This window comes from Gossypium hirsutum, chromosome A11 (genome assembly GCF_007990345.1).
Source record: "Gossypium hirsutum isolate 1008001.06 chromosome A11, Gossypium_hirsutum_v2.1, whole genome shotgun sequence".
NCBI lineage: Eukaryota > Viridiplantae > Streptophyta > Magnoliopsida > Malvales > Malvaceae > Gossypium > Gossypium hirsutum.
In genome coordinates, this window is record NC_053434.1 from 115307639 (window position 1) to 115372045 (window position 64407).

The 64407-nt window shown below is 33.4% G+C and overlaps 2 protein-coding genes and 1 pseudogene across 2 annotated transcripts; all 3 read right to left on the bottom strand.

Moving 5' to 3' along the window:
• Positions 1-23476: 23476 nt before the first annotated feature.
• Positions 23477-25480, bottom strand: LOC107904477 (trafficking protein particle complex II-specific subunit 130 homolog; annotated as a pseudogene).
• A 10333-nt stretch (positions 25481-35813) lies between these two features.
• Positions 35814-41524, bottom strand: LOC107886783 (disease resistance protein RPV1). Its single transcript, XM_016810847.2, has 5 exons — positions 39503-41524; positions 38505-39417; positions 37828-37917; positions 36402-36450; positions 35814-36302 (listed from the first exon to the last, which is right to left on the bottom strand). Exons 1-2 carry the CDS (start codon positions 41522-41524, stop codon positions 38914-38916), a joined length of 2526 nt encoding a protein of 841 aa, XP_016666336.2. The 3' UTR covers positions 35814-36302; positions 36402-36450; positions 37828-37917; positions 38505-38913.
• Positions 41525-43344: 1820 nt separating this feature from the next.
• Positions 43345-55581, bottom strand: LOC107955530 (disease resistance protein RPV1). The gene is made up of 6 exons (XM_041082156.1): positions 55154-55581; positions 51015-52116; positions 50541-50828; positions 46447-49614; positions 44286-44342; positions 43345-43368 (listed from the first exon to the last, which is right to left on the bottom strand). Exons 1-6 carry the CDS (start codon positions 55579-55581, stop codon positions 43345-43347), a joined length of 5067 nt encoding a protein of 1688 aa, XP_040938090.1.
• Between the last annotated feature and the right edge of the window lie 8826 nt (positions 55582-64407).

The window sequence follows — 64407 nt, forward strand, 5'->3', positions numbered from 1 at the left end:
TTAACATCATAAAGAGAAAATATACCAGTAATCACATCGGGTGATGAAGCATCTTCACGCGCTTTAATAGCATAAGTTCTAGCCGGAGCCCTTCCTTCAGATCTAACTGCTGCATCTCTGGCTACATTCTTACTGCTTGCTTCATTCCCAGCTTTTCTTGGATACCTTCCCCTCGAATCCGCACCACTTGCTTTTGTATACTGAAATTTTTCATTCTCAGCTCTCTCTGGGCAGTCTCTAATAAAATGATCTGAAGAACCACATCAAAAACATTCATTTGCTCTGCACGGACCAAAATGATTTCTACCACACCGCTGGCACTCGGGTTTAACAAATCTGGAGTTTCCTACACTGGCTGCCGAAGTAGTCTGGAACTTAGGTCCACTATTTTGCTTCTTAGAATTCCCATATGATTGCCCAGCTGAAACTTGGGAACGAGGATTCATATTTCTTGACTTTCCAGGTTGCTGTGAGGGTGCATTACCCATTGGTCTTTTCTTCCAATTTTCGTGTCTCAGATTCTACCTTTTTCTTTTTCTTAAGTAGTTCTTCAGCCTTGCAAGCTCGATTGACAAGTACCACCATTTCTTTTAGTTCAAGGATCCCAACAAATACCTTGATGTCTTCGTTGAGCCCGTCTTCAAATCGTCAGGACATCTTGGCCTCTGTAGGAACATATTCTCTGGCATACTTACTCAATCGAACAAACTCTCTTTCATATTCTGTGACTGTCATATTACCTTGCTTCAGCTCAAGAAACTCTTTACGTTTCTGATCAATAAATCTTTCACTAATATATTTCTTTCGAAACTCTTCTTGAAAGAATTCCCAAGTTACCATCTCTTTCGGTACCACCGAAATTAAAGTCTTCCACCAATTATAAGCTGAATCCCTCAACAAAGATATAGCACATTTCAAACATTCTTCAGGTGTACAAGATAATTCATCAAATACCCGGATAGAATTTTCAAGCCAGAACTCTGCTTTCTCGGCATCGTTATCAATATTTGCCCTAAATTCTTCGGCCCCTTGGTTACGAATTCTATCAACCGGAGTTCTGTGAAATTTTATCATATCCACACCCTGAGGCATCGGGGGTATAGGTTGAGGAATTGGGGGAGGTGGGGGAGGTTGTGCATTTGGGTTCGTACGAACGAACTCAGTATACCAAGCATTTATCATTTGGAGAAAGGCTTCCCGAGCCCCTTCTCCTCCTCCTTGACCAACAGTAGGAGGTGGATTTTCAGTTGGCACCGCCTCTTCATTCGGAGCTGGTGCATTATTCTCTACATCATCAGCCGCAGTTGGATCGGGATCCTATAAAAAAATCATTTAAAAGGTTAGAAGTCGTCACACTATCACAATTTATACATATGGCATGTATAGCAAAATCCGTACATACAACACGTAGTCCGAGAACCGACTAAACCTGCTCTGATACCACTAAATGTAACGCCCCCACACCCGAGACTGTCACCGGAGTCGAGCTTGAGGTGTTATCGAACATAATTTATCAAATTAAGAACTTCGAATCATTTATTTCTACATTCACAGCTTTCTAGCTACCTGCATCACAGTTACAAGAAAAATCATATCTCGAGTTACAAAACTCAAAATCAAGATCTATAAATTTTCCTTAAATCTAAACTCATATATATATTTACTAATTTTTTTCTAGAATTTTTGGTTTGGCCAATTAATAAAATTTATTAGTTAAAGTTACCCCTGTTTCAGGACTTGACTGGACTGACCTCTGTTTACTTCGAACCATATTTATCTCTGTGAAAAGTTTATATGACTATGCCGTTTATTTATCCGAAACTAGACTCAATAAGGATTCCAAGAATATAAAATATACCACCTAATTATTTTTGTACAATTTATGGTGAATTTCTAAAGTTGGAACAGGGGATCCAGAAATCGCTCTGGCCCTATTTCACTAAAATTCAAATATCTTATAACATATAATTCCTTTACTTGTTTCATTTGTTTTATATGAAACTAGGCATATTAGGATTCAATGTCATATTTAATCCATCACCAAATTCAATTTCTATGATTTTTAGTAAATTTTCAAACTCATGTCAATGTTGCTGCAATATTCTGTTTATGGTAAATTTCATCTTTTCATGAGTTTTTATGATCTAGATAACATATTAAACTTCCATGACATCAAACATGATCTAACTTAGCATTTTCCATGACTTATCATTATCAAGCATTTTTTCAACCAAATCATGGTCATATCACAAAATTATTTACACAAAATAGGTGTATTGCTATACATGCCATAGTTAAGTTTTACAAGCCATTTACTAAAAAGAGTCCTTCGGATAGTGTGATCGAACCTTCGACCTGTCCCGATTCCTAAGCCAGTTTGTTCAAAACTACAGTGAATGAAAAGGAGGGAGTAAGCATAAATGCTTAGTAAGTTCATATGCAAATAACAAGTAACATAACAATACAATTATACCAAACAACCTTAGCATGGTATCACCAAAACATATATCACATTTCTAAACATCATTAATCATCTTACCACCTTATCGTTGTTGTATCTATTTTCAACCCGGAGGTTAAATACATACCTGTCCAAAGTGTCCATTTCACAATACTTACCAATACGTCACCTGCATCTTAAGTGTTCTTCCATTTCACTAGAAATTTTACCCGTTGAACACATCGGAATATAACTCGGATACATGGATAATTTGCACATAAGTGCCACATTTGTAGCCAAGCTACCATGTAACCCGCCCATAAGTGAACTCGGATTCAACTCAACGAGCTCGGACGTTCGCATCCATAAGTGAACTCGGACTCAACTCAACGAGTTCGGATGCCTAGTTACATCTCACGAACTCGGACTGAACTCAACGAGTTCAGACATTTCACATCCATAAGTGAACTCGGACTCAACTCAATGAGTTCGGATGTTCAACCATCCTAGTGACATGTCACTTGTATCCTAATCTATTCTTAAGGTTCAAACGGGATTTTCCTCGAACACATCTCCTTGCCATCTTCCGTAAAATACCGAAACCAATACTCAGTAGCACTTTATATTTAACAAATAATACACTTAATATGCATTTTATTCGAAAATAACCACAAAGCATATATTTCATGATAAAAAATCAGCATATCTTATATTTAACATCAATAACTTAAAAATAACAATTATACTGCATTATTTACACATGAACTTACCTCGGTACAAAATTTTTAATAATCGAGCCTATTCCTCGTAAACTTTGTTTTTCCCTCGATCACGACTTGAATCTCTTTTCTCTTGATCTATAATACCAAATTAACCTTATGTATTCATTAAAACAGTCCTTAATACGAACTTTGGCAAAATTACCATTTTACCCCTAAACTTTTGCATAATTACACTTTTACCCCTTGGCTCAGGAATTAAACTTCATCCCTTATTATTATGTTTTATGACACGCTGATCATTTTTCCCTTCTATGGCAACATCAAATTCTCACTCTAACATGTATTTATGACTACTAAATATTTTTACCGATTAAGCCTTTTTACTCGTTTTCACTCAAAATCGAGTAGCACAAGTTGTCTAACAAAATTTAAAACCTCATATTCTATCATAAAACACCAAAATACACAAAATTCACCTATGGGTATTTTTCCAAATATGAACCATAGGTTGAATTATTGTTAAGATAAGCTAAATCGAGCTACCGGGATTTCAAAAACATAAATATCATTAAAAACGGGGCTTGAAATCACTTACTATGAAGTTTGAAAGTTGAAGAAACCCCAGCTATGGAGGAGAGAAAAAATCGGCAGAACAATATGGAGAAGATGATCATTTTGGGTTATTTTCCCTATTTTTATTTCATTTAATATCCAAATGACCAAAATGCCCTTACTACTAAACTTTCCAAAAATTCCTTCCATGTCCTAATTTTGTCCATGAACTTAAAATTGGTCAAATTACCATTTAAGACCTCCTAATTAATATTTCAAAGCAATTTCATACTAAAAACTTCTAGAATACAAGTTTTGCAACTTATTCGATTTAGTCCCTAACTTTAAATTAAACTCATTATGCCAAAAATTTCTTCACGAAATTGTCACACAATTATGCAATCATATCATAAACCTCAAAATAATTATAAAATAATTATTTCTATCTCGAATTTGTGGTCACAAAACCACTATTCCGATTAGGCCTTAATTCAGGATATTACACATCCACTCATGAAGGCTTGTTTAACATGCCTAAACACGTTAAGTGGATTAACTCTAATAGTTCTTTCACTTTAAATTTGGACTCTTTATACAACAATTGATGTGCTTTTCTATATTGACAACCCACATATATTGTGTTTGTTCTCACTTCAAGTTTTAAGAGTCCTTTGAACATTGATCTCATCGCCATCACATCTATCTTAGAACAGCTGATGTGACTTAGTTGCATGAGTCACAAGTCTATCGCCTTATTATTTCTTGTCTTGTCAACATATACAATTTCTGTGGACATCACATAGACTGACTTTAATCTCTGTCCTTTCATTATTAGCTCCTTTATATTTTCAATATTGTGGTATACTTTCACATCTTATGGACCAAACAAAACAACATGACTTGCAGATGTTAGTTGTGCTACTAAAACAAGATTTTTTTCTCATACCTAGCAAATGGTAGACATTTTGAAGTGCTACCTTGATCTTATTATGTTGAGGGGAAACTATTGTGTTACTAACATGTGTTATTGATAACTTAAAAGTTAGAGCTTCGCATAATTCCTTTTAGAGAATAACTTAGCGAACATATCCCAAGCTTCCTTCAGGATTTTAGCATCACATATGTGTTCGAACACATCTTCTTAAATGGTTGTCTTTAAGGCGAACATTGTTTTGCCAGCTTTTATTTTCCATTTTCCTAGTGTGCCACTTGCATCCTCAACTTTCGGTTGCATCACTTCACTACCATTAACAACCTCTCATAAGTCTTGTCCTTGCATACAAAGACATTATGCAAGTTGACCATGTATTATAATTGTTATTAAGCTTATTCATTTGTTAACAACTTGTGGGTCTGTCATCTTGTCAACAAATGTCTCATAATTAAATATTAGAATAGTTAAAGTAGTTCATGAACAATGCATCAGGTAGGTTCCTAGTAAAAAGAGATAGGTCACAACGAACACTCTTAAGTACCAACCGTTTCCTTAACCAAAACCTTTCTTAGACATGCAATTCCACACTACCACATTTCCTTCCAACAACTAAACAACTAAGGATAATCTTCAAGTAGCTATGAAAGTATATTTTCTAATATGCACAATAGCCCACGACATCACTAAACTAATATTTACCTACACCTCTCAATACTCCAAAATAAGAAAAAGAAGATGAATTTAAATAAGCCAAATAGAAAATCCAATATTTGGTTGGTGCAAATAAGTCTTATAACATAGGTCATTATATAGACCAAAAGTCTCCCTTCCTTTATTTTTCAAAGCAATGTTGGATATGGTCCTTATATAGACTCATAATCCCTTTTCTTTTTGTTCCTAACTAATATGAGATTCATTGCCCTACTAACAAAATACTTAAAGACTAAATTTAGTACTGAAGAACTAAAGACAATGGCTAAATTTTGTACAACAATAAACACTAACAAAACATTTTTTTCAATAAATTGATGTTGATATTCAACATATTGCATTGCCAACATGACTTTATAATGATTTAGTTTATAACAAGTTTAAATCCCTTATACTAATACACAAAGTAAATTATTTAAATTTACTTATTATAATTAACTTATATACATAGTAAGCTTGTGCATTTCAAAGATAAAAAAGTTATTATATATAATAAAATGTTTGAAGCAGTTTTAAAATATAAAGAGCCCAATAATTAAAACTATCAAATCAAAATTTGAATAGAAAAATTACTCTATGTACATCAAAATAGTAAGATATGTTAATAAACTTAAATATTTTAATTTGGAAGGATGTGGTCAACCACTTCTAATAATTTTTTAGTTGACCTTACATAGATAGATATATGATAAAGAAATTAAATGATAGCTAATAAATTAAGTATTAGGATATTCAAATTTAACTTGCTCAATAACTCAAGCTCAAACAAAAGTTGGATTAACAATATAGTTAAAGTTTTTTTTACAAACAAAGCCCTAATATATTAATGTTACAACTCCTTTTTTTTTTAATGCAAAAACAACTTAAACACTAGTCATATTGTAAATGGTCTTTTTCCTAAGCTATTATGAAAACATAACAAACATGTAGAGGAAACTTTATATAGAATCAATAAATGACAATGGAATTAGTTTCAAAAATGCTTACATCAATCTACAAAACATCATAGACAACGAGGTATATATATATATATCTATATATGGTTAGAGGTGTGATCCAAATTCATGTTAAAATAAATATAGTGGCAAGCTAGGGGAATCTGTAAGGGCGAAGGTCGAGGGTCGAAGTGGAATCCGTATAGAAGTTTACTTCCTCTATTTGATGTTGATTAGAATAATGTATTTTAACTTTACTACATTACGTCTATTTGACTTTGATTAGAATATGATTTTATAAACCTATAATAGACGTAGTCTATACTCCTCTCGTGTATTATTTGAATTCGACATAGTAAATTTTCTTCTCCTCTTCTCGAAGTTTTTTTCCCCAAAAGAGTTTCCATGTAAAATATGTGTATTTTATTTTTCTTCTTTTCTTTGCGATTCATTGCAATTATCGATGTTCAATTCTAACATATTTAAGAAAGAAAGAAAGTAAAATGAGTACCTGCTTTCCCTCCCAGAGTTGTTTGACATTGCTATATCTCATATCAAGTTCAACTAGGTTCCTTGGATCAAAACTGGTAGGTAAAGTTTTCAAAGGGTATCCCTCCCAATAAAGGTACCTTAACTCATTAGGAAGTGATAAAAGCCCTTGAGGTAGGAGGATTTTGGGTTTCATTTGAACCCTTCCAAACGAAGAAGGAAGATAGAACTTGAGGAATTTAAGTTTTCGCATCTTCACAAAGGCTTCTGCTTTTAATTCCAATTTTGGAATTCTAGACATGTCAAGTAGCATGCCTTTGAGTGTTTTTGTCCCCTAAAATCAAGAGCAGTATGTCAGAATAAGGTGCCAAGAAAAATGCAAAATAAGAATTATGTTATTCAAATTCAAGATAATTGTGAGATAGTATATGTATCCAATAACATTTTAACAAGTATCCTAACAAATGTGACATTTCACTCTCGACTCAATTGTCTAATCTGAAGCATGATGGCATAGTACATTGTCGGAGCAACGCATACTATTTCTATCTGAGAATAGGGTTGAATTCTCGAAGGCGTCAGATTCAACAAATATTTCAAAGAAATTTGCAAGTCGCTATTAGACTTAGATCAGGGTGAAATCTCCTAATCCTTCCTCGTAGGTCTAACTAGCTATGCGCTTTTAAATTAATTTAAGTAAATTTTTAATAAAAGAGATTTTTTAACCCAAATAAAAAAAATCAAATTTTTTGATTTAACCCAAATATGAATTATACAATTCGAGTTATCCGAAAATCTAAATAAGAAAAGGCAAAGCTATGTCATTTTCATAAATATTTATCTTTTCTAAAGTTAAAAGTCAAATGGTAGAACTATGTTGTTTTGATAAATGTTTACTCATTAAGTGCAAAATCATTATATTGTTTATATAGTTAAATAATTTTATATTTCGTTTATTTGTAAAAATAATATCTCTATATAAATCAGCATTGAGTATAAATAATAGGATTCTTAACTCGACTCTATTTGACTTAACTCGATTCGATTCGAAAAAAATTCAAATTTAGTTCAGTTGTTAAAATATGATTCATCAACTTGACTAATTTAAAAATTTTTTATTCGATTCGACCCGACTCAATTAAATACTCACCCTATTTGTTATGCTAAAAGAAAAAGAAGAGCGAGAGTAACGTAAGTGAAGGAAATGAATAAGGCTCTTACACAGTTTTCTATTAGCACGTCATAGATGTCAACAGGAATCCACAGCCTACAGCGTCTTTCAGGCTCTGAAGGTGATTAGTTGTAAACGATATCCCAACCCATCTGTTGCAATAAATCATGCATATTTATCTCATTTTCTGAAACAGATATAAGAGATTTATCAATGAGGTTCTCAATTCTTGAATATGCAGAAAGATAACAAGCTTCCATAATCCTTGTTACAAAGTCTCGATCCTCCCCTTTAAAGAAACAAGCAATGTCAAGAAACATTTCTTTCTCTTCACATTCTAGTCCATCAAAACTCCATTTCAACAGTTTTTGAATGTCCGGCTTAGGAACTTGCTTTAGTTTCTTTGCTTCTCTTTCCTTGTAGCTTTGTGTCTTGCTACAAAGAGAGGATCCGATAACTTTAATAGCTAAAGGGTTTCCATTAGCAAAACTTAAAACCATCTGTGATAGCTTCAACTGATGAAATTCTGTGGGATGATTGCTTTTGAAGGCACGTTGACAAAAGAGCTTAATAGATTCATCGTCATCTAATTCCTCCATTTTATAAATGAGATCAATGCCATACTGGATAAGCACTTGTTTATCCCTAGTTGTAACGATGACTCGACTTCCAGGGCCGAGTCGATTGTTTCCTCCGAATAAATACTCGAGTTGGCTTAACTTTGACACATCATCAAAAACTACCAAAACCTTCTTCGAAGCTTCTCGCTGTCTACAAAAGTGTCGATATTCTTTCGACACAAATCTTTATACAGATGACTTACGAAACCATCACGAGTATCCTCTCCTCTGAAGCTAATAAAAACATCGTATGTCCTTGTTTTGATCATATCAGCAGCAGCAGCTGAAGAAGAAGAAGATGTTGAAGCAAGCATATTGGTGTTCCACCGGATTTGATTAGAGATTTTTGGATTATGAGTAAAGCTATTGTTTTTAAGTGAATTGGCCTTGCATTTGCTTCTCTTTTAGAGACTTATAGGCTGAGTACGTACTACTTTAAACTGCAAAAGCGTGAAACTTTTAGGCTGAGTATTACTTTAAAAGTTTAAACTGCAAAAGCGTGTGGGACATTCACATTGAAAATAATTGTACGACTTCTCCACCAAATTCACGCCCTGTTTGGTCAATTCAATGGGCCCACCATAAACAACGTGAAATGTCTACTCTTCGCTCTCTAAGGAAAAAAATTTTATACAATTTTTTTAAATTTTATATCATTTTTTTATTTCAAAAGATATTTAAAAATAAAATTAATTAAAAATAAAGTTAAAAGCTTAATTCAAAAGTTTAAAAAATATATAGGTATAATGATTTATTTAATCCTCTAACTTTATAAAAAAAGTCATTTTAGTTTCTTATTTATTTTTTTCATCTCTTTTAATCATTAAATTTACAATATTTATCAAATCACTCCAATATTTACGAATGTGATATACACATAGATTATCACGCAGATGTTACATTTAAGAATTAATTAAATTTTAAAAATTAAAAATTATAAAAATATTTTTATTTTTTAAAAAAATAATTAATTGTTAATGTGGCATACACATGAACTATCACATGGATGCTGTCACATTAGCATAATTAACAAATACTAGTTTTTTCATCCATTTTGAGTGATTTGAAAAATAATATAAGTTTAAGAGTTAAAATAAACGAAAAAGTAAATAAAAAATTAAAATGATTTTTTTTAAAGTTGAAAGGCTAAATAAATTATTATGCCAAATATATATTTTTTGATTAATGAATTAATTTATTTCATAATATTAATATCTCACCTCTTTAATTTTATTCCTAATTTTACCCCTGTTAGTTTTATTTACACATTATATTTTTATTTTGGGTTCAACGATTTGATGAAAGATTTTTACATCTTTTGAAAATGAAGATTAGGTTTACATTTGGTTGTTTTTTAGAAAGTTACCCATACTTCCCCTCTTTTTTTTAAAAAATTACATGACAAGAGTAAAACCCTAACGTGATTAGTGTGACTCGAATCCAAGTTATATTTGAAGCGATGAACACCCTAACCATCAAACCATCATTTGGGGTTCGATACTACTTTATCCTATACATTAACTACAAAAGCTTATAGCTTTAGTTTAGCGTGAGAGATCTCTATAGATTAAAAAAAATATTTTAGCATTTCATTTTTTTTTTGCTTTTAAATTTGTATTCTTTTTTAAATCACTCCAAAATAAATAAAAAAGTTAATGTTTTTTTAACTTTGTTGATATGACATGCATATGGTGACAAGTTAGTATTTAATTAATTTTTAAAAATTTTTAAAATAAAAAATATAATAAAAATTTTTAAAATTATTAAAATTATTTAAAATATATATTAGAATTAATTAAATATTGACATGTCATTCACATTATAATCCATGTAGATGCTACGTCAGCATAGTTGACAAACATTAATTTTTTTATCCATTTTAGGATAATTTGATAAAAAATTCAAATTCAATGACAATCCACATCCAAAATAATTATACATATCTTTCTATGCTTCCTATTTGAACAAACATTTTTAACGCTACTATGAAAACCCATTTTCTATAACTGCAATAGTAACTCTTCTTCTCTCACTCATCTTTACTGTCACTTCCCACTACTCTTCCCATTAGTAGATGCTATGTCAGCATAGTTGACAAACATTAATTTTTTTTATCCATTTTAGGATAATTTAATAAAAAATTCAAATTTATTGACCATCCACATCCAAAATAATTATACATCTCTTTCTATACTTCCTATTTGAACAAACATTTTTAACGCTACTATGAAAACCCATTTTCTATAACTGCAACAGTAACTCTTCTTCTCTCACTCATCTTTACTGTCACTTCCCACTACTCTTCCCATTAGTAGATGCTACGTCAGCATAGTTGACAAACATTAATTTTTTTATCCATTTTAGGATAATTTGATAAAAAAATTCAAATTCAATGACAATCCACATCCAAAATAATTATACATCTCTTTCTTTGCTTCCTATTTGAACAAACATTTTTAACGCTACTATGAAAACCCATTTTCTATAACTGCAACAGTAACTCTTCTTCTCTCACTCATCTTTACTGTCACTTCCCACTACTCTTCCCATTACTCTTCTTCCACCTTCTCTGGCTATTTTACTAAATTGGCCAAAAAAATTTTGATATTTATAAAAATGATTCAGGTTCAAAAATAATCACCAAAATGACCTGAAATGAACAGTAAAATGGGGTTTTGGCCTATCAATGGCCGGCACCAACTCGTATTTTGTACCCATGATTGCCTGATGATTGTGTCAGGCTTTAAAATTTTGATTTTTTTAGTTTTGGCCTGTCAATGACCGGCACCAAAGTATTTTTTTTAAAATCGTATCATACTGGTATACAAAAATACCAGTATTTAAAAAAAATTTAGTGCTGGCCTGTCAATAACCGGCACCGGTATTTAAAAAAAATTCAAATTTTTTTGGTGTTGGCCTGTCAATAGCCGGCACTAGAATACGAGTTTTAAAAAAAAATTGGTGCTTGTCGAAACCATTTTTTATAGAGAAAAATGAGAATTGACTTTTTAAAACAAAAATATGGAGTCGCCACCAATCTCTCGGTTTAGGTGTGATTGGGCCACCTACTAAATTGTTTTGTTCCATTAAGGACAATTTTGGTTCACGTAAAATAAAAAACAAATGGGTTCGGGAGTTGGTTACGCATGAGGAAGGGTGAACACCCTCATTACGCCCAAAAATTGGTACCAAATTGATTCGATGCTATCCTTATATCAAAGATTTTAAGAAAAAAAAATCTTTCAAAGCATGATTCTTTAAAAGTGTGAATAGTTCAAGTTAACTGTCAAAGTTCTATCTTTTCAAAGATATGCAGCATCATACCCAGCACGATTGGATACGATCCTTTATACCTTAAAAAATATGATTGATTTTTGACTTTCAAAAACTAGTACACTAAAATTATAAAAGGTTATCCAAATATTTTAGTTCACCGAAAAAATTATACCCAGCACGATTGAGCACGATTTCTCGAATTCCCAAATATTGGATATTGCCTTATTTCAGAATTTTTGAATAATAAGGAAAATTAAAAATTAGCTCAAAACACGTTTATTTGTTTTAAAATAGGTAGAACACTTAATGCATTGTATCGAAACATTTGCATAGAAAATGATTAATGAACAGGAAATAATATGATACAATAAGCCTCCATTTAATAAATCCAACAATTATGTACGACTATTCTAAGTAAAATATAACCAAATTCTTAATCATGAATGGAGAGCAATTGATAAAACAATGACTAAATAATATACCACAACAATAAATGTAAAACAACCCACAAAACATGTACAAAATAAAGCGGAAATTAGCAAAAGATGTAGTATAAGACAATTTTTATAATAATTATGAATTAATGAACACATAATATACATACTATATGAGTAGATTAATTTGCATAAAAACTAGGAATATATAATTATTGAAATAAGTATTAAAACATTTGAATAGAATAACATGCAAAATATTTTAAACACAAACTCATTTAAAAATTAACAATATACATGATAGTTTATATAAAATATAAAAGAATAATAAAATACATGATAATAAATTTACAAAACATGCATATGTACATAGAAATAATTATTTGTAAAAAATAGCATGAGATTAATAGTATATAATAATTATGTATGCAAAAACTATAGGTATAACATGTATGAACTGAGTGACGCTTATAAATCAAGCATATGTTTTAATATATGTATGTATGTGTAAAAAGAATTTTGAAATAGGCAATGTATAAAATAATTTTATATGAAATAAATTAATTTTGGATTAATGATACGTATTGATGATATATGCACAAAAATAATAAGATATGGAAGTTCGTAAAATAAGTAAATTGTACAACTTAAATATAGTCCTTAAAAGAAATAAATTATACACATAAATAACTTTAAAGGAATACATAGAAAACTATTTACATGGAATAATATGAAATCAATGACGTGGACTATAATAAAAATAATTTAATATGAGTTACGTGTTTGTGAATAAATTTTAGAAACAATTGTATGTTAAAATGACATGGAATTAAAATATGTATTATAAGATTAACTTAATTTTATCATAAATTATTTATGTAATAAATTTTAAAAACATAATTATACATACAAATAGATTTTAAAAAAAATTATATGTATAAAATAACATATGAAAGTGTTGAAAAAATATATATATATTTATAATAAAATAGACTTTTTAAAAGAGCTAGCTTATGTATAAATATATAAAAAAATATATGTATGTGAATAAATTCAAGAAGTGATGTATACATAAAATAATATGAAATCAACAATATATATAAAAATAATGCATAATATAAATTTTAAAATAATATATAATGTATAATGTATAAATTTCGAATACAAAAATACATGTATAAAGAAAACTTTAAAATAGAAATTTTACATAATAAAACAATTATACAAATGAATGAAATAACAAATTAAAGCAATATTTAAAACTATATTAAGATAATTTTAAAAAACAAATAATAAAATCTTAAATAAAAATGAATAAGAACATAAATAAGTAAATAAAAACTTGATTGAAATAAAAATAAGATTAAGAGAACGATCTATAAACAAATAAAATTAACAAAACCAAAGATTAAATTAAGATGAAACATGCACCAATGGTCAGGGATCTAAAATAAAAATATCCCAAGCTTTGAAACGCAGCATTTAAACAAGGACCAAATTGTAGCAATTCATAAATCACAGGAAAAATGTAAAAACAAATAAACAGAATCAAGGCTGAAAAACAAATAAATGTAGAATAAGAGGGACTCGGCACAAAAATTGACCTTTTAAGGTGAAAAGGCAAGGCCATAATAACCTCTGACCGATTATTCTTCTCAAAACAACTTTCAAAACCCTTCTCTCAAAAATTTTCAACCCCTTTTCCCCTTTAGTCGACTGAACCAAAAGGTTCTTCACTCTTTGCCTCCATATCATCAAATCAGACCCCTTGAATCCCCATCAGAGCTTCAATTTCAACAAAGTAAACAGGGATTCTAAGGCTCCTTCTAACAGATAAGTGTTTAGGCTTTTATTTATTTTATATTTTATGCACAACAATGAAGATCAAAGAAAAAAAACAAAATCGAAAAGGAAAAAATGAAATCTCAAATCACCTCTTAGAGACTGTTTCTCTTTTTATTCAAACTTTTGAATCGATTTTGTATAGACTCGTCCCTTCCCCTTTTACATCCTTTCATTCAGTTTTATAGCCGAAAAATAAATAAAAATAAAAAGAAAAAGAAAATAAAAAAAATCCTTGTTATTCTTATTCCTTTACTGTCAATTGCTATTTGTTATTCCGTTTTGCAGGTGTGTATGGCATGGAGTGAAGCTGTTTGTGGGCGTGCTGGCGTGGAGGAGGCAGTTGGAGACTGCAGCAACTGAAGCTCTTAGGGTTTGCTGAGTAGTTTTTTTTTGTTTTGGGCTGGGATTTGGGTTATTTGTTGGGTCCGGTTTATTCTTGGTTTTAGGTCTAAAGTTTGGGTTTGTATTTTATGACTGCAAACAATTTAATTTTATTTAGTTTATTTATTTATTTGTTGTAAATAATTTCAAAGGCCTGGGCAAAATGAGTCTGCTACAGTATTGGCTGGTCGCACCAGTATTAAAAAAAATTTAAAATTTTTTTGGTGTTGGCCTGTCAATGGCCGGCACCAAACCTTATATACAGTGGGTGGTTTAGGTTCTGATAGTGTAAACGGAATGAGAACAAAAAAATTTAGAGAGCTATCAAAATGAGAGTGTTTTGTAGTATATCATCAAATGAGTTTTTTTTAGTAGATTATAGATGGGAGTTTTTCGTAGTGTACAATCGAATTTTGGGGTTAAATTATATACTGTCATATTTTAATGAAGTTGAATTATATACTGCCATGTCCACCCTAAAGGTTATGCCATTAAGGGTTGGATGATTATTAGTGCCATAGATTGTTAATCGAGTTATCCAACGTAGATGGACATTATTTATGGTGCAATGGTGTTTATTTCGCAACTAAGTTGTGGTTTGAACCGGTTGGTAGAGTGATTGGCAGTCGTCGGCGGTGAACAGTGATTGTCGGAGGTGTCTGGAGGTGCTCGGTGGTCGTCGGTGATCGTTGATGGTCGTCGAAATAGCCTATTTATAGTGGGGGACTATTTGGCTTCAAGGGCAAAATTAGAAAAAAATATGAAATGAAAAAAAAAGTATGAAATGGTCGGCCAATTTGGCCTGTGATATAGGTCTGACACAGGCGTTATAGATGAGTCCTGTCAACCTTTTTCTTTTAATTTAATTTAATTTAATTTCAATTATTTCATTTTATTTTTTTTTCAATTCATTTCATATTATTTTTTTCATATTATTATTTTCATTTTATATGATTTTTTTAAAAAAACTCATATTCTGGTGCTGACTATTGACAGGCTAGCACCAAAAAAATTTAATTTTTTTTAAATACTGGTGCCGGCCATTGACAGGCCAGCACCAAAATTTTTTTTTAAATATTGGTATTTTTGTATATCAGTATGATCGATTTTTTTAAAAAATATCTTAGTGCCGGCCATTGACAGGCCAAAACTAAAAAAATTAACTTTTTAAAGCCTGACACAATCATCAAGCAATCATGGGTGCAAAATACGAGTTGGTGTCGGCCATTGATAGGCCAAAATTTCATTCCACTGTTCATTTTAGGTCATTTTAGTGATTGTTTTTGAACTTGGGTTATTTTTATAAATATCAAAAATTTTTGGACCAATTTAGTAAAATAAGCACCTTCTCTTCTTCCCCATAGAGGCCACAGTCCACCGTGCCGGCCATTGACAGGCCAGCACTAATTTTTTTTTTAAATACTGATATTTTTGTATACCAGTATGATACGATTTTTTTTTAAAAAATACATTGGTGCTGGCCATTGACAGGCCAAAACTAAAAAAATTAATTTTTTAAAGCCTGACACAATCATCAAGCAATTATGGGTGTAAAATACGAGTTGGTGCCGGCCATTGACAGGCCAAAATCCCATTCTACTGTTCATTTCAGGTCATTTTAGTGATTGTTTTGAACCTGAGTCATTTTTATAAATATCAAAATTTTTTAGACCAATTTAGTAAAATAGGCACCTTCTCTTCTTCCCCATAGAGGCCACAGTCCACCGTCTGGCACTCCACATGCACCAATTACTACGCCACATTGGATCCTCGCAACGCCGTCAGCAGTGCTTGTGGGTATGGAGATCTTGTCAAGGCTGGTTATGGTATGGCAATTGTGGGTTTAAGTGAGGCTTTGTTTCAACGTGGATAGATCTGCGGTGCTTATTTCGATTTAAGGTGTATGGACGACTTGCAGAGTTGTATACCCAGAATATCTATCATTGTCACCGCCACTAATTTTTGTGCTCAAAATTATGGGTTCACGGTGGAAGGTGGTGGGCATTGTAATCCTCCTAACAAACACTTTGTACTTCCAATTGAAACTTTTGAAAAGATTGCTATTTGGAAAGCTAGTAACATGTCTATCCAATATCGAAGGTATTCAAATATGGGTTTCTTACATTGTTGGATTTGTTGGGAGAAAACATGTTAAATTTTTTCAATTTTCTCTTCAATCATTCTCCCTTTTGTTGTTTTTTTTTCTCCCGGTCGCTTTTCTCCTAAATTTTAATCGTCAAACCTTAGAGCAATTGTTCAACAAAGACCCTGAAAATTTCAATCGTCCCCCAACTCTTTTCCCTAAAATTCTTAATTAATCCCAATTTACTACTTTCTTCTTTTTTTCTGCCCACACTGTCCGTTTTTCCTCAAAAATTAAGACCTTTCATGTTAGTTGGTTACTGTTGTTATTTTTTAAAATTTTAGTGAATAAGTTGAAAGTATTGTAACTATTGTATTATTTTATCAAAGTTAGTGAGAATTGGTATAATTTACCATTCTTTTTAACTCAATACATTCCTACATAAGGTTTCTTCTTTTCACATCCTCTCCTATTTCACACGCAAATTAAATATTTGAAATCATCTTCTTTATACTTTGTTTAAATCTAAATTCGATATATATATATATATATATATATATAGTCAACTTTCTAAAACCATCTCAACCACCAGAACACAACTACCTTTTTGGAGAAAATAATTGTTTTAAACATGTTCCATTTTTTGGTAAATCAACTATTTCTTTTTCTCTAATGAATTTGAAGATTGTGATGAAATGAGGTGCAAACGAAATTGATGAGATCCAATGAGTAAAATTAAATCTTAAAGTTTACTAAAAAAATGAGAGAGTTTAAGTAAAAATATAAGTTTAAAAAATGAGTTTAAACAAAAAATAAAGTTTATTTTTTAAATGGGCTTAATTCGACCTGATTTGCTTAAATTTTTTTTCATATACCTCTGCATTTAGCATTCGATAAACCTCATATAATAAATGTCCTAGCTCTATTGTATCTTTTATTTTATTTCTTCTGGAACAATCACAAAGACTTTTTTAATCATAGATGTCCAATGCGTAATTTTAGCATTTAATGTCTATTATTGAATAATCTCATTATTCAATTATTCAACCATTTCATTTTATCAAGTTCAATGTTAGCTAGATTAGTCAACATTTATATGTTTCGATGCAACAACAATATGTTATTTGTAACAAGTAGTTTTGCTGGTTGGTTAATTGCTCATATTTTATTAATGAAACGGGTTGGGTTGGTATTAGTTTGGATATAACAAAATAGTTTTGTTTACTATTATTTTGTTGTTATTTTATTGTCATTTTACTACTGTTTGTTGTTATTGTTTGGATATTATATAACTCTTATTTTATTATTAATTTTGCTACTATTTTAGAGGCATTTACTTGCTACTTTGTAATTAATTTAATGTTATTTAAGTATAAAATATTTATTTTAATATTTTTAGTGTTTTTAATATATTATATTTTAATTTTATTTTCATATAAAAATTTAATACAAACAAACCGAGCTGAACTTGATTCTAGCATTTTTATCTGGACGGGCTTGAACAAAATTTTAAACTCATTTTTTTAAGCTAAATCTAGAAAATGAGTCTAAAATTTTGCGAACTCAATATTTATAACTGCATTAAAAAAGATGAAGCTGAAAAACTAGAAGCATTAATGTAGGGCTTAAGAATTAGCACAGAAGTTTAAATATATCCATGAGGCAGATTTTTGAAAGATAATTTTGAATGATTTAATGAGATTATTTGAATATTTATCACGTTGAGATTAAACTTTTGATACTTTTTCATAACTCTTTTGTTGAGAAATTCATTCTCAACCTCCTGTTTCCGGTAAAAAATTTCCCTGCCTTTCCATTTAAGAGGGAATTTTATATGATGCCTACAACATGTTGAACTAACCCAAGAAAACTCAAGAAATCCATCCATTAAAAAAAGCAGAATCTACAAACCCATTTAAAAAATGCATATTATATATACGTATGTGTGTGTAGAGAGAGAGAGAGATGGCCATATTTTACCAGTTGAAGCTCTTTTTTGTTCCTTGCCTTACAACCCCCACAATACCTGGTTCACTCAATTATATACACGTATTACATAGTAGAATCTTCTTTCAAAATCAAAACTAATAGTGTGACAAACGAAAAAAACAAAACATATATTATATATATATCAAAGATTTAAAGAATTTAAGAGAAAAAAATAAACATGGATGATATTAGACAAAAACATGTTAGCGAACAAACATATAAATATAAATAAATAAATATTTATATATAAAATAAAATATAAATTGAATAATTTATATTTAAATTATCAGATATCGAGTTTTACTAGATGTTGAGGCATGTTTTACATAATTTTCTTAAGACAAATCCGGCCGCTCCTCCAGTACTTGGAGAAATGTTGGTCAACTGTCTTCCAGGATACAACAACACGATGATTGAAGCGGTAGCACATCTGCAGTGATCAACGAACAAACATTACTTTTTTTTTATCACCGAAACATTGAAAAATGTAAAGAGAAAAAGAGAAGAATTTTGAAGAGCAAAATGAACTTGGCGTGAGAAAGTGTAATTTTGCAAAAAATTCTGAAGAAGTCTTAGTCTTTTATAGGCATTCAACATGGAGGATACAAAATCTGCATTAAGGAGCAATTAAATTCATTTGATTAAAATCAAATCAAATTGACTGGAATTAAATAAAATCAGGACCTATTTTGGGCCCTACTAATCTAGACATTTTGTAGTGTCCATGTCGTGCCCTGCCAGCCCCCCTAAATTCGCCCCTATTAAAAACCCTAAACTTCAAGCTCTATAGAAATATCTTTAGATAGACATTGTAAGAGTGCTCTAACCTTTTCTACACGTAAACGTACTCTCAAACCCAGATTTAATTACGAGACCGAGCTTTAGTTTTTAAGATTTTTTCCTTAAATTTGTCTTAGAACTTTGAGTAGAAGTTCATTCCTAGCACTTAATGATAAAAATGAAAAATTGAATTGAGTCTTATAAAGGCAATGAATAGTTGCGCAAAAAATGTCATAAATAAGCTCAAATACCTAGTGGGTTAAGCACCTAGCTCAATTACTCAAGTTGTAAATAATTTCTTATTTAAATTCTTTATATTATGTATTTCTTAACATATGGGATTAATAACATTGCCACAAATGTGGTAGTAGTTAGTTGTGACAAGGGATAAATTGTTAAGGATGATGAAATATGTAGTGATTGTAATGATTGCAAAGAAAAAGTTATAAAGAGAATTTTAAAATTTTAAATTTGCTAAAAGAAGGAAAGGTTCCAAATGAAACATTCAAACCTTTACTTATAGATCTTTGAATGAAGTTATCAAAAAGTGGTTATAAAGGAAATGGGGTCAACATGCTGAAGTAAAGGATATGGTGGGAGAGAGAGATTAGAGAACACATTTATAAGCAAGGGGAGAAACTACGAATTTGGTATTGGGGATGAAATAAAATTTTAGAAGTTTGGGAGGGTAAAAGTAAAAATCTTGTTTCAAAAGGCTTAAATTGAATACTTAACAATTGAGAAGGATTAAAATGACATTGTTCAACCTAACTAGGGGAGTTACAAACACTATATGAAACTTACTCCCACATTGTTATTTGTATGCTGATGTATTTTTTGTTTAATCAAGAAGGAAGACTTAACAATTTAAGAAATATTAAGAAGTGTACTCTTTAACAGTATTCGTATTCTAAACTTTCAAGTGATACTCTCTAAAACATTTTAATAGTGGAGCATCCTAGTTATCCTGTCAAACTTTCAAAGGATTAGCTCCACAGCCTTTGCTTAATTGTGATTATTTATAAATAATGATAATATCGTGTTATATGTAAATTCATACAGTAGGTGGAACAAATGAAGCTTCAGGCGATATATGAATATAGAATTTGTAAGATAACATCATGGACATTCAAATGCTCCTTCAATGAGATATCTCTCTCGTTTTTTTAAAAAAAAAAAATTATAATGAAATTTCAATGCCCAGTTTAAGCAAATGTTTAGTAGTATTCTCCTATGAAATGATAAAAACTAGTTTGCAATTTATTAAACAAGAATAGGTTTGGGATGATGAACATCTGGTTGCTTGGACTCAAATTTTAGTATCATATACAAGTATGAGTGGATTTGAAATATCAAATACAAGTATATGTCTAACACAGGCATTTTCAATCTTTTTCAAATTTTTCTATGTAACACCCCGAAAATTTCTACAATAAAATATTATCATTGATATAGTAAAATAAGGAAATAAAGTGACAAGAAGATGAAATTTGAGTTATGTCATTGGGAAGTATATTATGACATATTAATTCAAGAAATGACTAAATTGTAAAAGTGAAAAAAGTTTTGTTGCCCAAGAGTAAATACTCAAAATTTAAGGGTTGAAGTGTAAATATAAAAAAGTTACAAGACCAATAGTGCAAATATTTTATGGGTGGAATGATATAGAAACTAAGAAAAATTGATGAATTAGGACTAAATTGAATAGGTAAAGAATTATGAGGGACTAAATAATAATTTTATCAAATTAAGTGATAACTCAAGGATGTAATTTTAAAAGATCACGAAGGGTAAAATGGCCAATTGGAAGAGAGAGAAAGCTAGAAAGTAATGATGATGTTGATGATATTTTATAATTATTTAATTAGAAAAATATTATTTTATTAATATTTAATAAGATATTTATTATTATTTTATTATTTTATTTAGTATATATATATGTGTGTGTGGAAAAAAAAGAAAAGGGAACAACACCATCTATTTCCATGCATCCCACGTTAGAAAGAAAAGAGAAGAAGAAACTTTCCTTTCTTTATAATTTAGTCCTCCCACCAAAAATTCACCATTTTCACCTAGAAATCAAAAGAATTTTCATAGCTACTAAGAGAGAAAATTGTTAAGAAGACTAAGGGGAGTTAGAATATCAAGTTGGATTCGAGAAACAGAAGCTGAAGGAGAGAGAAAAATCAGGTTAAAGATTGAAATCAATAGGACAAGCTAAGAACTTTAAGATTTCAATATATTTTAAGTAGAGTTTTCATGTAAGGTAATATCAAAAGCATGAAAATGATGTTAAGGTAGAGTTTTCTTATATAAGGCTCTATGTTTTTGATATATTAGTGAAGGAAAATAAGAGAAAATGATGGGAAATATGGTAGAGAATAGAAATAAGGGTGTTATAAACTTGGTAACCAATATGTTGCACTAAAACAGTTTTAAACAACAGTAGTAGTCAAACTTTGGAAAATCTCCAAAAATTGTGTAAATTAAATTAGAGGTTGAATAAAATATGAAATTAAATTTACTCTAGTTTTTCATAGAAGAAATGGTGTAAGCAATGGAATTGTAAATTGTGAGATATAATAAAATTTATGAGACAAGGTAAGAATGATTTCGGGTTCCCCTGTTCTGACTTTGGAAAATCATCAAAAATTGGAGAAAAATAATTAAGGGCTTAAATTTATATTTTTAGAATCATGTATGAGTCTAATTTCAAGAGGAACAAACGGGAACATCATTTGAATCTTGTACGAGGAGATAATTAATTTTTAGTGAAGAATGGTCAGAACTGTCAGACAGCAGAACAGAGGTAACTTTAAAGAATAAACTATACTTATTGGCTAAACCAAAAATTCTTAAAATTTTATGGTAAGAATATATGTAAGTCTAGTTTCATGGAAAATTAGCGGATCTTTATTTTGAGTTCTGTATCTCAAGATATAAATAATTTAGTGACTATGACTCAAATGGACAGTTTTGAATATACATATAAGTAAATAGTGAAATTATTAATAATGTTATTTGTAGCATGTTATATAAATTAAGGATGTGGAATGGAGAGGAGGAGGAGGAAAATATGTATGAATATTCAGCTAGCATGGCTAATTTGTATGTTTTAGGCTCAGAGACTAAATTGAATAAAAGTAAAACTTTATGGGCAATTTTATAAAAATGTTAGAAATGACCAATTTGCATGAAATGGATTATTTTATTATTTAAAATTGCAAAATTGAATAAAATTATTAATTTAGTTTAAGATCGGGAAAAAAACATGTTTTAAGGATTAAATTGAAAAGTGTTGAAACTATGGAAAATTCTGATATTTTATAGAATTCATGGTTTGTTATCAATTTGTATGAGAATAACGGCTGAAAATAAAAATTAAATTGCAAGAATTTTATTTTTTAGAGCCTAAGGATAAAATCGTCATTAATTAAAAGTTTTGGGGTAAAATGGTAATTTTATTTAGAGCATTAATTGAATGTATTACAACATGAAATAAATGAAAACGGCGATCAAATTTATTTATAAAGATCCAAATGACTCGAATACGAGACTTGAACGTGGAAAAGAAAAGATATCGGATTAATGAAATTATAAACATGAACAAGCAACGAGGTAAGTTAGTGTAACTTGAATTGTATTTTTAAATGCATGAAATATCGATATATTGAATTACTTGATTTATGTTTATGAAGAAATGGCAAGAAAATAATATTTATCATGACATGTAAATATTTGATTATCTTTGATACGTTGATACAAGGAAATTAAGTATATTGAGACTAATAAATTCAAGTAAAACATGTCGAGAAAAATAAGTACGTTTAGGGGACAATACGTTTGATTTTAATTGGTTCAAAATATGAACGTTAGATGAAATAAAATATCTGATAAATAAATCGGTAACTCTAGTAATGCTCTGTAACTCTATTTCGGTGATGGATTCGAGTTAGGGTCGTTACATTCTATATATTTGAAAAATTCTTGGAGAATCATATTCCCGTGCATACGCCAAAAAAATGTGCCCCGCATAAACATTGGACATAAGTGCTTTAATAAAAATTAAGAGTCATGTAATATACATGACTTTGGAAAAAAAAAAAACATGATGAGAATATGAACTCAAAATGGAATTGAATCGCATTGATATGCATAATGTGTTGTCCACAGCTATTACACAGTTCTTTGTATATGTACTGATATTGAAGGCATTGAAGGAACTATCTATTCTGATCTATATCTATTCTGATCTAAATCAACTAAGTTCTCTTGATTTTTTTTCTTCCAAAAGTTGAAAACTTGCAAAAATTGAGCAAAATCAAAACAGAGACATGAATTTTATCTCGGACTTAGATTTTCGCTGAATGGAATCTACTTTGAAAGCCGAAAATTATGACCTGATTAGAGAAGCCAGGAAAATCATGCTGGAACACAGAAGGATGAACTAGGAGCAGGAGGCAAGACTCAAACCAGGTGACATCCGGCAGGACTGCAGCTTATACTCACTTCATCGATACCCGGAAGCCCAAGATGAGGAGGGTGGATGTATCCAGCAACAAGGGGCATGCATAATATGGAAATAACTATCCTTGAACCTGGAAAGAAATGACAATTTCAAGCAACAGAAATGAAATATTAATGCTTTCTGCTTAACTGCAAAACATAGGAATCGGTATTAAAAGGTAAATAGGGAAGTTGTTCGTAAACCTTGCTTCATGTCAAGAGAAATATGCCCTCTTTTCCTCCCAGCAATCATCCATTTATCAGAATTTGCATTGATTTCATATAACATCTTGTCCTGTCATTATAAAACATAATTTGTAGTAGCTGAATGTAAACAAAAAGTAGAAGCGTTGCACAGTATTCACTAATAGCTTCTCTAGCGTTGCACAGTATTCACTAATAGCTTCTCTAAGAATTTTCCTTCTACAAAGCAGGCCAGAGTCTGGGGAAAGAGGGAAGGATTGCAGTTGTTAGGATCCGAACCCCAAATCTGTTAAATGCAACCTCTTAGGTGTGACTAAATGAATCAATTATGTTAAGCCTTGGGTGATGTGGATCTTTTTTAACTAGTAATATGCCAAAATTTAACTCGACTTCTGGTGCATGGGTTCATGCTTATACCCGACTGAATTGGTGAATGATAAGATTGTTTTAACTTACATTGTTTTGAGGAACTCTTTTCTCCTCAATGTCTTTCAACCTTTCAACCCTCCATTTCCTGGTAACAAGTTGCCCAACTCGAATACTATCGGAAGGAAGAGGTAGAAATCCTACAGCCAGGCATGGACTAAGGACAGGCTGCCGCAGAAAAAGAGCACTCTTGAAGACTAAATTCTTACTAGTATCCTCATCATTTTCATTCGATTTCATAGCCACAGGTGGGTGTGCCCCAATGGTCCTGTCACCAGAAATTTCATATCTTATGTTTAATATGTTTTCTAGTGGTACCTTATTTTCATCTGTAAAGCAAGAGATTGATTGATTTTCATGAGACAATGTGAGAGGGTACAGCTTCTCTGAGAGGGTATAACATATAGAGTTCGATGAATTTAATTTGAATAAACAAGAGTCAAAGAAATAGAAGCCTACGGCCATATACCCTCATACGATAAAAAAAGGAAAAGTCGGTACCTTCAGCAGTTCTCTTCTCCAAGCATAAACAGAATAGGAGTCCAGCTCTTGAAAAAGGAGATATGACGAGTGGAAAGAATGCAGAAATAGGTCTTCCATTACCTTGTCCAGCATGTGTAAATCCATCGTGAAGGTTAAGCCAAGCATCGTAAACAGACAATGTGGCATTTGCTTGGGAGTGTAGAGTTACCTGGAAATGACATTAACCAACATGAGCTTCATGCAAAATATGATCTGCCGGTTGATGACCTAAAATATGTAAGAATTGTGATTGTTTGGCGGAAGATAAATTGGTGTGGTTGATGTGATGATCCTATTGTTTTGTTTCTTTCATTAGCATTGTATTCTCCAGAGACATTGCTGGGGTTTTCTATTTTATTAATGAAAAAACTTTTGCAAAGCATAAAAGAAAAGAATGAGAATGTAGTTTTCAGCATAAAACATGAATGGTAAGATTGAAACAACCTCTCTTATTCACGTGCAACACATACATCTACTTTACCACATACAATAAATTTTTAATTCAACATGCACTGCCAGATTATTTCATATGAAGTGGTATAGTCACTGGTTGAGTAATGCCATTAAAAGGTATAAGCTTATCACATTTGTGGATGCTATACATCAAGGTCAAGCATGTCATCTGACAACTGAAGATAAGCATCAAAAGTAGATCAGACAAAATCAGACAAAAGTAATACTACTTTCAATAAAATTATTTATAAATTATAGTCACTTAATAAACTGTTCAATGCAATCTCCAATATCTAAGAAAATCAAGACATGAGGAGTTTAAGCTCTTATATTTATAAATTATGTTCACTTCATTAACATGTTCCAAAAGAAGCATACATACACAAATGTGTTTGAAACCAAGGACATACAACCTGCAAAAGCAAAGTACTATCATTGCATTGATTGGCGACTCTTGTGCTCACATGGAAAGGATCACTGAAATGCAGAGCTATGGTTCTGTACATTAGAGTAGATCACATAATAAAGTTAAGAATTCAAATACAAAACCAGTAAAAAGCCAGATAAACAAGATATGAGAGACTATGTTGAGAGCTTATATAGATGCTGGTGGGTGTTTTGTGAATGTGAGTGAGTGAGAGAAAGAGAATTCATACTCAAATGTATAGAAAAACTAAAATATATATATAAGGAGAGACACTACGTGTCATAGATCTGGTTCTTTGATATCCCAAACTCAAGCTTCAAAGCTATTGTCCTCATTCTGTCCACAATACTTTGTTTCTCAGGGGCCCCTGCCACAGCATGCAACATAACATAAATGATCTATCAGATGCTGAAAACTCTAAAAACTTAAACCATCATAACTTTCTTGTGCTTTTTTTTCCTGACCTGAAGATGACCCTCTTGCAAGCTTATCATCAATAGGACGAACATGAATCCAAAAAATTGAGGGGAAACTCTATTTTACCGCTTACAAGACACAACTGCTCAAAGTGTTTATTAGCAGTCGGAGAACAATCTTTTGCAGCATCACCAGAGTTTTCCGTACCAACCGAGCCCTGTCCATCCTTTTTGTAGCTCAGAGTCCTAGAAACACCGAACTCTTATCATTCCACTGCGCAAAAATTCATACCCATGCAAGAATTCGAACATAGAACCTTAACAAACATATAACACTTAACCGAAGTAGATAACCTAAAAATAAAAAATTCATACCCATGCAAGAATTCGAACATAGAACTTTGACAAAGGTATACTTATAACACTTAACCACTGAAGTAGATAACCTAAAAATAACCTAAATTTGCTAAAGGTAAAATTTGAACTGAACTTGAAACCTCATGCACATACCTATAACACTTAACCACTGAAGTAAATAAATATTTGTGTTAAATTATACGTTACACTTTATTTTATTTTAATAAGGATTCAGGTCACTCAATTCTAATAGTCAATTCTAATAGTGATGATCCAATAACTTTTATAACCAAGGGGTTTCCATTTGTAACACTTAAAACCATCTTCGATAGCTCCACCTGATATCTCGTGGGATAATTGCTTTTGAAGGCACATTGACAGAATAGCTGAACTGATTCATCTTCATCAAATTTCTCCATTTCATAAATAAGATCAATGCCATTCTGTATAAGCATTTGTTTATTTCTAGTTGTAACAAGGACCGGATAAATTGGCAGTAGTAGCAATCAAAGCAGTTCTCCAGGACTTCATGTTGGGGATTTGAGCACTTTCACCAGGTAAAGTAAGAGCTCCAACAAAAGCTTTAACAGCAATGTATTATACCCGGATAAAATATGAAGGAAAAATGCTCGGAGTTCAAGCTTTTAGCTACTGTCAAGAATGAAGAACAGAACTTAGAAGTTTTTAGAATGCAAAGAAAGATGGAGCATATGGAAGAAAATCTGATGATTTCATTCAAAAGAAACGTTGGCTCAAAGCCATTATATATACCAGTCATTAGCTGGTCAAATTCATCACCTAAACACTACCTAACTCCACTTATTACATTGGAACTTACAAAACTAAACTTGTACACTTGAACAAAGCTGGTAACCAGCTTTTTAACTATCAAGTTACATCAACTTGTCATTTAAACATAATTCAAAATGAACTAATTAAGAAAAAACATAGTTAGAAAGTAACAAAATGTAACAGAGAACAAACAGTGGTATTAACATCTCCTGTTGCATGTATTTTACCCGGGTAACTTATGTGTATGAATTTTTGCACATACTTTACCTGGGCAAAGTATGTGCATTAATCTGCATGAGCTGCATGTCTTGCATGGGAACTAACTTCAACACTCCTCCTTAGTTTCCATGCTTGTAACACCTAGCTACTTTCTTAGTTTTATAAACCTTGACACACCAAGGGCCTTTGTGAAAATGTCAGCAACCTGCTCCTCTGAATTGCAATGAATCAGCTCCACCTCTTGAGCTTGTTCCATCTCCCTTATCACATGTAACTTGATGATGAAGTGCTTCGTTTTGCCATAGAAGACATGATTCTTTGCAATTGCAACAGCAGACTTGTTGTCACAAAAGATCTCTGTTACCTCCCTTTGATGTAGGTTAAGATCAGCTAGAATTTTTCTCAGCCATATGGCTTGATTTACAGCATTTGCAGCTGCAACATATTCAGCTTCTGCTGTTGATTGAGCCACAATCGATTGTTTCTTTGAGCTCCAACAAAACATGGTTGAGCCAAGGGTAAAAGCATATCCAGAGGTGCTTTTTATATCATCACTTGAACTAGCCCAGTCACTATCGGTATAGCTTTTCAACTTCAAGGTTTCAGCTTTGTTGAATAACACACCATAGTCAAGAGTGCCTTTGATGTACCTTAGCACTCTCTTTGCTGCTTGAAAGTGTTGGACATTACAGCAATGCACAAACCTTGATAACATACTCACAGCAAACAAGATATCTGGCCTAGTTGCTGTCAAATATAACAACCAGCCAACTAGGCTCCTGTAAGTAGACTCATTGACTGGTTCATGATCTCCTAGGATTGACAGCTTCATTCCAACAGCAATAGGAGTGCTTGTTGGCTTACAATTCTCTATCGAGAACTTTGACAAAACCTTCAAGGCAAATGTTCTCTGTACCAAGAAGATTTTTCCTTCTATTTGGCGCACCTCCATTCCCAAAAAGTATGTCATTAGCCCCAAGTCAGACATTTCAAACATGTCCATCATTTTGGCTTTGAATTCAGCCAACATATCTTGATCTCCTCCAGTCACCAAAAGGTCATCGACATAGAGGGATACAATATGCTGTATTTCAGCTTCATTCTTCTTGACATATAGTGTTGGCTCATTAACACTTCTGTTAAATCCCAAACTGACCAAGTAGCTGTCAATTCGAGCATACCAGGCTCTGGGAGCCTATTTTAGGCCATATAATGCTTTCTTAAGCCTGTACACCATTTGTTCTTTGCCAGACACAACAAATCCTTGTGGCTGATCAATGTAGATCTCTTCTTCAAGGAAGCCATTAAGAAATGCAGACTTCACATCAAGTTGGTAGATTTTCCACTGCTTCTGAGCTGCCAAGGCAACCAGCAACCTTATGGTGTCTAGCCTGGTCACTGGCGCAAATGTTTCCATGTAGTCCAGGCCATACTTTTGGCTAAAGCCTTTCACAACTAGCCTGGCTTTGAGCTTGTTTAGGCTCCCATCTGCATTCTGCTTGGCTCGATAGACCCATTTTACTCCAATAACATTCCTGTTGTCTGGCCTAGGAACCAATTCCCATGTCTGGTTCTTCTCAATCATGGCAATTTCATCAACCATTGCCTGTTTCCAGCCTTTATCAGCTTCAGCTTCTTCAAAACTGCATGGCTCCACTATGGCAACTTGTGCTCTTTCATAAATTTCAGCCAAAGGTCTAGTGCCTCTGACTGGCATGTCATCAATGTCCATTTCAGAACTAACTTGATTAGGTTTAGCATGATCAGCCATCAGCTCTTCAGAAACAGCCTCTGGCTCATTCTTTTTCCAATTCCAGCATCCTTTTTCATCGAAGATCACATCTCTGCTTACATGAATTTTGTTTGTTAAAGGGTCCAAAATCCTGTAGCCCTTCTTAACCATACTATACCCAGTTAAAATACCAGGAATAGCTTTTGGACAACTTATCCCTCTTTACAGCTGGTATTTGGCTGTAACATAGGTAACCAAAGACTTTCATATGAGCTAATGATGGCTTGAACCCGAACCAGGCTTCAAAAGGTGTCTTGTGAGCAAGTGCTTTGGTTGGAAGCCTATTCTGAATGTAGACAGCACTGTTGACAGCTTCAGCCCACATGGTCTTAGGCAAATTTTTCTCAAACAATAAGCATCTGGCCATATTCATCAAGCTCCTGTTCTTCCTTTCACTTACACCATTTTGTTGATGTGTATAAATGTTGGTGAGCTGGTGTCTAATGCCAGCTTCATCACAGAAGATATTAAACCGGGATGAAGTATACTCTGTTCCATTATCAGACCTAAGGGTCTTGAGTTTATAGCCTGTTTCAGTTTCTGCTGCAACTTTATATTTCTGGAATATTGAGAGTACTTCATACTTACTCCGGTGAAAGTATGCCCAACAATACCTGGAGTAATCATCAATAAATAAAATAAAGTATCTACTTCCATTTAAAGATTCAGTCTTCATAGGACCACACACATCTGTGTGTACAAGCTGCAGCTTCTCAGAGGCTCTCCATGCTTGATTTGTAGGAAATGACAATCTTGCTTGTTTTCCCAATTGACAGACTTCACATACCTCTTCTTCTTCAACAGAGTTGGTGAAGTTTTCAACCAAGTCTTCACTTATCATCTGAGTCATCGATCTAAAGTTGGCATGCCCAAGCCTTTGGTGCCAAAGCTTGGAGTCTTTAGAAGAAACAACATAGGCATTATCAAAGCCTTTATTCCAGTCCACAACAAAGCTCTTTTCTGTCATGGCTACTGACATGAGCATGGATCCACTTGGATCACTAATCTGCCATTCATTTCCTTTGAACACCACTGTATAGCCTTTTTCAACTAACTGAGCTATACTTAACAGGTTTTTGTCAATTTCAGGAACTAACAAAATATTTGAAATGATTTTGTTACCTGTTGGAGTGCGAATAACCACATCTCCCTTTCCTTCTGCCTTGATAAAGTGGTCATTGCCGACTTTAACTTTTGTTTTGCAGCTTCTGTCTAATGACTTGAAAATAGCTGCATCTGGTGACATATGATTGGTGCAGCCACTATCAAGGAGCCAACCATTTGAAACTTTCTTCTGAGCAGCTGAGCAGGAGACTGCAAAGACCTGCTCTTCATTGTCACTTCCATCTTCAGCTATCTGAGCTTCAGCCCTTGGCTGCTGTTGATTCTGCCTTGGTCTTCCTTTCTCTTTACAAACTTTTTCAACATGGCCCTTCTTCTTGCAGTGTTGGCACATAGCATTTGGCCTGAACCAGCATTTGGCCTCTAAATGACCAAGTTTTTTACAAAATCTGTAGAGTCGATCTTCTCCTCTTGCAGCATCAGGCTTAGGCCTGTTTCTCAAGTTCTTTTTGCCTTTATAGGCTGAGGTGCTCGAGGCTGCTTTGGCCTTAGCTTGGAAAGCACCCTCCTGGTGCTCCTCCGATCTGCTGGCCCTCCTTTGCTCTTGTGCATACAGAGCATTGATCAGCTCTGTTAAAGTGATGCTGGTTAAGTCTCTTGAGTCCTCTAAAGAGGATATTTTTGCCTCATACCTTTCTGGTAAAGTAGAGAGCACTTTCTCCACAATCCTTGCCTCATCAAATTGCTCACCAAGGAGCCTTATGCTGTTAACTACAGCCATGATTCTGTCAGAATACTTCTTGACAGTTTCTTCTTCCTTCATTTTCAAGTTCTCGAACTCCCTTCTCAGATTCAACAACTGCTGCTGCCTTGTCCTCTCAGTACCTTGGAACTCCTCCTTAAGCTTGTCCCAGGCCTGCTTTGGAGTCTCACAAGCCATGATCCTGGTGAAAATAACATCAGAAACACAGTTCTGAATGCATGACATAGCCTTGTGCTTTTTACTTTTTTCTTCAGAGTACTGCTTCATTTGAGCCACTGTTGGATTTGCTCTCAATGGTTCTGGTTCAACATCTGAGTTAACTACCTCCCATAGATCAAATGCCTGGAGGTAGGTTCTCATCTTGACTACCCAAATGTGATATCCTTCTCCATTGAAAACTGAAGGTGTAGCTGGTGAGAAGCCTAATGAAGCCATCGTTTTGAAAGTATGCAAGAACAGGTCCACTAAGAATTAGGCTCTAGATACCAATTGTTGGGGATTTGAGCACTTTCACCAGGTAAAGTAAGAGCTTCAACAAAAGCTTTAATAGCAACGTATTATACCCGGATAAAATATGAAGGAAAAATGCTTGGAGTTCAAGCTTTTAGCTACTGTCAAGAATGAAGAACAGAACTTAGAAGTTTTTAGAAGGCAAAGAAAGATGGAGCATATGGAAGAAAATCTGATGATTTCATTCATTTGAAACATTGGCTCAAAGCCATTACATATACCAGTCATTGGCTGGTCAAATTTATCACCTAAACACTACCTAACTCCACTTATTACATTGGAACTTACAAAACTAAACTTGTACACTTGAACAAAGCTGGTAACCAGCTCTTTAACTATCAAGTTACATCAACTTGTCATTTAAACATAATTCAAAATGAACTAATTAAGAAAAAACATAGTTAGAAAGTAACAAAATGTAACAGAGAACAAACAGTGGTATTAACATCTCCTGTTCCATGTATTTTACCCGGGTAACTTATGTGTATGAATTTTTGCACATACTTTACCTGGGCAAAGTATGTGCATTAATCTGCATGAGCTGCATGTCTTGCATGAGAATTAACTTCAACACTTCACCCTTTCAACATCATGCTCTAAAATTTCTTTATGCTTAGCAAATGCATCTGCAAAACTCCTTGTTTGTTTTCATACATTCGAGGGATCTACACCATAAAAAACAGGAAGAGTAGTCCATGATCTTCACCAGGTCCTCCAAGCACCATTTGGAAGAAACGTAGTCTTTGGAGAAAACAATTACTGAAACCCTTGATTCTTTGATGACTGTTAATAGTGCCCCTGAAATTTCATCTCCTCTCAAAAGCTCCTCATTGTCTATGAAAGTTTCAATCTTCTTTAGGCACAAATCTTTGTAGAGATGACTTGTGAAACCATGACGAGTATCCTCGCCTCTAAAGTTGAGAAAATCATCGTACCTCGTTGCTTTCACCATAGAGGAGTTAGAGGAAAACATATTGGTGTTCCGCAAGATCTGATGAGAGGATTATTCGATTATAAGAAAATCAAGTGTTTTTAATGTCAATTATGCTTAACATTTACTTCTTCTTTTTTTCTTAGAAAGTTACCGCTACTTTATATCAAATGCAAAGGCTTATAGCTTTATAATGGGAACATGAGCAAGAAAATTCAGCCAAATAAATTGAAAGACTTAGAATAAAATGCTCTTTGCCCGTTGGACGATGAAAACACATAAACCCAAGATCTTGCTTTTGATTCAATTAATAGATGACATTGAAATGGTCAATAAAACGTATTAGCTTTTTCATGAAACAAAAGAGAAATGATGAAATCAAAAGAAGATAGGAAAATGAAATAAAATAATTAATTGAATAATGAAATGGAAATTATAAAGTAAATATAAAAGAGAAAGGAAAAATAAAGAAAGGATATAATTAGATAATGAAAAGGAATTAAGAAAAGAAAGGAAAGATAAAAGAAATAAAACAAAAGGTTTTTGTTTGTCTCGGATTATATTTTAATTATTTATGTTTGAAATATTACATTTTAGTCACTTATGTTATTATTTTTTAACGAAGTGATTACTCTATTGTTAAACTCCATTACCTCTTTAATAATAGTCCTACGTGGCAGTCTAAATGGGCTTTAAATATCAATTTGAATGTTCAGTTGCTGGGATAAAAATATGCTTTTAATTAAATAAATTTAATTTGGACTGCCATGCAAGACAACTAAGTTGGCATTTATAACACATTTGGACTGTCATTAGGGAAGTAATGGAGTTTAACGGTAGAGTGATCATTTCGTAACAAAACGATAACGTAAGTGACTAAAATGTAACATTTCAAACATAAGTGACTAATTTATAATTTAAAGCAAATAAAAGTGACTATTTTTATAATTTACCCTAAAAAAAAGAAAATCTGTTGATTAGTACTTGGCAAATTAACATGTCACATCAAACTCTTGTTACTCCAATAATAGCATGTAACAGTTTGGTGATCTAATGACAATTTTAAAAATTCAGTGATAATTTTGAAGTAGATTTATGATGTGAATGTAATCAATAATATTATTTATACTAAAAACTCTATCACATATATTGATATCATAATTTTTTAAATCTAACTCATTATGACTTCTTTTATTTATTGAACAAAAATTATTGAAGATTGTCCTATATTGAGTTTTGACGAGTTGATCTTAGATTAAATTTATAATAACAAAAGAAATAGATAATCTTTTGATTAAATTTACTAATTGAATTTTTAAAAAAATTACAAAATAAATCAAAATTTTAATTTATAAATCCAATTGATATTTGCTGTAAATCCATTTTTAAAGGTAAATTCATTTTTTTAAATATATAATATTTATCCTTATTATGTAATTTATATATATTTTTTGGATTCAAAGTTTTACACAAGATTAGCTTGGTTGTTTTAATATTAGTAGTAACTTGAACAATTTATGGTTGTGAACAATTTCGATATAGCTTTAATCATGAACTTGGACATTGTTTTTGGATTATATTTCTATCAACTACAGGATTATGGTTTGTTTGTTCAGTTTATGTGTTTGGTTATTCCTGGTTAACTAAAATTTCGATTATGTTATTACTTATATTCTTTTATTGAAACTTATTTTTTTTAAATGATAAAATTCATGAGATTATAATTTTATCTTTTTATAGTTGATAATTTTAGTTTCATTAACATTATTTCTATTACAACAATAAAAAAAAATATTTTCCACTTTTTTAAAAAATTAAGCTTTAAAATGAAAAAATTTTTGAACAATCATAAAATTAAGATTTAAAAAAGTAACTAAAACCATCAACGGAATGAAAATTCAGTACTAACTTAGGATTAAAAAAAACCATAAAAACCAACTAGAAGAAAAGTGACAAATTCAAAGACTAAATGAATAATTAAGGTTATTTATATTTAAATCAATTTACACATGCATTAAATTTCTATTTGTGTTTAAACAATGATAGAAATGAAAAAAGAAGATATAAAATTTAGAGCGAAAAACATATTTAGGGTTTGAAATTCAATACAGATGAGATAGCCAAATGAGGTTGAAGCATCATTCAGCGGTTATACTTTGAATCCTTAGGGTATGTTTGGTTCATTGTAATGGAATAAGGTTGTAATTGAATAGGACTGTAATAGAATAGAGTTGTAATGGAATAGAGTTGTAATCAGTAATTCAATTGTTTGGTTGAATAGAATGGAATAGAGCTGTAATATCATTTTTGTGTTTGGTTGAATGGAATAAATGTTGTAATAGTATAAGAAAAAAGACTTAAATGACCAAAATATCCTTAACAGAATTTTTGCATATAGTTGATTATTGTTATTAAATTTTAATAAGATTACTTTAATTTTTTACACTGTGTAAGTAGACCTTTCTCCTAATTATACAATATAAAAATAAATTGATATATTTATTTCAAATCTGCATGATCGAATTAAAATTAAAGTTTCGAACCACAACCCAAATTACATGTGTATGATTGTACATTGAATCAAAGTTAATGTATAACTTTAAAATTTGCATAAAAAATAATTTGAATAAAAATAATTCGAGTTCAAAGTAGATATTGAAGATATTTTTGGAATTTTTAAAATTTTTATTTTTAATAAATTCAATGTATTTTTATGTATTTAAAGTTTTGTCTATATTTATAATTTTCTGTATATATTATATTTTTTTATAATTTTTGTATAAAATCAAGGTGAAATTGATATAAAATATAAAAGTTATGACCAAATTTATTATATTATAGCAATTAAAAAAATGGCATGTCCCTATATTCTATTTTTCAATTGAAGGCTGATTAATGTATTATTATGTATTGGAATTGATTTTAAATTAATTAGTTAATAAAATTTGTAGAAAGAGAGAAGTTATGTTTCGCTTGAATGAAAAGGTATTCATGTCAACATACCTGTTTTTACTTCTTCAAATGAAGTTATGGTAAATTTTGAAGCCTGGAGACAGAGAGAGAAGTGCAGCTTCCAGTTGAACTTATGATATATCTTAATTGCCAAACCCATCAAAAAAAACATGAAACAAGGGAATTTATGGACAAAAGGGTAATCAATATGAGATCTGCATCCTTCATCCTATAAGGTATAATTTCCCAAGTTTATACTTGATATAAACACAACTTATCTGATTTTGAGATGTTCTGTGCAAGAAATTTACACATCCATGAAGAAAACTCAGATGCCCTGCAGCTGTGTTCATGAGTTGACAGCATCCAAAAAAAGAAAAACACCATTTCGGTTTCACCATGGCACAACTCCCATCTGATGGCAGAATCTGTGGGTATCCTTACCTCCTATTCACAGATATCCTCCTGCGTTTGTTGTAGCAGCACTTGACAAAATCGTTACCGCCACCTTTTGTTCCCTCACAATAGGCAGCCTGAACTGAACTCTCTGGATTGACTTCATTATCGCATCGAGCATGGTCAATTTGAGTTGGTTGGTTTGCCTGTAACTGAGAAAGATCTGGTGAGTCGAGAAGGAGAAAATAAAATGAAAGAAATAGGTTAATGATGGACTAATGAAATGTGCTTGAGAGTCAATAAAAAAGTACCGTAACCACAGTATCAACATTGTTAGTAATACACCCGCCAGTATCAATCCTGCCAAAACATCATATACCGATTATTATTAACATATTTTAGCAGGCAGCATCAGAGGCCGTATGTTTGAACAGTGAATATAACATGAAAAATCGAGCAAATAAAGAGGTTCATATGAGTGGAGCCAATATATATCCTGAGTCAAAGCAGAGTCCGACTTATTTGAAATAGGAGTACAACTAGCTTATTACTTCATAAATTAGCATAGACGGTGAGACCATCAATTCATAGGTGTAAACAACTGTACGCAGCTATATCCCATACATCTGTGTCTTTGGCAAGAGACGAAGACTTCCGATGCTGATCATTCCAAAGGGTTAATAAGTGATAACAAAAAATTCAGGATTGGAAGAACAGCAATGAACAACCCATCATCATTACCATCGAAAACCATATCCAACTAATATACTTGAAAAAGTTCAGGATTCAAAGACCAGCAATGAACGACCTGTAACTATATCCAACTGAAACATGCTAGCTCGGTTAAACTAAAGAGTGGAAGTGGGGCATTCTAGGGTCACTGCTTTCATATTTTACAAAGTTAACAGTATAATACACATACCAGTAAAGGGTATTTACTTTGTAAGAGTTGTCATTTATGATATCTGCCTCTCTTACAGTTGTAAAGACTGCGAAGTCTCTCTTTGCTGAGAACCTCAAATACCAAAGGATGACTACCTAGGAATAAATATAGCTTAAATGAAATATAGACTGCATTATATTCCAAAAGTAACTCTATAGCTTAAATGAAATACTTTTTTTCTCTGACACAGCTTAAATTATAGCATCTTGAACAAATAGGTTGAATCAGTAGAAGCACAACAAATAATCATTCAATGAATCTTTCAGCGTTAGAAAACCAGAGGAAGACGCAAAATTTAAGTTCCCTGCCCCCTTCCCAAAAAAAAAAAGTTAACTCTAGACAGACTGTTTTCTATACAAACAATATTCCAAAAGTTAAAATATCTGGCCCCAGAATAGCACCATTGAACAAGAACCCAATGTTTCAGTGAAGGCATTTATTCCTACAGAAATTAACAAATAGGTAGTCATATAGAAATGTGTAATTAAAAAAAAAAAGAAAACTAAAACATCCAAGTTCTAACTTCTAACCAAAGAGGCAAACTAAAATATACAAGTTCTAACTTCTAACCAAAAAGGCACCATGCATTTAAAAACTATCTTCTGTTACACCCCTGTTTTTCTTATGGTCAAAAGGGTACCAGACTAATGATGAAAAATATAAACACGTTAATTGCAATAATTACATTCACACGATAACAAAATGAAATACAGGAGAAACCATTTTCTTTAAGTCAATAAGGACTATGCATTATGCATATAGCAATTCAAAGAACTAAAACGCAAGATTGTCACCTTTTTCTTCTTGCTTCTTCTTTTTCTGGGAACAAAGTTTCCATCATTTTTGGCGATACAATCTGACTTTGTCTTGCCATATTGTATCCGCTGCACCAAATTAATCATACAGTCAATCAAACCTAAGAATCATTACAACTAAAACTGCATATAAATTAAGCCCAGAAAAAGAAATTGATTACAATCAAAAGTGATGCCTAGAATAAAGTAAGTTTGGTTCAAGCTGTAAATGGTGTTATTGATGAGTAGCAAAAGTCTTCCATGGTTGCAGAAGGAACAATAGCCATAATTTATATAGGAAAAAATAAAATGGCTCCTAAAATTTTGATGAATTGAACTCAATCTTTTAAAGGAGACCCACTTCTCAACAACTCTGGAAATGCCCAGTGGTTGTTCACCCAGATTTTGTGAGCATTTAACATAGGGAGTTCTGCAAATTGAAAACCCATGACCTAATGAAAAAGCTACTTCGTTTTGAACCTAGAAAAAAAATTCAACCTTTTTCAATTACAAATGTTAAGTAAAATAAGATGGCAACCTTGAAAAGGAAAATGAAACCTGAAAGTTTCAATTTATCAACCTTGTTTTTGGATCATGTAGATAATGGATAACTTCCTGAATGAATACCACCATAAGCCATTGATTTACTTCTCTATTCGAGAAAAAAAAAAACTTACCATCAAAACAAGCAGGGCCTTACTGAGCACCAGGCGATTCCAGTGATAGGTTGGAATCGCTTAGGAGTGGTAAACTAAGTGTGGGTCTTTGGCCTTCAAGTTGATTTGCTTCCTTTCAGGTTGATTTGAGCGTGAGATTGTTGATGGCTAAGGAAAAATAAAAAGTGAAACCGTTGAGAAATTACAGTCTGAGGGTGTTTTTGGAAGGGAAAAGAAGGTCATTCGGTGGAAAGGTTGGAATAGCCAATTCGGCACCTCCTCCCCTGAATGGCTATTCAACGATTTTCGCAATGAAGCTGTAATCGCCATTTGGCATTTTAAGCATTCCAACGAACCAAACCTCTGCTTTACTGTGGAAATTGGAACCGTCCTGTAATGGCTTTGCCATTGCATTGAACCAAACGAAGCGTTAATTTGCAAACAATAGATGAACCCCGCACTGTTTTACCTTGCATTCGGACCAAATCCACTTATGAAGAGTCTCCCCATCATCAAGGTAGAAACTAAAGGAAGCCTCATTGTAAAAACGCTCGTTTGATGCCTCACTTTTAACAAACCCCCTAACTTCTTCACCACCATATAAGAGGAACAAGTGATCTAACAATTTATCTGACAATCCGCTTTTAAACCCAATGGAGGCATAACAACTCAGGTAATGAGAGTCGTCATTACAGGATTTCAGATGACATTTACATCTAATGCCCAATTCCTTACCATTATAAGAGTCTGGGAATGAAACAACAACGGAAGCAACGAAAGATGGAAAGTTTATCCTGCTATTATTAGAACACCACTCTGAAGGCAATTGGATGTTTATGGAAGATCCTAAGCTTTTGAAATCAAACCATTCCGGGATTTCACTTCCAGGGACGCATGTTACAATCCTAGTTCCTTTTTTGCTTTCTGGGCGTGCCTGTTTGATTATTATTAAAAACATGATTGATTATTCGGCATATAGCTATCTGGAAGAGGAAGAAGAAGAAGAAGAAGAAGCTGACCTGATGATAATCTTTTAGTACAGTGACCAATTGCTCAAATGGCATCTCCAACTTTGGTGTTTCAGCACTGCTTACAGCTTTCTGATCCAGTTGGAAGCAGTTGGTAAATAGCCAACCCAAGGATTTACAAAACACTGCTTGCTTCAAAAGCTTCTTAATGCTTGAAACTTCCTCCACTGAAGTATCATTCTCCGTACAGTTCTCATTCAGTTGGAAGCAATTGGTAAATATCAACTTCAACCATCGATTCGATCCATCCTCACAAAACAGTGCTTGCTCAAAATGCTTCTTAATGCTTGAGACATCCTCTAATGAAGTACAGTCATCTGCATCTAAATATACCAGGCTTGGTGGAAGCTCTGGTAGTGATTTCAGTCTCTTGCATTTCCTCATGATTAACTCTTCCAAGCAAGGAAATTGTTTGATGGTTGTGGGGAAGTTCTCAAGATTGCTTTTAGATAAATCTAACTTGTTCAAAGAGGATAACCCATGGAGATCTTTCTGATTCACTGGTCTGCCTCCAACCGAAGTAAACAAGTTTTTTACGACTAGATTTGAACAACCACAAAGACTAAGACATAAAAGAGATTTAAATTTATAAAAGCTGTCAGGAAGGCAGACAATGTTTTCACAGTTTTTAAATCTCAATTCCTTAAGACCAATAAGATTGTCAATTGAGGACGGTAATTCCTTCAAAGCCGTTCCGCTTAAATCAAGTTCATACAGTTCCTCCATGGTGTTCATGACTTCTGGGAAAATCTCCAATCTCGAGCAACCTTCAAGATTGAATGTCTTAAGAGATTTCAATTTATAAAAACCGTCACGAAGGCAAACAAGGTTTTTACAGTTTTTCATTCTCAAATACTTAAGACCAATAAGATTGCCAATTGAGGATGGTAATTCCTTCAATGCCGTTCCGCTTAAATCAAGGTCATACAGTTCCCCCATGGTGTCCATAACTTCTGGGAAAATCTCCAATCTCGAGCAACCACAAAGATGGAATGTCATAAGAGATTTCAATTTATAAAGGTTGTCAGGAAGGCAAATAAAGTTTTCACAGTATTTCAATCTCAGACCCTTAAGACCAATAAGATTGCCAATTGAGGATGGTAATTCCTTCAAACTCGTTCTGCTTAAATCAAGTTCATACAGTTCCTCCATGGTGTCCATGACTTCTGGGAAAATCTCCAATCTCGAGCAACCTTCAAGATCGAATGTCTTAAGAGATTTCAATTTATAAAAGCTATCAGGAAGGCAAACAAGGTTTTTACAGTTTTTCATTCTCAAATACTCAAGACCAATAAGATTGCCAACTGATGATGGTAATTCCTTCAAAGCCGTTCTACTTAAATCAAGTTCATACAGTTCTTCCATGGTGTCCATGACTTCTGGGAAAATCTCCAATCTCGAGCAACCTTCAAGATCGAATGTCTCAAGAGATTTCAATTTATAAAAACTGTCAGGAAGGCAAACAAGGTTTTCACAGTCCTTCAAGCTCAAATACTGAAGACCAATAAGATTGTCAATTGAGGATGGTAATTCCTTCAAAGCGGTTCCTCTTAAATCGAGTTCATACAGTTCCTCCATAGTGTCCATGACTTCTGGGAAAATCTCCAATCTCGAGCAACCTTCAAGATCGAATGTCTTAAGAGATTTCAATTTATAAAAGCTGTCAGGAAGGCAAACAAGGTTGTTACAATTTTTCATTCTCAAATACTGAAGACCAATAAGATTGTCAATTGAGGATGGTAATTCCTTCAAAGCTGTTCCGCTTAAATCAAGTTCATACAGTTCCTCCATAGTGTCCATGACTTCTGGGAAAATCTCCAATCTCAAGCTACCTTCAAGATCGAACCTCTTAAGAGATTTCAATTTAGAAAAGCTGTCAGGAAGGCAAACAAGATTTTTATAGTTTTTCATTCTCAAATACTTAATACCAATAAGGTTGTCAATTGAAGATGGTAATTCCTTCAAAGCTGCTTCACTTAAATCAAGAACCGTCAACCTCTCCATGGTGTCCATGATTTCTAAGAAAATCTCCAATCTCAAACAACCTTCAAGATCGAACGTCTTAAGAGATTTCAATTTATAAAAGTATTGAAGCAATGGTTAGCATGTAGCAATCACATGTTTTATTATTATTATTATTATTATTATTATTATTATTATTATTTGGATGTAATGATGTAACTTAGTTGTATTCCAACTAAGTTTGTTAGTGGTAGTAGGTGGTGATTTATTTTAAGTGGATGTAATGATGAAACTTAGTTGTATTCCAACTAAGTTGTCAAGTTGTAAGCTTGTATAAATAGGCTTTATGCCATTTTAAAAAAAATGAATGAATTCAATCAAGATTTCATCCATATACTCTCTATTTTAGCTTTGCTTAAAATTTATTTCATTTTTCTTCTTTGTTTCTGCCGCAAGTCTCGATTCTTGCTCGGCAAGCTTTTTGTTGAACCTTGCTATTTGTTGCACTTAGCTCCAACAATTGTTATCAGAGCCTATTTCTTAAGGGATCTGTTATACAAATTCATGGCTTCATCAAGCTTTTCACCAGCTGCACCTCAAGTCTTCAATGGAGAAGGCTACCACATATGGGTGGTTAAAATGAAGACCTACCTACAAGCTTTCGATCTGTGGGAGGTAGTCAACTCAGATGTTGAACCAGAGCCACTTAGAGGCAATCCAACAGTGGCTCAAATCAGGCAGCATGCTGATGAGAGGACCAAGAGGCACAAAGCCATGTCTTGCATCCAGAACTCAGTGTCAGATGTGATTTTCACAAGGATTATGGCCTGTGAATCACCAAAACAAGCCTGGGACAAGTTGCAAGAGGAGTTTCAAGGGACAGAGAGGACAAGGCAGCAACAGTTGCTGAACTTAAGGAGAGATTTCGAGAATTTGAAGATGAAGGAAGAAGAACCTATCAAGCAGTACTCTGACAGGATTATGGCTGTGGTTAACAGCATTAGGCTCCTTGGAGAGCAGCTCAAGGAAGCTAGGATAGTGGAGAAGGTTATTGCAACTCTGCCCGAGAGGTATGAGGCAAAAATCTCATCTCTCGAGGACTCAAGGGACCTGTACACCATCTCCCTGACAGAGTTGATCAATGCTTTATATGCTCAAGAGCAAAGAAGAGCAAGCAGACTGGAGGAGCATCAAGAAGGTGCCTTTCAGGCAAGAACAAACACTGCCTACAAAGGCAAGAAGGCCTGGAGAGACAAGCCAAGGATTGATGTTGCAAGAAAAGAGGGTCAGACTTGCAAGCACTGCAGAAGGGCTGGTCATCCAAAAGAAAAATGCTGGTTCAATCCAGATGCTGTATGTCAGCATTGTAAAAAGAAGGGTCATGTTGAGAGAGTCTGCAAGAGCAAGGCCAAATCAAGGCAGAGTCAGTTTCAACAGATGAAAGCTGAGGCTCGAGTAGCTAAGGAGGACAGTGACCAAGAGGAGCAAGTCTTTGCTGTGTTATGCTCAGTTGCTCAAGAAAGGTTCTCATCTGGTTGGCTTCTAGACAGTGGATGCACCAACCACATGACACCTGATGCTGCAATCTTCAAGTCTTTAGACAGAAGCTGCAGAACTAAAGTCAATATAGGAAATGGACATTTTATTCAAGCTGAAGGCAAGGGTGATGTGCTGATATGCACCCCCACAGGTGCCAAAGTGATTTCAAATGTGCTTTTGGTGCCTGAAATTGACAGAAACCTGCTCAGCATAGCTCAGTTGCTGGAGAAAGGTTATTCTGTTGTGTTCAAAGACAACCAATGCCAAATCAATGATCCAAGTGGATCCAAGCTGATGGCAGTTCCTATGGCTAATAAGAGCTTTGTAGTTGACTAGACCAGGGAGTCAGACATTGCCTACACAGTCACATCAGATGAATCCAAGCTTTGGCATCAAAGACTGGGACATGCCAACTTCAGATTGATGGCTCGAATGGTCAGAGAGGACTTGGCTGAAAACTTCATCAACTCAGTGGATCATGATGATGTGTGTGAAGTGTGTCAGCTAGGAAAGCAGGCCAGACTCCCATTTCCCTCGAATCAAGCCTGGAGAGCCTCTGAAAAACTCCAACTGGTGCACACTGATGTGTGTGGCCCTATGAGGACTGAGTCATTAAGTGGAAACAAGTACTTCATACTGTTCATTGATGATTTTTCAAGATATTGCTGGCTTTACTTCCTAAAACAGAAATCAGAGGCGGCCTAAGTGTTTTGGAAGTTCAAGACTGCTGCTGAGACTGAAACAGGTTGCAAGCTGAAGTCCATAAGGTCTGATAATGGGACTGAGTACACCTCAGCTCAGTTCCAAGCCTTCTGTGATAAGGCAGGCATCAAACATCAACTTACCAACACATATACACCTCAGCAAAATGGTGTAAGTGGAAGGAAGAATAGGAGTTTGATGGATATGGCCAGCTGCTTGATGATTCAGAAGAATCTGCCTAAAGCACTATGGGCAGAGGCAGTTAACACTGCAAACTATATTCAAAATAGGCTTCCAACCAAGGCCTTGGATCAGAAGACTCCATTCGAAGCCTGGTTTGGATTCAAGCCATCACTGGTTCATCTGAAGGCCTTTGGATGCATCTGTTATGCTCATGTACCTGCTGTCAAAAGGGACAAATTGTTTGAAAGGGCTCGACCTGGTATTTTGGTGGGCTACAGCACTGTTAAGAAGGGCTATAGGATCTTGGATCCTTCAACAAAGAAAGTGTCAGTCAGTAGAGATGTGGTATTTGATGAAAAGTCATGTTGGAACTGGGAAAAACATGAACCTGAGGAAGTTTCAGAAGGACTTGCAGCAGATCAAGTTGAGCTAGATCAAAATGTTCCTGAAATGGACATTGATGATGAACCAGTTAGAGGAACAAGACCATTGACTGAGATTTATGAAAGAACTCATGTAGCCATAGCTGAACCAAGCAATTTTGAAGAGGCTGAAGCTCAGCAAGAGTGGAAGCAGGCAATGGCTGAGGAGATTAGCATGATTGAGAAGAACCAGACCTGGGAATTAGTTGAAAGGCCAGTCAAAAGGAAGATAATTGGGGTGAAATGGGTGTACAAAGCCAAGCAAAATGCTGATGGTACCTTGAACAAACTGAAAGCAAGGCTAGTTGTCAAGGGGTTCAGTCAGAGGTATGGCCTGGACTACCTGGAGACCTTTGCACCAGTGGCCAGGCTAGACACCATCAGATTACTGATTGCCTTAGCAGTACAGCTCGAGTGGAAGATCCATCAACTCGATGTGAAATCAGCCTTTCTGAATGGTTTCTTAGATGAAGAGATCTATGTTGAACAACCACAAGGGTTTGAGATAGCTGGCAGAGAGCATATGGTCTACAAACTGAAGAAGGCCCTATATGGCTTAAAATAGGCTCCAAGGGCCTGGTACAGCAGAATCGATGGCTACTTGACTAATTTGGGATTCGATCGAAGCAAGAGTGAGCCAATACTATATGTCAAGAAGCAAGGGACACAAACACAGCTCATTGTATCCCTATATGTTGATGACCTGCTGGTGACAAGAGGAGATCGAGCAGTGCTGGTCGATTTCAAGACCAAGATGCAAGAAGTATTTGAAATGTCTGATCTAGGGGAAATGTCTTATTTCCTTGGAATGGAGGTGACTCAAGCACAAAATGGGATACTTCTAAGTCAGAGAAACTTTGCCACAAAGATTCTGACCAAGTTCTCCATGCAAAACAGTAAAGCAACTAAAACACCTGTTGCTGTTGGAGAAAAACTATCGAGCCAAGGTGATTTTGAGAAGGTTTGTGAAACAACCTACAGAAGTCTAGTTGGTTGTCTGTTATATTTAACTGCCACTAGACCAGACATAATGTATGCTGTAGGATTGCTCTCAAGGTTCTTGCATTGTTGCAATAAAAAGCATTTACAAGCTGCTAAGAGAGTGCTTAGATATGTCAAAGGCACTTTGAGCTATGGTTTAAGGTACAGCAAGGAAGGAAATCTGAAGCTGGTTGGCTACACTGATAGTGATTGGGCTGGCTCAATAGATGACATGAAAAGCACCTCAGGGTATGTTTCAACCTTGGTTCAGCCATGTTTTGCTGGAGCTCGAAGAAGCAAAGTCTGGTGGCTCAATCTACTGCTGAAGCAGAATATGTGGCAGCTGCAAGTGCTGTCAACCAAGCCATTTGGCTAAGGAAAATCTTAGCTGATTTGAAAGTGCATCAAAAGGAAGCTACTGAGATCTTCTGTGACAACCAATCTTCAGTTGCAATTGCTAAAAATCCAGTGTTCCATGGAAGAACAAAGCATTTCAGCATCAAGTTGCATGTTGTTCGAGAAATGGAGCAAGCTCAGGAAGTGAAGCTGATCCATTGTAATTCTGAGGATCAACTTGCAGACATTTTGACTAAAGCCCTTAATGTCACAAGGTTCGAATGTCTAAGAAGGAAGCTAGGTGTTTGCTCCATGCAAACCAAGGAGGAGTATTGAAGCAATGGTTAGCATGTAGCAATCACATGTTTTATTATTATTATTATTATTATTATTATTATTTGGATGTAATGATGTAACTTAGTTGTATTCCAACTAAGTTTGTTAGTGGTAGTAGGTGGTGATTTATTTTAAGTGGATGTAATGATGAAACTTAGTTGTATTCCAACTAAGTTTGTTAGTGGTAGTAGGTGGTGATTTATTTTAAGTGGATGTAATGATGAAACTTAGTTGTATTCCAACTAAGTTGTCAAGTTGTAAGCTTGTATAAATAGGCTTTATGCCATTTTAAAAAAAATGAATGAATTCAATCAAAATTTCATCCATATACTCTCTATTTTAGCTTTGCTTAAATTTATTTCATTTTTCTTCTTTGTTTCTGCCGCAAGTCTCGATTCTTGCTCGGCAAGCTTTTTGTTGAACCTTGCTATTTGTTGCACTTAGCTCCAACAAAAAGCTGTCAGGAAGGCAGACAAGTTTTTTACAATTTTTAAGTCTCAATTTCTTAAGACCAATAAGATTGTCAAATGAGGATGGTAATTCCTTCAAAGGTGTTCCGCTTAAATCAAGTTTATACAGTTCCTCCATGGTGTCCATGACTTCTGGGAAAATCTCCAATCTCGAGCAACCTTCAAGATCGAATGTCTTAAGAGATTTCAATTTATAAAAGCTGTCAGGAAGGCAAACAAGGTTGTTACAGTTTTTCATTCTCAAATACTGAAGACCAATAAGATTATCAATTGAGGATGGTAATTCCTTCAAAGCCGTTCCGCTTAAATCAAGTTCATACAGTTCCTCTATGGTGTCCATGACTTCTGGGAAAATCTCCAATCTCGAGCAACCTTCAAGATCGAATATCTCAAGAGATTTCAAATTATAAAAGCTGTCAGGAAGGCAAACAAGGCTTTTACAGTTTTTCATTCTCAAATATTCAAGACCAATAAGATTGCCAATTGAGGATGGTAATTCCTTAAAAGCCGTTCCGCTTAAATCAAGTTTATACAGTTCCTCCATGGTGTCCATGACTTCTGGGAAAATCTCCAATCTCGAGCAACCACAAAGATGGAATGTCTTAAGAGATTTCAATTTATAAAAGCTGTTAGGAATGCAAATAAGGCTTTTACAGTTTTTCAATCTCAAACCCTTAAGACCAATAAGATTTCCAATTGAGGATGGTAATCCCTTCAAAGCCGTTCTACTTAAATCAAGTTCATACAGTTCCTCCATGGTGTCCATGACTTCTGGAAAAATCTCCAGTCTCGAGCAACCTTCAAGATCAAGTGTCTTAAGAGATTTCAATTTATAAAAGCTGTCAGGAAGGCAAACAAGGTTTTTACAGTTTTTCATTCTCAAATATTTAAGACCAATAAGATTGCCAATTGAGGATGGTAATTCTTTCAAAGCTGTTCCACTTAAACCAAGAACCGTCAACCTCTCCATGGTGTCCATGACTTCTGGAAAAATCTCCAATCTCGAGCAACCTTTAAGATAGAATCCCTCAAGAGATTTCAACTTATAAAAGCTGTCAGGAAGGCAAACAAGGTTTTTACAGTTTTTCATTTCCAAATACTTAAGACCAATAAGATTGTCAATTGAGGATGGTAATTCCTTCAAAGCCGTTCCGTTTAAATCAAGCAACTTCAACCTCTCCACGATGTCCATGACTTCTCGAAAAATCTCCAATCTCAAGCAACCTTCAAGATTGAATATCAGAAGAGATTTCAATTTATAAAAGCTGTCAGGAAGGCAAACAAGGTTGTTACAGTCCTTCAAGCTCAAATATTGAAGACCAATAAGATTATCAATTGAGGATGGTAATTCCTTCAAAGCTGTTCCACTTAAATCAAGTTTATACAGTCCCTCCATGGTGTCCATGACTTCTGGGAAAATCTCCAATCTCGAGCAACCTTCAAGATATAAACTCTTAAGAGATTTCAATTTATAAAAGCTGTCAGGAAGGCAAACAAGGTTTTTACAATTTTCCATTCTCAAATACTTAAGACCAATAAGATTGCCAACTGAGGATGGTAATTCCTTCAAAGCCGTTCTGCTTAAATCAAGTTCATACAGTTCCTTCATAGTGTCCATGACTTCTGGGAAAATCTCTACTCTCGAACAACCTTCAAGATCGAATGTCTTAAGAGCTTTCAATTTATAAAAGCTGTCAGGAAGGCAAACAAGGTTTTTACAATTTTCCATTCTCAAATACTTAATACCAATAAGATTGCCAACTGAGGATGGTAATTCCTTCAAAGTCGTTCTGCTTAAATCAAGTTCATACAGTTCCTTCATAGTGTCCATGACTTCTGGGAAAATCTCCAATCTCGAACAACCTTCAAGATTGAATGTCTTAAGAGCTTTCAATTTATAAAAGCTGTCAGGAAGGCAAACAAGGTTTCTACAGTATTGCATTCTCAAAACCTTAAGACCAATAAGATTGCCAATTGAGGATGGTAATTCCTTCAAAGCCGTATAGCTTAAACCAAGACCCGTCAACCTCTTCATGGTGTCCATGACTTCTGGGAAAATCTCCAATCTCAAGCAACCTTCAAGATTGAATGTCTTAAGAGATTTCAATTTATAAAAACTATCAGGAAGGCAAACAAGGTTTTTACAGTTTTTCATTACCAAATACTCAAGACCAATAAGATTGCCAATTGAGAGTGGTAATTCCTTCAAAGCCGTTCCACTTAAACTAAGTTCATACAGTTCCTCCATGGTGTCCATGACTTCTGGGAAAATCTCTAATCTCGAGCAACCTTCAAGATCGAATGTCTTAAGAGATTTTAATTTATAAAAACTGTCAGGAAGGCAAACAAGGTTTTTACAGTTTTTCATTCTCAAATACTTAATACCAATAAGATTGCCAATTGAGAATGGTAATTCCTTCAAAGCCGTTCCTCTTAAATCAAGTTCATCCAGTTCCTCCATGTTGTCCATGACTTCTGGGAAAATCTCCAATCTCGAGCAACCTTCAAGATCGAGTGTCTTAAGAGATTTCAATTTATAAAAGTTGTCAGGAAGGCAGGCAAGGTTTTCACAGTTTTTAAGTCTCAATTTCTTAAGACCAATAAGATTTTCAAATGAGGATGATAATTCCTTCAAAGCTGTTCCACTTAAATCAAGTTCATACAGTTCCTTCATGGTGTCCATGACTTCTGGGAAAAACTCCAATCTCGAGCAACCTTCAAGATCGAATGTCTTAAGAGATTTCAATTTATAAAAGCTATCAGGAAGGCAAACAAGGTTTTTACAGTTGGTCATTCTCCAATAGTAAAGACCAGTAAGATTGCCAATTGAGGATGGTAATTCTTTCAAAGCCGTTTCGCTTAAATCAAGTTCATATAGTTCCTCCATGGTGCCCATGATTTCTGGAAAACAACACAGATTTGAGCAGCCACTAAGATGAAGGTTGGTGAGGGCTGTGGCTTTGTAAAAGCTAGGCAGAGATCTAAGATTTTCGCAATCGCAGAAATACAAAATAGTTAGCTTCTCAAGATGTTGAAGGGATGAAGGAAGCTCACGCAAGTTAGAACACCCGGAAAGGTTTATCACTTCAAGATTTCTGGCATTTGAGAGGTCCGGGATTCTTACAAGGTTCCAGGAATATCTGAGTGTGATAACCTTCAAATTTACTAAATCCTGCATGCATCAGAACATAGTGTTTGATAAATTTGTGTACATTGAAGAACTATAATGCTACAGATGTGACCACAATATAAAAAAAGTGCAACCAAACATTAAACTATCTTCAAAATGGTATATTTGAGTAGTGGAACCAACAAGTTTGAGCTCCATTCCAACTCATCGCTCAAATTTTGTTTTCCTTTTAAAATTCAAGCTCAATTTGACATGGAAGTTTAAATTATGGTGTTCCCTCGGTAGGCTCATTATTTGTCTATATGCGTTTAAATTATAAATTAATTATTATTTTATTGTTATTATTTTATAATTATATTTTTATTTAAAAAAATTGTCGAATGTTATTAATAAATTACAGTTTGTGTATCGTAAGTTGTTTCTTTAACATTATTGACTTTTCATATAGTTTAGAATGTTGATAAATTAAACCGAAAGTTAATTGATATTTGAAATAGTTTAAATAAAAATATTAAATTCAACAACTAAATTTGAACAAAATAATAATCTGAATAGAAGACTCTAATTATATTTGTTCTTTCTTAATCAGCAATTATTGCATATATTAACTTTTGGAAAAACCATTTATTATAAATCTAATCATGTTTATTACATATATTTAATCTAAACAAAGAGTTTATTTTTATCTTTCTCTATTTCAACATTTTTCAATGATATATTAAATAATACATTATCTATTACTATTTTATAGTTTTTTTATCTTTTGATTAAGAAATTTCCATATGTTATTATAGAAATAGAATTTTTTATCATTGAATTTGGTCAACCAATTATTTAATTATTGATTTAAGCATACATATTAAAGATATTAAAAAAAATTTATCATTCATTATGCATAATGGAAATGGAAACATGCTTGCATAAATCTACAAAACACCATAGATTTATATCAAAAGAAAAAAGAGTACCTGTTTTCCCTCCCAGAGTTGTTCAAGATGGCTCTTGCTCATATCAAGTTCAACTAGGTACCTTAGATCAAACTTGGTGGGCAAAGATCTCAAAGGGTATCCCTCCCAGAAAAGGTACCTTAGCTCCTCAGGAAATGATAGAAGCCCTTTAGAAAGTAAGATTCTTCCACAAGAATGATAGAATTTGAGAAATCTAAGCTTTCGCATCTTCATCAAGGCTGTCGGTTCCAATTCCAACTTTGGAAGTTTGGACATATTAAGTACAATGCCTGTGAGCCTTCCCGTTCCCTAAACCCAAGAGCAGTATATGGAGTCAAGATACAGGCAAAACATGAACTCTTATCATATACATGTATGTATTTTATACAAATATGTGTTCGAATAAGAATCAAACATGATTGTCGGACATGGATATGTCCAGAGAAAATGAAGAGTGATAGTAACATAAGTGAAGGAAATGAACAGGGCCCTTACATTGTTTTTTGAGAGCACATCATAGCTGTCCTCAGGAATCCACAGCCTACTGCGTTTTTCAGGCTTTAAAGGTGATTCATCGTGTACAATATTCCAACCCATCTGTTGCAATAAATCATGCATTGCTATCTGATTTTCTGAAACAGATATAAGAGATTTATCAATGAGGTTCTCAATCCCCGAATGTGCAGAGACATAACAAGCATCCATAAAACTTGTTACATAGTCTCGGTCCTTCCCTTCAAAGAAACAAGCAATGTCAAGAAACATTTCTTTCTCTTCACAATCTAGTCCATCAAAACTCCATTTCAACACTTCTTGAATGCCCTGTTTAGGAACTTTATTTAATTTCTTTACTTCACTTTCCCGGTAGCTTCTGGTCTTGCCACACAGAGAGGATCCTATAAGTGTAATAGCTAAAGGGTTTCCATCAGCAACACTTAAAACCATCTCTGATAGCTTCAACTGATATTCTATAGGATTATAACTTTTGAAGGCACGTTGACAAAAGAGCTGAACAGATTCATAAGAATTTAATTTCTTCACTTCATAAATGAGATCCAGATCCATGCCACCCTGGATAAGCACTTGTTTATTTCTAGTGGTAACAATGACTCGACTTCCAGGGCCAAACTGATCGATTCCTCCAAATAAAAACTCAAGTTGGCTTAACTTTGACACGTCATCACAAACTATCAGAACCTTCTTCTTGGAAAGCCTGTCCTTAATAAAGCCTGATCCGGTTGTTGGCGTTGAGATATATAAATTTTCATCTTCTAATATAGTTGAAAGAAATTCCGTACGCAATTTTAATAATTCTCTTTGTTCATCATGTTCTCTCACGTTTGCAAGAAAGCAGCATCTTTGGAAACCATTTGAAACATGGTGATAAATGGCGTCGGCAAGTGTAGTTTTGCCTATACCTCCCATACCCCAAATGCCTAGCATTCGAAAATCTGGGAATCCGTCCTGAAATAATGACAAAACTTCCTGCATCCGCCTTTTAATTCCAACTAAACCCTTTAAATTAGCGCTTGAGGTTCCACAATTCAATTTCTTCACTATATCTTCGATAATTTTATCTACCAGAGTTGAGTCAGGCCTATATATTAAAAGAAGAAACAAATTACAGGAGAAATAAAAAGGAAAGAGAAGTAAATAAATGAAAATGATAAAGTTAACTCAATTGATTCATAGGGTGACTTATAAAAGGAAGACATCCAAATACAGATCTAGAATTCAAATTTCACTATCTACAGCGCTTTTTAAATCCTCAAATTATAACTTTTTTTTTGAAAATAAATATATCAATAGATCTTATACATGAGAGAATGGTTTGAAGGTGTCATGAACTTTGAGTTAAAGAGAATGGTATGAAGGTATAGAAAACGCAACAAACAATAACATTGTTCAAGAACAGATTCTTCTTATTTTTTCTCTATGCCTACAAAATTATGGCCCTTCAATATATGACAAAAAAAAATTAAAAAGGGAAAAGTTAAGTCTTTCATATCAAGTATCTGTCCCTCAACTCGAATCTGGATAGTATAAATGAATCACTTCTTGAAAAAAAAGTCTGTTAATCTCTCTGCTTCCAAATCATTATATGCATATATTTAAAAAAAGGATTGAATGTAAAGAAAAAGAGTTGCAATTACCGAGTGACTTGTGAATCCCAACCGGATAATTTGCCAGCTACAGTCAAAGCACTTCTCCAGGTTTTCACCTTTTGTTAGGATCGTCCCGATTAAGCAACGAACAAGTAAAAATAGTAGAAGAAATTGAGAAGATGAACACACAAATTTAACGTGGAAAAACCCCTCAAAAGAGGATAAAAAACCACGGGCAAAGATAATTTTACTATAATGGCAAAAGAATGAAGAGTACAAAAGATGGAGATAAAAACTAAACCCCGAAAACCCGAAAAACAAAGAACCCTCAAACGTAAACACAAAATTCTCTGAATGTGTTATGAGTTCTAATCTAATGGGTGTCTCTTTAATTCTAAGATTGTAAAGGAGCCTATTTATAGGCTAAATTAGTAAGTCAAATAAACTATACTAATAAATGCTAAATATATTATACTAATAAATACTAAATCTTCTAGAAAGAAAATATATTTTTGTTTAACTTGACTTGCAAGCAATCTCTTAAAATTTGGGTCACACAATTCTAACAATCTCCACCTTGACACAAATTCTTTCAATGCCATCTTTGCCAAAACCCGCCACGGGCCTATCTTGAACTATGCAGGGAATTAACTGAGTCGAATCTATGCTTAGAAGCTGGAAGACTTCTAGCCTTCGACTTGTGCACTGCCAAATCAAAACTAACCCGGGTCTGATTTTCACGAATACAGTGCCCTAACTTTTCAAAACCTGCATCCAAAAGAGAACCTCTCTTCAACGAAACGGTCATACCTTTTTCCCTCCTATGACCAAGTTGCCTCCGCTTCAAATGAGTTGACTTTGACTCCGTAACGGACGAGGGACGTCCGATTTCATCGGTCACTGTAGAACCTTCCAGAATATAAAGACTGCCGGTTCTTTTACCTTTTAACAAAACGAGAGCTCCACGAGATACTTTAATGTCGCTCGACTCGATGTTGATTCTGCATCCTTTCAAGTCTAAAATACTCAAGGAGATGAGATTCTTTCGTAAATCAGGTACATACCTGACATCTGAGAGTGTCCTAATCGTCCTATCGTGTATCCTAATTTTAACAGTACCAATACCGATTATTTTACTAGATGAATCGTTTCCCATGTGCACAACTCCACCTTCAACTGAACTGTATGTGGAGAACCATTCTCTATTGGGACACATGTGGAAAGAACATCCTGAATCTAGGATCCACTCAGACGTAAGCTTGGAGTTATCGCTCGTTGACACTAACAAGAAATCATCACCGCCTTCATCGACCAAATTAGCACCAGCTACATCTTCCTCGTTACTCTCAGCAGCTCTTTTATTTCGCAGTTTATAACAATCTGCTTTGACGTGACCTAACTTTTTGCAATAGCGACACCTTTTGTCTCGTTTCTTTGATGCTACCAAAACGGAAGCTTGTCTATCTGCTTTGCTATTCAAATCAAACTCATTGTCGAGTTTGTCTCTACTCAACAAATGACCCTTCACATCTTCGAACGAGAGTTTGTCTCTGCCATAAATCAGGGTCTCCCTGAAAGACTTGTATGAAGAGGGTAAAGAGCACAATAATAGCATAGCTTGATCTTCATCGTCAATATGAACCTCAACGTTCTTTAAATCATTTAAAAGAGTAATGAATTGACTGATGTGATCTTTAAGAAGCTCACCTTCGTTCATGCGAAACGTAAATAGACGTTGTTTCAACACTAAACGGTTAGCCAGAGACTTAGTCGCATAAAGAGTTTCTAACCTTTTCCACAAGGCGAATGAGGTCTTCTCCATCAATACCTCCTGCAATACTGTATTCGTGAGGCACAACTGGATTGCAGACAAGGCCTTTTCATCAAGCTCTTCCCATTCTGTTTGATTTAGATTCTCAGGCTTTTTCCCTGTAACAACCTTTTTCAAGCCATTTTGAACTAGAATTGCCATCGTCCGAACTTGCCACAGATTGAAATTTGTCTCACCATCGAACTTCTCAATTTCAAACCTTGTTGCTGCCATCTCTGACTGGGCTGATCTATGAAAGTTAAACTAGCTCTGATACCACTTGTTAGGATCGTCCCGATTAAGCAACGAACAAGTAAAAATAGTAGAAGAAATTGAGAAGATGAACACACAAATTTAATGTGGAAAAACCCCTCAAAAGAGGATAAAAAACCACGGGCAAAGATAATTTTACTATAATGGCAAAAGAATGAAGAGTACAAAAGATGGAGATAAAAACTAAACCCCAAAAACCCGAAAAACAAAGAACCCTCAAACGTAAACACAAAATTCTCTGAATGTGTTATGAGTTCTAATCTAATGGGTGTCTCTTTAATTCTAAGATTGTAAAGGAGCCTATTTATAGGCTAAATTAGTAAGTCAAATAAACTATACTAATAAATGCTAAATATATTATACTAATAAATACTAAATCTTCTAGAAAGAAAATATATTTTTGTTTAACTTGACTTGCAAGCAATCTCTTAGAATTTGGGTCACACAATTCTAACACCTTTTCTGGCTCATGCTTGAAATTTTCTTCATGCTTTGCAAATGCATCTGCAAAACTCCCTGTTTGGTTACGTACATCTCTTGGGTCCACACCGTAAAATACAGGAACAACCCATTTGTTGCAGTCCATGATCTTGACCAGCTCAGCCAAGCACCATTTGGAAGAAGCGTAGTCTTTGGAGAAAACAATGACTGAAACCCTGGATGCTTGAATGGCCGTCAACAGTGCCCCTGAAATTTCATCTCCTTTTCGAAGCTCCTCATCGTCTATAAAAGTTTGGATATTCTTTCGACACAAATCTTTATACAGATGACTCACGAAACCATCACGAGTATCCCTGCCTCTGAAGCTAAGGAAAACATGGTATGTCCTTGCTTTGATCATATCAGTAGCAGCAGAAGATTTAGAGGAAAACATATTTGGGTTGAGCTGGATTTGATGAAAGATTATTGGAATATGAGTAAATGAACAGTTTTTAATGTCAATGACGCTGATAGGTTTCTTAGAAATTAATCAAATTCCTCCAGTTTGGCGTGAGGAACATGGGCATTGAAATTTTTTTTTTTAAAAAAAGGAATCTTTAAGACCGCCGAAAGTGAACTTTGTGGGCAGCATAAAATATTAGTGACTAGTTTAAGATAGTACCATATTCGATTAAACAATTTTAAAATTATATATTAAATACGTTTTACTGTGTTAAAAAATTTAGAATTGATAATATTGATGTATGGTTTTTATAAAAAAAATCATTTTTCTTTAATAAATAAAATAAATAATCAAATCTCGAAGCACTAATATTTTTTTTAAATATCAGTCATGTAAATGGTTTGTGATAACATAAAAGAAATAATATATTGTTTGGTAGACTATCACTACAGGAAAATAGGGCTTTAGCGGCGTTTTTAGTGGCGTTTGAATAAAAAACGCCGCAAATATTTTACATTCGCGGCGTTTGCAATAAAACGCAGCAAAAAACAGAGCAATAGCGGTGTTTTTGATCCAAACGCCGCTAAAAACTGAGCAATAGCGGCGTTTTTGGCCCAAACGCCGCTAAAAACTGAACAATAGCGGTGCTTTTGGAAAAACGCCGCTATAGGTCGAGGTTTTAGCGGCGCTTCTGGAAAAACGCAGCTATAGGTAGAGGTTGTAGCGGCGCTTTTGGAAAAACGCCGCTATAGGTCGGTGTTTTAGCGGCGCTTTTCTATAGGCCGATGTTTTAGCGGCGCTTTTCAAAAAACGCCGCAAAAAAGTAATTTAGTTTATGGGTTATGGTTTAGTGTTTAGGGCCTAGAGTTTAGGATTTGAGATTTGGGGTTTGGAATTTAGAGGTAAATATGGTAAACTACTTAACTTGTGTATCTTGAATTTTTTTTATAATATAAATCTAAATAAGATAAATATAAATTATTATTTTAAATAATAGGTACATATATATGTTTTAGGGGTTATGCTATTAGGGATTAGAGGTTATGATTAATGATAAAAAATTAATTTATTTTAGAGTTTTGGTAAGCATTAAGATTCTATTTGAATTACTTTTGTCCCTTGTTATATATATATATTAAAATTCTAATATATATTAAGATTATTATATATATTTAGGGTGTAAGTTTAGGTTAAGGGTTTAAGGAAATGATACTATTAGCTAGCTAGAAATTAACTGAAGAACATTTGGATTTTACTAAGATTCAAGCTATTTTGTATATACTCATATTATTTAATTAATATAAGAATATAAACATATATACATGTGTGTTTTAATTTGTACTACACTAACATTGGCCACACGAATTCCAAAAAATATGTCTATACGATTATGGTTTAGGGTTAACAGTTTTTAAAGTACACTTTATAGTTTGGGCTTTATGGTCTAGGAGTTATGGTTGGTTTAGGGGTTACCGAATGGTTTTGGGGTTTAACGGTTGGGGTTAGGGGTTTTGTGTTTGTGGTCTAAGGTTTAGGGTTTAGAGTATGAAGTTTAGGGTTTTAAATTTAGAGTATAATTTTGGATTTTAATGTAGAAGATAAATGTATATAAGATAAATATATATAAATTATTATTTTTAAAAATATATAAATATATATATGAAAAGTGGTTTAGTGTGCAATTGTGTACATGAACTGTAATTTGATCTAGATCTTGTAAAATATTTAATTAATTTTGATATAATAAATAGCATCATGTTTTTATTTAATTAATTTATATGCATACATAATATGTATTTTAAAATGTGTATTAAATCAAAAATAAAATTTTAACTATAGTTAGGGTTTAATTAGAGTGTAAGTTTATAGTTTGAGGTTTAAAGTTTAAGGTATATTATTATTGAAGACTGAACCAATATTTAGAATTTTATGATATTCTTGCGAATTTGTACTAAACCTAATATATTGAAGATTGAAATATATATTTTGTACATCACAGTAACATTATTTAGATATAAATTAAAAGAAATTCTAAATATATATAGTTTTAAATTTTGATCAATTTTTATAAAATATTCACGTATTAGCGGCGTTTATACATAAAACGCCGCAAAAGATAGGAAATAGCTGCGTTTTTTTAGAAAACGCCATAAAACTTCAATGTACATTAGAGTAAAACGGCATCGTTTCCTATGAATAGTAGCGGCTTTAGCGGCGTTTCTAATATAAACGCCACAACTCGTATTAGAACGGCGTCGTTTTGTAGAGTAGATAAAAGGGCGTTAGTGGCGCTTTACTGAAAACGCCGCAAAAGGGCTCATTAGCGGCGCGTTTCTGAAAACGCCACAAAATTTCCTTATTTGAAACGGCGTCGTTTTTCTCTCCTGTGGTTTAAGCCCTTTACCCGAAATTAGTTTCGATTTTTGCGAAGTAATTTTCCCCCATTTCGTCTCTTCATTCCCTAAATCCCTAAAACAGAAAACCCCTCTTTCTTTTTCCCTAAATCATCCCCTAATTCCCCAAACCCGAAATCCCTTACATTTTTCCCAAATCCCCTTTTTTTCCCTTAATTTGTTCCCCCATCCCCGAAATCCCTAATTATTTTCCCTTTCTTCTCGTCGACGGTGATATGCTTCATATTTAGGGTTTTAGCCCAATGATCATCAACTGAAAAACATATAAGAAGAAAGCCCTATCGATTCATTTTATCGACAAATCAGGGTTAGTTGATTCGTACAAAGCTCAATTTCTGAATGTTATGAAAAAGTAGCAAAGCACTTCTCTCTCACTCGATTTCGTTTGAACCAGAACCAGAAGAGCCAACTCTTCATACGTCAACTATTCACCGATCGATCCTAAACTTTCTGGTAACTGCTAAGCCATATCGCTTTTTTCTTTCACTTTATTCGTTGGGTCCTTGAAGCTTCAACAGTATTTCTTTTCTTTCCTTAAAATATCGTCAATGATGAACTGGCGGTAAGGTCAGCCTATTGAATTCGAAAATATTACTTAAACCAAAAGTCACCTTATAGAACACTGAATTTAGTTCAACTATGGTCTAAACCAATTAATCTAATCCTTCAGTTTTTGCGTGTTAAAGCAACTCAACTTTCGTACTTGGGGCGTTTGTTTTGTTTTGTTTTATTTTCCTTCTGTGGTTTTGTTTGTTTGTTTTTTCATGTATTACTTGCCTTTTTTTTGTTTGAAATGGTTTGAAATGGGTTTGATCTGGATGGTTATACCCTTGTTTAAGTAAACCCAATACCGGGTATGGTGTTTCTAGTGTTGTTTTTAACTTAACCACCACAATTATTGGTGCTGGAATCATGGCTTTAGCTGCTACTATGAAGGTTCTGGGGCTTGTTTTAGGGAATTTTTTGGATAAACCTGGTTGGGATTTTGTCTGAAATTAGTGTTGAGATGTTGATTAGGTTTGCAGTTTCTTGTAAAGCTAGATCTTATGGGGAAGTTGTGCAAATTGCAATGGGGAGAACTGCTAGGGTTTTGTCTGAGATTTGCATAATTGTCAACAATGCAGGTGTCCTGATAGTTTATTTGATTATTATGGGTGATGCTATGTCTAGTTCGGTTCGTCATATTGGGGTTTTCGATAAGTGGTTAGGACATGTTTTTTGGGATCATAGGAAGTTATTGGTTTTGGTTGTTATGGTTGTTTTTTTTTCTCCACTTTGCGTGTTAGATAGGATTGATTCATTGAGCATGACTTCGGTTGCTTCGGTAGCTCTCGCTATTGTTTTCGTTGTTGTTTGCTTTGCTGTTGCATTCATTAAGCTTATTGAGGGGAAGATAGAGGCTCCAAGGATGAGCCCAGATTTTACGTTCCCTGATTAAGCTTATTGGATCTACTATGATCCCAAATATATGGACAGCTTTCAAATTTACTGGAGCAACAATAGCTGTTTCCTTAGGTTTTACGTTCTCTACTCTAATTGCATTGAGGATAAGTCAGCATGAAGAGAGCATGAGCTTGAGCAGAGTAGAAAAATTTTTGTCGTGGTTAATGTTAATACTGGCTGTGATAGTTAGCATTGCTGGGATAATAGGAAATATTTATACCAAATTACAATGATAATATGTATACAATGTAACTTACTGTCTTTTAATGGTATTGAGCTTGGTCCTATTTCTCCTCACAATGGTCTTCATTAGGGTGACTGTTACTTACTGTCTTTCCCTAGAATTTTAACTATGATTTTTAATGGAAAATCCGACAACTTCGGTTATTCCAACAAAACCAGCCCTTTGTCCCCTTATTTGTCTCTCTTTTATATTTTTCTCTGTTTTTTTACTTAATTCGAATTTTTAATTTTCGTTCTCATGATACCATTGTTGACGTAGCTTTATTTTTAGTAATTCTTGTAGCTTCTATTTTTTTTATCATTTTATTTGTTTATTCCCACCTATTATTAGCAAATATAATTAATATTATACCAATCATTAAATATTGTTTATTTTTAGAACTCATTTGATTGTTTTGTCGACCAGAAACAGACTTCTGTTCTTCAAATGCAATGAGTAGGGAAGTCTCTCGACATTATTAGAGATCAATCCCAAGCATCTCCAAATAAACCCTCAAGAAAATATTTCCAATTCAATCAAGGTAAACATTGTCTTCCCTAACATTTATGTTTCTTTCAACATGTTTTTCCTTTTATGTTTTTTATGTTTATGATGAAAGATTCAACATCTCTAGAAACTGAATCATACATTTTTTCTGCTAGGATTAGCAATCTAGTATGAATCATGTAGAAGCTTACTTATCTTTTATTTGCAAGAAACAGATTTAGGTAATGGAAAATGTATGCCTGTGTGTTTGTGTCTCTATATATATATGTATTTGGTACTAGATGAAAGCTTTACTCCAGTTTTGAAATATAGACCAGGTTTTGCATACATTGATCATTTTCTGGCTCTTTTCCTTCGAATACATGGTTCTCTTGAAACTAAATGCTCAGGTACTTTCTGCATATTCTGTGATTCTTATTAGATAAGTTATAATCAACAGTTATGTTAGTTTTGATCAAGGCCTCTGTAAACATAAAGTTGGTATTCTGGTTAGGAGAAGTTAATGTTTATGAGTTTTGTGGAGTATGATTCTGCACATGCAAAGTTGGTTTGTTTAAAGCTGTGTATTTTCATGTTTACATACTAATGGTGATTCCATTTTTGTTTTTTAGATGTTCTTTTGGTCTATTTTCATGTTTCTATCCAACTTATGTGTTTACTGTGCAGTTTTGCCATATTTTGCTAAGGTGTATAGCTTCATTGGCAGTGTCTTTGATCCTGGTACAAGTGTGCGCTTGCAAAACTGATATAGGTAAAGTTTCTATATTTGCTTAAACTGAAATATATTTGGTGCTACTCTTATAATCTTACATCTGTTCTAGGTACTATCGAGCACCTGAATTAATATTTGGTGCAACTAAATACACCACAGCCATTGGCATTTGTTCTAGGTACGTACAAGTTTCGTTGCTAAAATTTTTCCTTATTTCTATGCTTTTTCACTTTAAATTACTTAACAAATATTACTTTTTTGACTCCAGCCTCTGTTTGCTGGTGAGAGTGGAGTAGACCAGGTACGTTTTATTAAGGTAGGCTTTATTTCAAAATTCTAATCAATAATAGTTTTATCACGATGATTTTGGAAAAATTAATATTTTGGGGTTGCGATTTTGTAAAGATTTAATTGCTAGTTCTGTTTGGAGTAGAACTATTTTGTTTCCAAATTAATTTTAAATATTTGGTTCAACTTAATTATTATTTGATTCAACTTAAGTATGAATAGGTATGAATTAATTTTATTACCGTGTAGCTTGCTTGTCCAATAAAATTACAACAATAGCTGACTTTCTCTCCAACCTTATTTTAAATATTTTAAAGATTCAAAGTATATAGGCTGGAAACCTGACGGGTTGCCTTATATCGAGCTGCAAGATATAATGGATCCTCCCTAGGTGTAATAACGCCACGTATGATGAATCTTAAAAAATTCAAAAAGACTTGAAAAAAATTCTATCGAGCTCATTTACTATTGAATATTTATATAACCTTAATTTATTTCCAATTTACTTATAAAAATTAAACTACGATTCTTTTTTGATATTATTATATTCAAATTACTATTTTTTTATATTAATAATGTTTTATTTTAATATTTAATATTTTTAAATTTCTTTAAAAGTTATAACTACTTTTTATCAAAATTACAACAATAGCTGACCTTCTCTCCAACCTTATTTTAAATATTTTAAAGATTCAAAGTATATAGGCTGGAAACCTGACGGGTTGCCTTATATCGAGCTGCAAGATATAATGGATCCTCCCTAGGTGTAACAACGCCACGTATGATGAATCTTAAAAAATTTGTATGTTTCAATTTAATATGTCCCATCTAATATACAAATATTTAATAAAATATTTTATATAGTTTTTAACTTAAATTTAAATTATTATTGAAATATTCTCGTCCGTTTTATCACAAATATTATTCTCCGTTTTATCACAAATATTATCGTCCGTTTTACCATTTAAGTTAAACTTTTTATTCAAACTAAATCATAGCTTTTAAGCTAAATACGGATGTCCACACAGTGCTTTAATATGTACTTAAGAAAAGATGACTTGTATAACATAAATTAAATTAAGTGTAGACTATTTTAACTGCACATGTGATTTGTCAAATAAAAACGAACGACATGTATATTATTTAATTAAAATAATTTTTCTAAATATTATTTAATTAAATATTATTTAATCCCGCTACTTACCTGTAGATACTTGATATTTGATATGTATTATCCATGTGATTTTCCACATCGTGAAATAAAAAACTTACATAATACATAAATATATTTGATATCATAATTTACATAACTTATGTAACATATATAACTTACATAACTTATATAACATACATAACTTATATAACTTATATAACTTAGATAAATATATAACTTACATAACTTACATAATACTTAAATATATTTTATATCATAATTTACATAACTTACATAACTTATATAACTTAGATAAATATATAATTTACATAAATATATATCATATCATAAATTACATAACTTACATAATACTTAAATATATATCATATCATATATAACTAGTTTACGAAATTTACTTAACTTACATAATACATAAATCTATAGTCGAAAATCCTGCAACTTGCCTAAATTAGTTTATACCCATTAGAGACTTGATATTTAGTATAATGATATGATTTAAATCAATTGAGAACATTTAAGTAACTGTAATATGTTGTCAACTTTAGATTTCAAGAACTACAAAATGGATAGGAGTTGGATGAAATTGTCAAGGGTAAGCAATGCCTATCAAAATGGAGTACAAACTTTTCTAAATTTTGCATTTCAAAATGCAAGCCAAGAGAATATGATTCTTTGCCCGTGTAAGAAGTGTGGCAACATCTACTGGCATTTTCGTGAAGTTGTCTACGAACATCTAATTATTGATGTCTTTATTCGGGGGTATAAAAAATGGATTTTCCATGGAAAGTGTACATCTAGTGGAACTTCTTCAATGATTAATCCGACTTATCCTGATACTGATTACCATCAGTATGTTAGACAAGATGACATGGAAGATATGTTGCGGGATGCATTTAATATGCGTAGTCATGGTGAGCAATCGTTTCCACCTGACTTTATTAGATCTGAGGATTGTAATATTGGTGGAAATGTTTTTTGCGAAACGGGAACAAGTGCACCTAATGAGGAGCCAAATGAAGAAGCGGCTAAGTTCTACAATTTACTTAATGAAATGAATGAAGAACTTTACGAGGGATCAAAATATTCGAAATTGTCCTTCTGCATTCGTCTATTTCATTTAAAATGTTTGGGAGGGTGGATCGGAAACTCTTTTACAATGCTGCTAGAATTTCTAAGAGAGATGTTTCCGTTTGCAAAAATTCCCCAGTCTTGTCAAGATATGAAGAGACTAATAAAAGATTTGGGCCTTGGGTACGATAAAATTCATAGTTGCCCAAATGACTGCATGTTGTACTGGGGTGATCAGAAAAACCAACAATCTTGTCATGTTTGCGGTAAGTCTCGTTGGATGAATAGTAATACAGAAGATGTGAATACGGATGAAGGTGGGGCACAGTTAAGAAAGAAGCCAGTCAAGGTCTTGCGATATTTTCCCCTGATACCAAGACTCCAAAGGCTTTTCATGTCCTCAAAGATAGCCGAATCTATGACGTGGCATAATGATCAACGGACCGATGATGGATTATTAAGACATCCTGCGGATTCTTTAGCTTGGAAATCATTTGACAGTAAATTTCCAAGCTTTGCAAGCGATCCTCGGAATGTGAGGCTTGGGCTAGCAGCTGATAGCTTTAATCCATTTAAAATCATGAGTACTTCGTACAGTACTAAGCCTGTAGTGCTTGTTCCTTACAATTTGCCTCCATGGATTTGCATGAAACAATCTTCATTTATTTTATCAATGATTATCCCTAGAGAGAAAGGTCCCGGAAATGATATTAACATCTATTTGCAGCCACTTATTGAAGAGTTAAAACAATTATGGTCGGGTGTTGAGACATATGATGTATTGAGAAAGGAGAACTTTAATTTACGTGTAGCTTTATTGTGGACAATTAATGATTTCCCGGCTTATGCTAATTTATCGGGTTGGAGTACTAAAGGACGTTATGCCTGTCCTTGTTGTGCTGCGCAAACTTGTTCGAAGTGGTTGTATAATGGGAAGAAGTTCTCTTACATGGGCCATCGTCGGTGGTTAGATGAAAATCATAAATTT

Bases quoted from the DNA above. Each gene is read 5' to 3' on its own strand.
- LOC107886783 (XM_016810847.2), bottom strand. From the start codon at position 41,524: ATGGACACCATGGAGAGGTTGACGGTTCTTGATTTAAGTGAAGCAGCT. The intron at 39,418-39,502 runs GTCAGCTTCTTC...ATAATCAAACAG, and splicing joins TACTAAAAGATTATCATCAG to GCACGCCCAGAAAGCAAAAA.
- LOC107955530 (XM_041082156.1), bottom strand. From the start codon at position 55,581: ATGTTTTCCTCTAAATCTTCTGCTGCTACTGATATGATCAAAGCAAGG. The intron at 50,829-51,014 runs GTAAGGGCCCTG...TCTTGGGTTTAG, and splicing joins ATGTGCTCTCAAAAAACAAT to GGAACGGGAAGGCTCACAGG. The intron at 49,615-50,540 runs GTACTCTTTTTT...TGATGCATGCAG, and splicing joins AACTCTGGGAGGGAAAACAG to GATTTAGTAAATTTGAAGGT.